This window comes from Echiichthys vipera (genome assembly GCF_963691815.1).
Source record: "Echiichthys vipera genome assembly, chromosome: 19".
In the NCBI taxonomy this organism is placed as follows: Eukaryota; Metazoa; Chordata; class Actinopteri; order Perciformes; family Trachinidae; genus Echiichthys; species Echiichthys vipera.
The window spans coordinates 23,760,786-23,831,602 of NC_139844.1; the positions used below are offsets into that span (position 1 = coordinate 23,760,786).

At 46.7% G+C, this 70,817-nt stretch overlaps 3 protein-coding genes across 3 annotated transcripts in view; all 3 read left to right on the forward strand.

Annotated features, from left to right (window-relative positions):
• olfcb1 (olfactory receptor C family, b1) overlaps positions 1-7,141 on the forward strand; it is a gene marked incomplete at its 5' end in the record, with an annotated part of 9,017 nt that extends 1,876 nt beyond the window's left edge. The window contains 5 exons of the mRNA XM_083933943.1: positions 1-39; positions 334-1,185; positions 1,353-1,568; positions 4,973-5,090; positions 5,946-7,141. The exon at positions 1-39 is cut by the window's left edge and continues 253 nt beyond it. Coding sequence (XP_083790069.1) covers positions 1-39; positions 334-1,185; positions 1,353-1,568; positions 4,973-5,090; positions 5,946-7,096 — 2,376 coding nt within the window. The 3' untranslated portion in view covers positions 7,097-7,141. The remainder of the gene's footprint in view (positions 40-333; positions 1,186-1,352; positions 1,569-4,972; positions 5,091-5,945) is intronic.
• Positions 7,142-9,998: 2,857 nt separating this feature from the next.
• On the forward strand, positions 9,999-40,119 carry cenpe (centromere protein E). The gene is made up of 50 exons (XM_083933944.1): positions 9,999-10,122; positions 11,575-11,687; positions 11,790-11,879; positions 11,994-12,112; positions 12,205-12,324; positions 13,352-13,433; positions 13,521-13,588; positions 13,666-13,740; positions 13,853-13,904; positions 13,994-14,081; positions 14,347-14,476; positions 15,308-15,427; positions 15,530-15,682; positions 15,770-15,923; positions 17,001-17,088; positions 17,606-18,002; positions 18,109-18,165; positions 19,003-19,170; positions 19,260-19,334; positions 20,183-20,251; positions 20,346-20,477; positions 20,937-21,114; positions 21,222-21,376; positions 22,595-22,774; positions 22,975-23,154; positions 23,378-23,509; positions 23,786-23,932; positions 24,938-25,171; positions 25,319-25,498; positions 25,701-25,880; positions 27,031-27,177; positions 27,390-27,623; positions 27,762-27,941; positions 28,137-28,316; positions 28,462-28,593; positions 28,753-28,899; positions 29,397-29,630; positions 31,574-31,792; positions 31,909-31,971; positions 32,234-32,359; positions 32,468-32,653; positions 32,748-32,957; positions 34,109-34,321; positions 34,858-35,061; positions 35,973-36,149; positions 36,274-36,374; positions 36,900-36,994; positions 37,625-37,739; positions 38,976-39,343; positions 39,997-40,119. Exons 1-50 carry the CDS (start codon positions 10,070-10,072, stop codon positions 40,062-40,064), a joined length of 7,368 nt encoding a protein of 2,455 aa, XP_083790070.1. The 5' UTR covers positions 9,999-10,069; the 3' UTR covers positions 40,065-40,119.
• A 1,941-nt stretch (positions 40,120-42,060) lies between these two features.
• srp9 (signal recognition particle 9) lies at positions 42,061-44,884 on the forward strand. The gene is made up of 3 exons (XM_083934190.1): positions 42,061-42,227; positions 43,387-43,455; positions 44,153-44,884. The coding sequence occupies exons 1-3, from the start codon at positions 42,156-42,158 to the stop codon at positions 44,270-44,272; spliced, it is 261 nt and encodes an 86-aa protein (XP_083790316.1). The 5' UTR covers positions 42,061-42,155; the 3' UTR covers positions 44,273-44,884.
• Positions 44,885-70,817: the final 25,933 nt, after the last annotated feature.

Genomic DNA, 70,817 nt, shown 5'->3' on the forward strand with positions numbered 1-70,817 from the left:
GCTGTGGCCAGACTCCTGAATGTGTACATGGTCCCTCTGGTAGGTCACGAACAGTCTGATCACTCATTCAGCCTTCATAAGACATTTAATGCTGCATTGGTTTTGAAGGGTTTAGTGTTTGAGCTGCATTTGTTTAAATACGTTTGGCTTCTTGGTGTTGGATGCATTTCCAAGTCTATGTCTTCAGGTACAAGACAGAGATTATCGTAGATTAGCACAAACAATGGCAGCAGAGTGACCTTTGGATGCAATAACAAGTGTAAATCACACGTTTACTAAATTTGATTTGTGCCTGTTTCAAATCTTTATTGAATTCTTTTATTTCATCATCAGCTCAGCAGCACGTCGTCTGCTCCAGAGCTCAGTGATAAACTGCGCTACCCAGTCTTCATGCGCACCATCCCCAGTGATAAGCATCAGACCAAAGCAGTGGCCAAAATGATGCATCACTACGGCTGGAACTGGGTCGGGGTCGTGTACGGTGACGACGAGTACGGCAAAGCAGCTTTCCAGAGCTTCCTGGAGGACGCTGAGGCAAACCGGGTGTGCTTGGCCTACCAGCAGGTGCTGCCCCATTACCTCGACCACTCACACATGATGCAGCGTATTAAGGAAGTCGCTCAGCAGATCCGCTCCTCCAAAGCCGAGGTGGTGCTGCTAATCCTCCGGGCCGAGCTGGTGGACGTCCTTTTCAAGGAAATGATCAGGACAAACACGAAGAGGACATGGATCGCCAGTGATGCCTGGTCCAGGAGCAGGTTCACCGCCCAGATGAGCGGCATCAACGAGGTCGGGGACATCCTGGGCATCGCGTTCGCGTCAGGGAAGAATGAATCGTTTGAAAAATACCTCCAGAATCTGACGGCAACACCAGGAGGATACAACCGCTTCATTGAAGAATACAAGAGTCTCCGGTTCAACTGCACCCCAGAGTGTTTCTCAGAAAAGCCTCCGCCCCATTGCCCCACGCACGATCACCTGGAAATGAAGTCTGCGGATGCATGCGATAGCCAGGACCCCAAGGACCCCCAGGAGCAAAACGACGACTTTCTCGTAAGGGCTATGGATACAAGTGAAAGCTTCCTCGACAAAGTAGCTGTGCGGGCCGTCGCACACGCTCTCAGACGACTCCTCAAGTGTAACAGCTCTTCATGCCTGGGGGAAATGAACTTCCCACCATGGAAGGTGAGGATTCATATGATCCACAGATGGAAACAACGTCTCTTTGAAAAGTTTCGCTTCCTTATCATCTAGGAATGAATGTTTCTTTTCCATCCCAATAATAACAGCCACAGTGACCATTCTCTGTTAATGAACCATTTTAATTGACGTTCTACCCTTTTGCGTTGCAGCTTCTCGCAGAACTGAAGAAAGTGAGTTTCGTTTACGACGACCACAAATTCTTCTTCGACCAAAACGGTGATTCTGTCAATTTTTATGATCTGATCATGTGGGTGAAGGACGGACCCCACAGGAGGTTACAAAAGATCGGGAAGTACCATGTCCTCGATGAAGAAATAGAAGTTGATCTGAAAAACGTCATCTGGCTTTCAACGGGCAACGCCACGGTAAGACACCGCCGTACTGGCAGCATCCACACACAGGCAGCAGAGCCACGACAGCTGTCTCCCCTCTTTGGCTCAATTACCCTTCTTGATTTCTCTGCTGATGTTCAGCGGCACCCCTGAAAAATGTCTTGTTTGTCGCGGTCGCTGATTTCATTCAGCATTGTGTCAGGGGTTACAGTCAGGATCAGGGGGTAGAGTTAGGGTTAGGGGTTACAGTCAGGGTCAGGGTCAGGGGGTAGTGTTAGGGTTAGGGGTTACAGTCAGGGTCAGGGTCAGGGGGTAGTGTTAGGGTCAGGGGTTACAGTCAGGGTCAGGGTCAGGTGCTCGTGTTAGGGTCAGGGGGTAGTGTTAGGGTCAGGGGTTACTGTCATGGTTAGGGTCAGGGGTTACAGTCAGGGTCAGGTGCTCGTGTTAGGGTCAGGGGGTAGTGTTAGGGTCAGGGGTTACAGTCCTGGTTAGGGTCAGGGGTTACAGTCAGGGTCAGGTGCTCGTGTTAGGGTCAGGGGGTAGTTTTAGGGTCAGGGGTTACAGTCAGGGTCAGGGTCAGGTGCTCGTGTTAGGGTCAGGGGGTAGTTTTAGGGTCAGGGGTTACAGTCAGGGTCAGGTGCTCGTGTTAGGGTCAGGGGTTACAGTCAGGGTCAGGTGCTCGTGTTAGGGTCAGGGGTTACAGTCAGGGTCAGGGTCAGGGGGTAGTGTTAGGGTCAGGGGGTAGTGTTAGGGTCAGGGGGTAGTGTTAGGGTCAGGGGGTAGTGTTAGGGTTTGGGGTTACAGTCAGGGTCAGGGTTAGGGGCTCATGTTAGGGTCTACATCTACATATTTGCCGGGTGATTTTTCACTGATTGAGGAAAAAATAACAGACCGGGGAACATGGGAGCCTTTCTAGGAAACGCGGGATGTTCCCCAGTCACAGACAAAGCGGGGAACAGAGGACCAGGGGAACATAGGTACACTCCCTGCACGTGTACGAGTACGAGCGTGATCATACATGGCAGTCCTGATGTCTGTTTATATTGTTTGTCATGTTTTCTTCAGATTTTACAACAGTGAAACTCTGACGTCCAGTTACAAATGAACGCAGCAATAGACGGATGATGCTCCTGCAACAAAATAACAGTCTAGATGAAGAGATGAGTGATATTGACATTATTTCATATTATATATATATTTAAATAAAAGAGACAAACAGCCTCACCACAGGGTGGAGCAGGTGTGTAGAGCTGCTGACTAACGGAGCGGATGGAGATGGGGTTGGGGACATGGAGCTTCATGCATCTCCTCCTTTTCTTTATACCTGTATCTATCTTTAAATCTATATAAGGCAAAAACAAAGCCCAAACAAATCATCTTTAAAAAAAGGCACTAAAGTGTGTCTCCGCTCGTAAAGACACACTTTACGAGCGGAGACTTTTGACCGTGATGGAAAAAAGCCTTAAATCACTAGAAGCACCACACAGAATGCCACATAACTCAACACAGTGACAGTTCATTCACAGCTTAGTACCTGAGAGTTTCCACTGGAGAGTTTCCACTGCATCTTTGAACAGTTTATTTTGGTACGTGGGCACGTCAGAGCTCGCAGGTTCGATTGCTGCAACAGTCAGTGTCGTCACCGTCTCTGTGTCCTTAGACAGAACCTGAGACCAGGGAACAGATCAGGTGGTCATCGAATACTTTAAACTACTGGTCCGTCGTCACATCTGTCAGAAAGGGAAAGTCCAACAGCAATTTGTCACATTGTTGTGAAGGTGTGAAACGGGCCGGGGCGAACTTGATTTTCTTGATTCTCCACATACAGTAACTACTTTTATCACTTGTCATAAATGCCTCTGAGAGGGGACGGTGCCACAGTTCACGATGTTTCCTTGGGCCTGGACTACAAAGATGCACAGAAGACACAGAGCATCTATGGTGCATTCAGGGCGTCACCTTTCCTGTTACAATTATTACAAAACAGCAGCGACATAGAGGGAACAAAGAGTTAGTGAGCGGCTTGCTCCATAGCTGCTCATCTCATCCGTGGAAGCTTCCATGTTGTTTACACTCAACAGTCTCTTCTGTTTCACTTCAATCTGCCACGAAAATAGGAGCCAAAACGTGTGTTAAAGTGTCCTCTAGGAGCATAAACGTGTGTTAAAGTATCCTCTAGGAGCATAAACGTGTGTTAAAGTGTCCTCTAGGAGCCAAAACTTGTGTTAAAGTGTCCTCTAGGAGCATAAACGTGTGTTAAAGTATCCTCTAGGAGCATAAACGTGTGTTAAAGTGTCCTCTAGGAGCATAAACGTGTGTTAAAGTGTCCTCTAGGAGCATAAACGTGTGCTAAAGTGTCCTCTAGGAGCCTAAACGTGTGTTAAAGTGTCCTCTAGGAGCATAAACGTGTGTTAAAGTGTCCTCATAAACGTGTGCTAAAGTGTCCTCTAGGAGCCTAAACGTGTGTTAAAGTGTCCTCTAGGAGCCTAAACGTGTGTTAAAGTGTCCTCTAGGAGCATAAACGTGTGCTAAAGTGTACTCTAGGAGCATAAACGTGTGCTAAAGTGTCCTCTAGGAGCATAATCGTGTGCTCAAGTGTCCTCTAGGAGCATAAACGTGTGTTAAAGTGTCCTCTAGGAGCATAAACGTGTGCTAAAGTGTCCTCTAGGAGCATAAACGTGTGTGCTAAAGTGTCCTCTAGGAGCATAAACGTGTGTTAAAGTGAACTCTAGGAGCATAAACGTGTGCTAAAGTGTCCTCTAGGAGCCAAAGGCCCAATTTCAGGAGCCCGGTCCATATTCAACAGAAGGATCCAGAGAACAAAGAGTTAGTGAGCGGCTCGCTCCATAGCTGCTCATCTCATCCGTGGAAGCCTCCATGTTGTTTACACTCAACAGTCTCTTCTGTTTCACTTAAATCCACCAAAGAAACCAACGCTGATTGGTTCAAACTGCTCAAACGTCACCAGACTGATCTGAGAGTGAAACACAACGGAGCTCAGAGATCAGGACGGACTCAGGAGGGTGATGAGACGACACATTGCACGGGCTGTTTGACCTGATATATACTGTACCTTTGAGTAATCGTCTGGGCACCACAGATGTCCTTATGAAGAACAATGGGAGTCTGGCCTGCACAGATCCTACTCTGGTCCAAAGAGTTCATCATATGATAAAACAACCCTTGTTCTTCATTTAAACAACGACGGCACACATGAGATTTAAGAGAAAGTCTTTGGGACTCAGGGAGGCTGCAGCTGCTGGAACATTTCTATTTTACAGTTCAGTGTTTTAACTTTGACCGTCAACACAAACCCTCGTATGTTTCAGAGGCTTTTCCCTGAAGGTTTGGTGGAACAGGGCGAGCGTGAACATGCACGGGCCGTGTCTCCGCACACGGATCAGTCACTCTTGTTCTCTTCTGTTGTGCTCTCTCAGAACCCTCAGTCTCGGTGCTCAGTGCCCTGCACCCCCGGCTCCGTCAAGAAGATCTTAAATGTGTCCTGCTGCTACACCTGCACCCTGTGTGTGGAGGGGACCTATTCAGATGACTGGGGTATGCCAGACACACACACACACACACACACACACACCCACACACACCCACACACACCCACACACACACACACACATGAATTCTCTTTTTAAAGTACCGTAATTTCCGGACTATAAAGCGCACCTGACTATAAGCCGCAACAGCTAAATTTAGGGTAAAATACAGATTGCTCCATATAAAAGCCGCACCCGACTATAAACCGCAGGCGTTTTGATGTGTAATTACCGTAGTATATAGGGGTTCCTGCTACCACGGAGGGGATTGTCGGGACAGAGATGACTGTTTGGGAACGCAAAGCGTCCCATTTATTAACAATAAATCTTTCAATCATTCAATCAAACTTTCACATCTTTGACATGGCGAACAGCATTCGTGCAGAGTACAAATAATACAACGGTGCAAAGTAATACAAAGTGCTCGCCTGTAACACGGCAGTAAAAGTGCAGTCCCGCGGCCGTTTACGTTATCAAAATAACCAGCCATTCATTGATGTCAAGGGTACGTGCAGCAGCTCTACTTCCTTCTTTGACAGCCAGATCGATTGCCTTTAACTTAAAAGCAGCATCATATGCACTTCTCCGTTTGTTTTCCATGTTGAGGGTGTTTGCATGAACACTTCCTTCGCGCAAACTGTCGCTGAAGCTCTCCTACTCTTTGTTTTGCTCTCGTTACCTGGCGCCAGATGTCTGCCTCGGTCTCGCGCATCCTCGGTAGTGCGCGCCCCTGGTTACCGTAAGCCGTAGAAAAGCCGCACCATTGTATAAGCCTCAGGGACCAGAACGAGGGAAAAAAGTAGCGGCTTATAGTCCGGAAATTACGGTACATTCTAACGCACATCTCCTTCTTCTCTAACAGATCTGAATAATTGCAAAAAGTGCCCCGTTGGATACTGGGCTCTCAGGGGCAGCGCCGGGTGCAAGCGGAGATCGGAGTCCTTCCTGCAGTGGAGCGATCCTCACCCCATCACCATGATGGCCGCCGCGGTCTTCGGCGTCCTGCTCTTGTTGGTTCTTTTCATCATCTTCCTTGTGTACAGAGATTCCCCCCCGATGAAGAGAGCTGAGGTGAGGCTGTCCTGTGTGATGATGGCCGGTTTGTCAGTGAGCTTTGCAAGTGTCATGTTCTTCATGGGCAAGCCCAGCATCCATTTCTGCCGGGCCCGCCAAGTCATGTACGCCATGGGCTTCACCCTGTGCGTGTCCTGCATCCTGGTCAAGGCCTATCGCACCTTCCTGGCCTTCCGTCCCTTCGGTCAGCTGACAAACCGGCGGCTGCACAAGCTTTACCGGCCGCCTGTGATCGTCGGCGTCATAACTGCGCTCCAGGGCGTCATCTGTCTTCTCTGGCTGATCTTTGACTCTCCTGATGTCGACGACACACCCCCGTCTCCACAGAGCATGATTAAACTAATGCAGTGTCGCGAAGGGAGCACGTTTATAGGGTTCGGCGTCATGTTGAGCTACATAGCTCTGCTGGCATTGGCCGGCTTCATCCTGGCCATCAAAGGCAGGAAGGTTCCACAGGAGTTCAGTGAAACAGGCTACATCATCTTCAGCATGTTGATGTACCTGTTCGTGTGGGTGTGTTTTATCCCAGTCTACATCACCAACAATGAAAAGCGGACCCCCGTGCAGGCTTCAGCCATTCTAGTGTCCAGCTACGGGATCATCTTCTGCCACTTTTTCCCCAAATGCCACCAAGCACTCTGGGGCTCGAAGACGGAAACGCTGGAGAGGATTCTGAGACGATGGAGAATCATCTCCAGTCTAAACACCGATTCAATGGCAGAGATCGAAATCGACATCCCCGGATTAAATGCACACGCGCAGAGGAGCGACAGGTCGTCCGTGTCGAGCACATCAACCATACTGAGGAGCTCGGGGTCGGTGAGCGAGGTCAGTCCGACCCCAGAGCTCGTCGTCGCGCCTGTCTCTGATAAAAAGACTCGCTTCTCCGCTCGACCGGGAACCAAACTGACGAGGAGACGGAGGAGTATTTCCTTCTGACACTGTACGTGTGTAACATAGTTAAAAAGGTTCATAGTAAATAAATCCCACTAAATGGGACAACACCCCCATCTACAGTTCTAAAACCTGCCGTAGTAGCAAAGGATTATGGGTAATCCTCAAAGCAACGGAGGATTACATTGAGGTAACGTGTCTGAGAACGTCTGTGGACAAAAACAATGTTAACTTATTTCTTAAGTACTCAAACGCTAAGCTGACTGTATTTGGTCGGATAGAAGTGACTTTGCATTAAGTTTGTCACGTTTTTATTAAGTCAACTGGTCTTTTCTAAGTGTTTTGTTGTTAGTGATTTCCCTCCAGTGTCGCTAGCTAAAAGTAACATTCACCGTCTTTCCAAACAGAGCATGCGCCGTTTGTCCACGGCAGATGATTGAACGCCGCCATTATCCTTTGTTATATACGCAGAACAAATAAACAGCTGTTACCCAAACCTGATCAGCTCTGATTCACCCAACAGAGAGGTCACACGTGTGCTGCACTGGGATTTGATGAAACCCTTTCCCCCTTTTTAAAGCCAATAGTTTATTATATGTCTGTGCTGCACATCATGTATCATGTAAAGTTAAAATAAAGCTGTACACAGAAACAAAGATGGCTCCTTTAACCCGCCGTCTTCCATCCGTTTCTATTAAACTGTTGCTCTTTTGTTCTTTTATGTGTTTCCTGTCTGTTGTTTGTGTATTTCCTGTAAAGCGTCTCTGAGTGCTGAGAAAAGCGCTTTATAAAACTAATCTATTGTTATTTTTTTGTTTATTTGTACAAAAACTACAAGTGACATTAAAGTCAGAATGTTTTTGAAAGACTCGTAAACTGTCTACATTATTTCTCCATCGTAACAGATGCTCGACAGATCAACAAGGGTGTTTGTGATCTAGTTTTTTTAATTTTCATTATAAACTAAATATGAATATATATATACATATATACAGTATATAAATATATATACACATACATGTACATATATAAACCCATACACATATATATGAAAGTCAGACTGTATGTACCGTTGTTAAACTGCCATTCCACCCTTAGTCCAATAAGGTTCCTTTTTAATTTATTATTATTAAATCTGGGTCAAATATGTGAAATCTGACCGAGACCAGAGGCGGATCAAAGCACACCGGGGCCCCTGGGCTGCAGCCCCACGTGTGTCAGCGCGAGACTATGAGGAGGTTTGGGAATCTGCGGAGGACAGAGCAGAACGAACAGGGTTCTTAAAACTCTTCTCACAGGAGCGTTTTTTTGTTGCATCATCTGTCCAGAGCTTAAAGCACACACACACACGCGCACACACGCACACTCACGCACACACACCCCCCTCTCTCTCTGTTTCTTCCTTCGTGGAAACGGTGGAGCTCTTCCGTGTGAACGCGCTGATGGAAGGAAGCCAACGCTGAGTTCTCTCCCACTCTTTTTCTCTCTTTGTGTCAAAAGTCAAAGTCACAATGCGGCTATTGTGTCTTTGTGTCTTTGTGTCTTTGTGTCTTTGGTGCCAAACATAAAACAGTTTACAATAAAGGTTCAATCAAGTGTAATGCAGAAATGCAGGAATTCTCTTTAGCAGCTGGAATGTTTACAGCCTCGGTTTGCTTCACCTGTGCAGGTGTGACACAGTGAATACACTCAGGGGTGTGTGTGTGTGTGTGTGTGTGTGTGTGTGTGTGTGTGTGTGTGTGTGTGTCACAAACTGACACAGAGTATGAATCATAGCAGATCATTTTTACATAATTAAAAACATATGTGGATGGGGACTCAAAGAACTAAAACACATAATAAGTGCGCAGTAAGTGGAGTGGAGTGAGTGAACCTTAATCAAGTCAAATACATTTTATTTGTGCAGCCGTAATCACAACATTCCCTCCGTGGGTTTTTCCATCTGTACAGAATAAAACTCCCTCCATTCAGAAAAGAGTCTTCAGTCTCTTGTCCCTATCGGGGTCGTGGGGGGCTGGAGCCGATCCCAGCTGACATCGGGCGTGAGGCGGGGTCCACCCTGGACAGGACGCCAGTCTATCACAGGGCACCACCGTGCCTTCCTCCCAGGAATTATCCCTCTACCTTAAAGGTTGAATGTGTAGAATGAGCAGAACGGCTCCATCTAGAGTCTCCATATCGTCGTCTCAACAACAAAAAAGAAGTCCAGCCCAGTAGCTCCAGGAGACCGGAGCCAAAACATGTGTTAAAGTGGAGCCTATCAGCCTACATCAGCTGACAGGAAGTTAACAAGGACCAAGGCTGTTGCCTAGCAATGGAATTCCATTGAAAGGGTCCATAGAGTAGTTTTCTTTCTTTATTATTATTATTATTTCCACACTCCACTTCAGAGGGTGGTGGTAATGCGCACTTTTCCAACCGCCGTAATAAAAAACGAAGAAGAAGAAGCAGACTCCAGACCAGTTGGTGGCGGTAATTCAAACTTTGCTAACCGCCGTAATAAAAAACGAAGAAGAAGAAGCAGACTCCAGACCAGTTGGTGGCGGTAATTCAAACTTTGCTAACCGCCGTAATAATAAACGAAGAAGAAGAAACAGACTCCAGACCAGTTGGTGGCGGTAATTCAAACTTTGTTAACCGCCGTAATAATAAACGAAGAAGAAGAAGCAGACTCCAGACCAGTTGGTGGCGGTAATTCAAACTTTGTTAACCGCCGTAATAATAAACGAAGAAGAAGAAACGGACTCCAGACCAGTTGGTGGCGGTAATTCAAACTTCGCTAACCGCCGTAATAAAAAACGAAGAAGAAGAAGCAGACTCCAGACCAGTTGGTGGCGGTAAAGCGCCATAAAGTTGTTTTCCAACCGCCACAAAAACAAGACGAAGAAGAATTTTAAACCGAACCCGCTCTTAAACGCTGTCGTTACATCGGTCCGTTAAAGTGAGTCGGTCGGTACCGGGATATGCGCCGTTAGTCTGCTCACCGGGGCACCGGGGGTTTCCGCTGACACATTCAAAATGTCGGAGTCCGCGGTTCGAGTCTGCGTCAGAGTCCGGAGACTCATCGAAAGGTGAGTTTAGCGTCGTTTTTAGCGCCTTCGTGCTAACGGGACGCTAACGGCGCTAAAGGACGCGACTTTGGGACAGTTTCACTAAAGTACTAAAAACTCTTTGTTCCAGCAAATGTTACAGAAAAGGCGGTAACATGTCAACACGGACTGTAACGGGTTAATAATAACCGTTTAACGCCTGTACCGGCAAACTAGCTGTTTTATATTATACTCTAATTATATTAGAGTCAACCTGGTGATTCACATGAGTTATTAACGTCATATGCGTGAGTGGGTTTGGGTGTTACCCCGGTATTAAGTCGGTTTGATAGTCAACATTCATCTAATATTCACAATAAAATACTATTCTGCATTCAAACCACTTTATTGAATTATGTCCAACCACTTGTGCGACACAGAGACTGATATTCCTCATTTATCTCAAGGCTTGTTTTTGAATAATATATTTTTTTATGATGAAGACAGAACTACAGACGTTTTTAATGGAGTTCTATTGCTAGGCAACACCCCTGGTCCTTGTTAACTTCCTGTCAGTGGATGCCGTTCATTCACTGCAACAGGAAATAACTTGGGACTGTTTTAGAAGGTTTGTTTACATCTTATAAAAAGGTCTATATTGATATGACGCTTCAGTTACAAATGACTTTGCATATTCAGACAAATGATACAAAATAAAAATCAATAAATCCAAGTGAGTGATCAGTTTCTGTCACCACAATCACCACCGAGCCGATAAAATCTGAACTAATCGCAGCAAAGACCCTGATCTGTGATATTACTGACTAATTAAACGGTTTAGATAGATAGATATACATTCATTCATTCATTCATCTTCAGCCTCTTGTCCCTGTCGGGGTCTCGGGGGCTGGAGCTGATCCCAGCTGACATCGGGCGTGAGGCGGGGTCCACCCTGGACAGGACGCCAGTCTATCACAGGGCACATAGAGACGAACAGAGACAGACAACCATTCACACCTACGGGTGATTTAGAGTCATCAATGAACCGAACACCTGCACGTCTTTGGACTGTGTATATTACAATCTACTAAGTGGAGTTTAAGGTGCAGGATAAAGAGAGAGAGGTGCATTTTTAATGACAGTGGTAGATTTCAGTCACTTGAATGATGTGTGTTTCCTGAGCGTTGCTGTGAAGCGTCGTAGAGTCTGACGGCAGCAGGTAGGAACTGTTTCCTGTGGCGTTCTTGAAGGCAGCGTTGGATGAGTCTGCTGCTGAAGCTGCTCCAGGGTTTCGTGAAGGGGATGAGAGACATCGTCCGTGATCAGCAGCAGTTTAGCATCCTGTGCTCCACCACCTCCTCCAGGGTGACGAGCTTAGAGCCAACAACAGACCCTGCCTTCTGTATGAGTTTGTTTAGTGTGTTTGCGCCTTCTGCTTTAACAGAAGTGTGTCCATGTTCCTGGTTGTGTCTTGATTATGTGATTGTGTTACAGGGAAGAAACTGCTGCATCAGAGAACGCAGAGCCCGTCCAGCTGTTCTGGAAAGCTGATAAGAAATCCGTAAATCAGATTGATGATGGGAATTCCACCAAGAGCTTTAGTTTTGGTATGTTTTGCAGCATGAACAAGATAAAGAAAATTGTTTGCAGCTCGTTTGTGTAGTCATAGTATCGTAATCTACTGTACGTTCACTTTTCTATCTTCGCAGACCGAGTGTTCACAGAGGAGGAAACCACTAATCAGCTGTACCAGAACATTGCAAAGCCTCTGGTTGTTTCCGCTGTGGAGGGATACAATGGTATGTAATGTATCTGAATGCACCTTGTGGTAATGTGTTGCTCCACACACTCACTGTAGCTGCGAGGAGTTTTTGTGTATCGCTCGCTTTGATATATCTGTGTTTGATCCACAGGAACCATATTTGCGTACGGACAGACTTCCTCTGGAAAGACCTTCACCATGATGGGGAGTGAGCGTAACCCTGGAGTGATTCCTCTGGCTGTGGAGGACGTCTTCCAAACCATTAAAAATGTAAGAAGAGTACTTCATTCTTGTCACGTGCCACAGTTTGTTGTGTAATCACTGTTTACTCTAACCAATGGTTTCTCTTTTGCCCCAAAAAGAATCCAAATAAGGAGTTTCTTCTTCGTGTGTCTTACATGGAAATCTACAACGAAACTGTGAGTGATCTGCTCGTCGACAGCTGGAAGAGAAAACCCCTGGAAGTCCGAGAGACAATCAATGTAAGTGGGCTGTTTAGGACTTTGGCTTGGATCTGAATCCTTTATGATTGTAAGGGGATTTTCAAACGACTCATGTTTGCGCTAAATAAGTGTCAAACGAAAGTCATAGACTGTAGTCTCTATGATATAGTATTGTAGTAGTTTTGTTTGGCTCTTTCAATACAAGTGACTTGAATCTCAAACATTCTATAATCACCTTTTGTCTGAGAAGCGTTCAAGACACACTTAAAGTTTAATTCTGGTGTAAAATATTGTTTCTTCTAGATTATCAGTGTGTTCTTGCTTGATTGGCTCATGGCCTATTTGGTATTAAATCTCTCCACAAAGGTTTTTCACTGATGTTTCTGACCATGTGTGGACGCGATGGAGTCTTTTAAAGTGTCATTCTGATGTTAAATCATCCCACATCTCAGCCGGACGTGGCTAACAGTGATTAGCTCAGTGAAGGCATTCAAAGGTCTTTTTTAACCACTAATGCTGCTGAAAATAACAGCAAATAGTCCCTTCACACACAACAAAGCACCAATGGGCTCCTTCCACTGTAATGGACTTCACTATGAGAGGAGCTGGTACAGGGGCCAGTAGGTAAGTCTTTAAAACACTCTTTAATAAACTCTGGCTTCACTAACTACGCTGTTGCTGCTTTGTTGTGTGTGTAGGGACTCTTCTCATGCTGCTGCAGAGGTTTGCTGTTATTTTCAGCAGCATTAGTGGTTAAAAAAGACCTTTGAATGCCTTCATTGTACTTCCCTGAGCTAATCGGTGTTAGCTAACAGCCGACCACTGCTGGTGTTGTTAGCGACTCTCCAGGGTTCCTCTGTTTATCGTTCATACACAAAAAAATGCTCTCAGTGGCTTTTTTGATGACTGAATTTGCCGAAAAAGACCCTGGGAGGTCTTTATGCCACTTAAGTGATAATGTTCGGCCTCTGCTCCTTATTAAAATACTTGAAAGTTTAGCACCACTGAATGCCTGATGCCTCCTTTTTTACACCATCATTGTGACTGTGTCTTGAAAATCCTGCAGAAAAACATCTACGTCTCCGAGCTGACGGAGGAACTGGTTACGTCTCCTGCACAAGCTCTGGCCTGGATCCGTAAAGGAGAAAGTAAGATCTGAGATCAGTGAACATGAGCATGATGTCTCCACGACGCCGACTCTAACAGCCTGTGTTTTCTTCCCCATCTGCCTCCAGAGAACCGTCACTATGGGAAGACCAAAATGAACCAGCGCAGCAGCCGCTCACACACTATTTTCAGAATGGTAAGTTAAATTAAATAGTAATGCGTCTGTAGACATTACGGGGAAATTATGATTATTCATGATTTTCTTCTTTTTAGATCCTGGAAAGCCGAGAAAGGAGCGACCCAGCATCGGGTGAAAATGCTGATGGAGCCATTATTGTGTCTCATTTGGTAAGCTAGCCCCCTTTTGTCTTCTGTCTTTGGGTCGACTTTACCGGCTAGTTTCTTGTCTGTATCATTGTTGGTGTCATTTGTTCACTCACAACTTTTCCGCTTCTTCCAGAATTTAGTGGATCTCGCTGGATCTGAGAGAGCGAGTCAAACAGGAGCTGAAGGTAAGGTGGAGTTGGCTCCGTAACTGTTTCAGCTCACTGACTCTGTGTCAGAGTTTACTGACAGTGATCCCTCTCTTTTCATATCACAGGCGCACGTTTTAAAGAAGGCTGCAATATCAATCGCAGCCTGTTCATACTCGGCCAGGTGATCAAGAAGCTGACGGACGAAAGCCAGAAGTGAGTAAACAGTCGTCACAGCCCGACTGGGAGATGCACAGATGTGGTAGTTCCCTCTGTGGCCACAGCACATGTAGCATCTCATCTTCAGCCTCTGTCCGGGGTCGGGTCGCGGGGGTCAGCAGCTCTAGCAGGGGAGCTTCTCTTTGGCTCTTCAGAAACCTACGGGAGACATCACAGAGACGGCGTCCATGTTTTATACAGTCTACGGTTGAACATCAGTTCAAGCTGCTGACAGTTGCTGAATACCGTTCTGTCTCTTCAGGGGTTTCACCAACTACAGAGACAGTAAGCTGACCCGCATCCTGCAGAACTCCTTAGGTGGGAACGCCAAGACCGTCATCATCTGCACCATCACTCCTGCCACTCTAGAGGAGACCCTCAGCACTCTGCAGGTTGGTGCAATAAATATGCACATTTCTTTCCTGCACTCCTTAATAATAAATCTACAGCGCCATGACAAGTCGATATTCAACTGTTATAGTGTAATAATAAATGGTAACTATGGTACATTTGATACGGTTATCTTCCTAACCATGTTGACACATGCAGGATGTCATCCGTCCAGAGAGTGCAGTTTTGTTTTTTTAAACATATTTTTATCTGAATTTTCATAGAATAATTACAGTGTCCGGGTTTAACAGTCATTCTCACAGCAGTGCCCTCGTTTTGTCCAGTGGTGATGGTGTTTCCTGAAATAAGAAGTTTGTGTATTTGTTTTCCATTAGAAATATTTCTTCCACAGTGCTCCACGGTCGTTGGTTCTGCTTTACACCATTACCCTGATATTGCCTTCTTATTTTCAGATAGCAGAACAAGATTTCCGTAATCTTTTTATATTACATCTTGTTTCAAATAACCTAATAAAGTATCTTACAAGATTTGGGTATCTCCTATTATTGTTCTTGAACGTTTCCTTATTTCATCCCAATATCCTAATATCCTTTTACAAGACCAGAAAATATGCATATGGGCTACATATGTGTGTCCACAGTCTCCAGTATGGTTGTTACATACAGTTTTCTTCCTAATGTCTGGAGCATTTTTATAGTTTATTATATTTTTCCAATTGAATTGTCTCCAGGTCCTGGAGCGAGTGGCTGTGCACTGTTTTACAAAAATCAAACCATTCCTCCTCAGTTATTTGATCATCGTTATGTGAGATTTAGAGCAAACATGAGATAGAGAAATCAAAGCAGGTATTTTACAAACTCTGTCTTTGTTAGTTTGCCAGCACTGCGAAGAAAATGAAGAACGATCCTCATGTGACCGAGGTTTCCGATGACGGGGCTCTGCTCAAACGCTATCGCAATGAAATCGTGGATCTCAAGCGACGGCTTCACGAGGCAAGTGTCATCGCTCTTTAAAAAAAAAAAGAAACTGACACTTCCTGTTGTGATGAGCACCATTATAACAGCTCTTTCTGCCCCCTGGCCTGTGGACGACAGGTGTCTTCAGTCACACAGACGACAGCCACAGAAAAGAATGTCCTCTCCCAGATCCTCCAAGAAAAGGATCAACTGCAGAGAGAACAAGAGGACAGGATCAGGAACCTGACCAAACTGCTGGTCACCAGCTCAAACCAGGGTCCCGTTCAAAAGGTAACGTTGTCACAGACTCACGCTGGAGTTGGAGTCCCTCACTCTTGTGTCTTATCATCGTCACAATGACTCTGGTCCTGTTTTCAGAGGCCAAAGCGCCGCGTCACGTGGGGAGGAGGAAAGCTGCACAGACTCGCCCTTCCATCGGAGTGTGACGGGGGCTCCTTTGACCTCAGCTTTGCAGAATCTTTTAGTAGGAAGAGGAAAGCCGACCGCTCCTGTCTGACGGAGATCGGTGAAGGTAAGGACGAGCACTTCAGATACATGTGCACTCTGCATATCACAGCTCACATTCCACACCAGTGCTGGGACACGATTAAAACAAATGAATCTAAGTAATTAGAGGCTTTGTAATTAATTAATCACGTATCAATATTTGGCACAAGAAGCAACATTTTTCAATTTAAATGGATTCTGGTTTATGACTTAATGAATAGACACAAAATTAGTTTAAGCAACAAAATGTGCTTATTTTTATCAGTGAGCACTAACTTTTTGTAAACTCTTTTACGTCTTAACACATTTGTTTCCGTTTATAAAAAGTAAACAGAGCTTAGTACGGTACATTCAAGAAAAGTGGAAACCTAACATTTCAAATATATTTAAAATAATATCCTCTGCATAACATGAACAGTTAAACATGGAGTGATTTTCTCCATGTTTTTCAAAAACACAGAAACAAAAATGATCCATCGACTAAGACAGTCAGGAGCGTTGTCTGTGCTAACGTTAGCTGCAGCATGTTCAGTTCAGTCTGTGCTAACGTTAGCTGCAGCATGTTCAGTTCAGTCTGTGCTAACGTTAGCTGCAGCATGTTCAGTCTGTGCTAACGTTAGCTGCAGTATGTTCAGTCTGTGCTATGGTTAGCTGCAGCATGTTCAGTCTGTGCTGACGTTAGCTGCAGCGTGTTCAGTCTGTGCTAACGTTAGCTGCAGCATGTTCAGTCTGTGCTATGGTTAGCTGCAGCATGTTTAGTCTGTGCTATGGTTAGCTGCAGCATGTTCAGTCTGTGCTGACGTTAGCTGCAGCATGTTCAGTCTGTGCTAACGTTAGCTGCAGCATGTTCAGTCTGTGCTAACGTTAGCTGCAGCATGTTCAGTCTGTGCTAACGTTAGCTGCAGCATGTTCAGTCTGTGCTAACGTTAGCTGCAGCATGTTCAGTCTGTGCTAACGTTAGCTGCAGCATGTTCAGTCTGTGCTAACGTTAGCTGCAGCATGTTCAGTCTGTGCTAACATGAGCTGCGCGTTAAAGTCCCAGCCCTATACACAAACTGTGCTATGATCATTAGTTAAATGCAAACATGTTGTGTTTTAACAGATGACGATGACTTTGACTCTCACTGGGAGATTCCTGATGAGCCTTCAGATGAAATGGAGATGAGTCAGAGTTCTGTGACTATTCGAAGGTTTGGTTCATTTTACACTTTTAGTTGTTCTCACTTGAAAAACAGCAAATGTAAATACATAATAGTGTCGCACGGTAAAACGATACCAGAAAACAAAGCGTCATCAGCGTAGTTAGTGAAGCCAGAGTTTATTAAAGGGTGTTTTAAAGACTTGCCTACTGGCCCCTGTACCAGCTCCTCTCATAGTAAAGTCCATTACAGTGGAAGGAGCCCGTTGGTGCTTTGTTGTGTGTGTAGGGACTCTTCTCATGCTGCTGCAGAGGTTTGCTGTTATTTTCAGCAGCATTAGTGGTTAAAAAAGACCTTTGAATGCCTTCACTGTACTGCCCCGAGCTAATCACTGTTAGCCACGTCCCGTCCAGCGCTTTCATGCACAAGACGGGAATAATTAGAGACGGGACATCGGACAAAGGTTCAGCTCCAAACGGCCCGTGTGGCTGCGTCACTCGTGGTCAGTTAGGACACGGTCTCAGGCTGCCGTTTGTGGCTCTTTGAGTTTTTGAAGGTAATTAAACAGATTATTCATCTCTATGTTTGATTTTTGTTCCAGTCCCAGAGACTTTGTATCTCCAGATCGTATGCGTGAACTGTCGGGGAAAGTGTCCAACCTGGAGCTACAGCTTGAAATGGAGAGTCAACAGAAGGAGGAGGCCATGACAAAGGTGGACACGTTAGACGGCAAACTGACAGAACTGGACCTGCTTCTGCAAACGGAGGCCCAGCAGAAACAGGAGGCTCTTGAGAAGATGCAGACGACAGAACAGAGGGCCGCCGAGCTGGAGTTGCAGCTGCAAACAGAGACCCAGCTCAAACAGGAGGCCGTGGAAAAGTGGGAGATGTTTAAGTTAAGAGTGGAAGACCTGGAGATACGGCTGGCAGAACGGAGCCCCCCTAAACCAAAGACTAATGTACATGTATGCTGTTTAAATTGACCTTCTCTCTGGCTTCTGTGTAAAATTACATATGATTGTGTGTGTTAGCTTGTTTCAGTACTAATCTTCACTACACCTTGTTTTCCAGATGATCAAAGAGTTTGAAGAAGCAATCCAGCTTTGTGAAACCCTGGATGCAGAGAAGGTGATTCTGACTATGACTCACGACACAACTTTACTTATTTGCCCGTGAGAGTGGAGGAAATCCTGTTCACTTGTTTCCTACTGTTTCTAATGTTATTTTCAGTTTCGTGACTCAAAGGTACCGTTTCCCTTACAAATAGTTTCAAGCTTTGTCTCAGCCAGTTGAACCTAATCTGGCTTTAAAGGCCCAACAAGTCTATCTTAGTTAGCTCATCCTGATCTCTGAGCTCCGTCGTGTTTCTCTCTCAGATCAGTCTGGTGACGTTTGAGCAGCGACCGAACCAATCAGTGTTGGTCTTTGATCCGTAAATTCACGTTAAACACAAAGGGAAAATCTCCTTTACCCACATGTTGTTTCCTTTCTGAGCTTTGCCTCCACGCTGTTAGCACGTCACACGCTTCACTCATCTGATTGGTTGGTTTGGCCCGTATGTTGGTGATAGACAGATGGTTTATCCAATCAGAAACCAGGATTTTCACCCCTTCACTAAGATCTTTAAACCAGAGTTCAGATGGATCTGCTGAGACCAGGAGGATCAATCTGGAGGAGTACGAGCACGACACAACAAAAGTTTCATAACCTCTTCACATGGATGATTTGTTTATTTCTATTTGAAAATAATCTGCTACAAACGTGCTGCTATAAACATTCATGTATTATATATTAGTATCAGTCATAAGGGGGACTTTTGCTGTTACTATATTTAGATTCATAAAAGATAAAAGACGGGAAATAATCCAACAACAACAGGAATTGAAGCTGCTGCTGATGAAAGCAAAGAACGTTAGGGCACTGCACCTCAAGTGGAAATAAATGTATTCAATTGTTTTTTTATAGAACTTGGTCGCTGCTGAGCGAGACTCGCTGAGACAGGAGCTCGGGAAGTTCGTAGAGCAGACTGGAATTCTGGAGAAGGAGAAAGCACTCTTGTCTCAGGAGATGGAGGAGAAGAAAGAGACAGAAGTGTTTGAAGCTCTGGAGGATGAGTTCAGGAAAGAGCATGAGGTAATGAGTTGATCCAGGGACAGTAGGGTAAGATGAACCGGTTCAGCTTTTATTTACGCTTTGTTCATTTTGTTTGTGTCGTCTTATAGAACGAGCTGCAAAATGAAATCTCAAACTTGAAGAAGAGCCTGGAATCCTCTGAACTCCAGCGTCTGGAGCTTCAGGTAAGACGACGTACTGAGGAGGAGTTCCCCCTCAGGTGTATTCAATCTTAAGTGTTTTGAAACTGTCGCCGTTTGTGTCAGGGGAAGCGTATTTTGTCCGTGCAGTAAAATGACAAAAAGGTTCAACTCAGTTACAGAACGGTCCTTTAACCCTAATCCACTATGGGCTCCGAGTGCTTTTACTACTCTAATCATCCACTAATATGACGAACAGCACTCCGTAATAATAATAATATTGCTGCAGATGATGAATGATTAGCTACACATTAGTACGACAATGGGAGATTCTTAACAATGTGGGCATTCACGTGAATGTGCATCACTAAAACCATGCGCGGTCAAGGCTAGGCTTAACTTTGGTTTTTTGTCTGGACGATGGTGGCTGTGTCTCAGAAGGTCGAGCGGGTCGTCCACTGATATGAAGATCAGCAGGTTTATCCCTTGCTCCTTCAGTCCACATTTACCACAAAGGCTGTCCCTTTGATGTGACTGTGTGCGTCTGAATGATTAGATTAGATCCTCATGAGCAGGTGAGCACCTTGCATGGCAGCCTCTGCCATCACTGTATGAATGTGTGTGCCCATATTAAAGTAAATTTGGTTTTGTGGCACGTAGTGTAAAACACTGAGTAGTCAGAAGACGAGAAATATGGTAAAGCCCTCAGTTCGTGCAACTGGCATCTGGGCTTTACCCTTTGTTTTGTTTTTTCTGCCTATTGTGAGGAAGAAATGGTTGATTATTTGTAAGATGTTAATTATTTGTAAGATGATTATTATTTGTAAGATGTTTATTATTCAGACCTTAAAGTTGCAGCAGTTTTTAAACATGTTTTCTGTTTGTTTTTCAAGAACAAACTCGAAACTCTGTGTGAGACGCTGAAGAAGAAAACTGAATTTGCAGAGGAACTTCAGAGTATGGTATGTGTTTTCATTGTTAATAGGTGCAACATGTTCGCCTCTGGTGACCTCTGACCTTAAATGGGCTCATTCTGTCGTGCTGCCTCCTTTACAGAACGGTAAGGACTTGGTGCAGGAGGTGGAGAAGCTCCGTCGCTCTCTGGATGATGCTGAAGGGCTCAGCAAAGACACAAAGAAGGAATGGGCCGTCCTGCGCACTCAAAAGATGGCTGTGGAGGAGATTAATGTAAGTGGGATTAACACGCCCAAATACTTTGTTAAAATGTTGAGAAATTCACCCTCCACTCAAAAAAAGTGCTTTTCTTCAGTTTCTGTCCCTAAAATGTCCGACTGTACAATACAGTGACTCGTATTTGAGCAAACTTTGTCATTAGAGAGGTGTTTTTTTATTCCTCTGCTGAAGGAGACGTCCGTGCACCTCTGAGCTCTGACATTCAAACATATCCAGGCAGCCTTAGTTGGAACATCACTAGTAAATATACCAATCAGTTGTCTGATTGTGGCCACGTAATGCCTTTGCTGTGATGCGTTATTGTCACAGCCCTAGTTGTGTGTGTGTGTGTGTGTGTGTGTGTGTGTGTGTGTGTGTGTGTGTGTGTGTGTAATGCTGTTGTGTTTTGACCCTCAGGGCTTCCGTAAATGTCTCTTTTCTAGTTAACGGTTCTTGTCATGACCTCCTCTCCAGGTGACTCTGAATGCCAGGCATGAGCAGATGGAGGCTGAGGTGCAAAGCCTGCGCTTTCAACTTGAGACGGGGAAGTCCCGCTACAGAAAGATGCAGTCGGATCTGGAAAAAGAGCTGAATGTGGCGTTCATGGAAAACACTAAGCTCAGCTCTCTGCTGGATGGAAAAGTCCCCAAAAGTAGGTTTTTACGTCAGTTTTTTTAGAATTTTATCCCTGCAAATCCGGGTTATAAGCACTTTCAGTCTGTTAAATCAGAAGAGAGGTGTAAAACGTTCTGTCTCCAGATCTGATCGACAACATGGATCTTGAAAGAACAGTGGCCCAACTGAATCGAGATCTGACAGCCTCTCGTGAAGAGGAGGAAGCCCTCAGAGCTCAGCTGGAGGAGCAAGCTTCACTCCAGACTCTTCCAGCTAAGGTGGACAATTTGATGAAGCAGGTGAGTCCTCGAAGGACAGTGTCAGACTGGGATGAAGCACATACTACAGTGAACATGTACAGTAGTTTGTGTCACATGTAGGTGGGGTGTCATCCTGTATGGAGTGTCTCCGAACATGCACAGGCTGCAGTGTTTCAGTGGAATACATAAATTAGAAGCTAATTACTAATAAACGACAGCAAAATTCAGTAAAGACTCAATGGGATGAAACGTTGACACTGCTTCTACTGTTTTTTGGTTTAATTGAAGGCAGTATTTATTTTAAGTAATGTGTAAAACAATGAAAATGAAAACCGAATACCAACGAAAGAATATCCAAATAGTCAAATATTGGGCTCCAGCTCTGCTGAGTAATGTAACATTGAGGTCCATCTGCCCTTTCAGCCTATTTTTGGAGCATGAAGTTTGAGGTTTGAGGTTATTCTGGGGAATATTCTGGACAGTATTTGTCATTCTTTTGGATTTTTTCTATAATAATAAACATGCATTTGCATAAAGCAGCATATTTGTCCTCTCCCATGTTGACAAGAGTATTAAAAACTTTAAAAATATCCCCTTAAGGTACATTTACCACACAGGCTTTTGACTGCTGTTAAATGTGTGCAAATGTGTAGTTCTTTGTTTAAAGCCTGTTCACTCAGAACAGTCGTGCATATATATATTATACAACCAACAGGAACTTTTGGACAGGGGATCTTTTAAATCCTGTGAACATGATCTGTGATCTCCTACGGAGGCTACCCATCGCCACCCGGAAGTGTAGACAGGCCAGATTCAGGCTGTAGGCAAAGACAGTTTACCGTCGCACAGCGTGATGTCAAACACTGGTTTCCCTCTCCACACGACTGCTGACACCGCACTTTAACAGAAAACTCTGGTTTCAGGAGCAACAGTTGTGTTTAGTGTGGATGAAAGGACGAACCAGGAAACAGAAACACACACTTTCAAAAACACACACATTCATGTGAACACATCTCTCAACATGAAAACCCCCACAAGACAAACCAAGTATAGAAATGAAAGAAGGAAACACGGAGAACCCAACTCTAACAGCAGTTGTTGGAGGATTTATTAGATAAGCTGTGGCTTGATTGTTGGATTACATTAAGACTCGGACATGAATTATTCTCTGGTTTAAGTTTGTTCTTGCATTGAAAAGTAGATCAAGTCGAACCACCGTAAATGTAACCTCCAGTTCTTTGATTTGTATGTTTCCAGCTGAATGAGCTGACTGAAGAGCTTCAGTGTGTGCGCGCTGAGAAAGATGCTCTCCTGTCTCAGCAAAATGTGGGTGCACAGAGTTCTGCAGAGGAGATGGAGAAGCTGCTCTCTACAGTTACATCTCTCACTGAAGAGAGGGAACAGCTCAGGAGGGACCTTCAGGAAAATATGGAGAAGGTGAAAATACAGCTTTAATTTATCATCTGTAAACATTATTCATGACTGAGTCACATCAAATCACAGCAACGATGGTTGACTAAGGACTACAACTCCCATGATCCCACGCTACACAGCGTCATCAAAGAGTTGGTTGTTAGGAAGATCAAATTACAAGTCACAACACTGGATTTAAATAATATTATTTCTGCCACTAACAGATGCAGAGTCTGTCACAGGAGCTTGAGCGTGTGGAAGCAGAGAAAGATGCTCTCCTGTCTGAGCAGAGTGTGGGTGCACAGAGCTCTGCAGAGGAAGTGGAGAAGCTGCTCTCTACAATTACAGCTCTCACTGCAGAGCGAGACCAGCTCCAGATGGATGTGCAGGACAATGTGGAGATGGTGAGTTACCATGTGTCTGCTCTGCCAGTCCTGGTTTTAAAATGCAGATTTTCCATCAGCGGTGTTGGGCCTCTGGGCTACAACATATACAGACAAGAACAGCGCACACACACACACACACACACACACACACACACACACACACACACACACACACACACACACACGTGTGTGTGTGTATAAATATATATATCTATATCTCATTTGTTTGTTTTCCCAACAGATGATTGAGAATCAGGAGGAGCTGAGATCGGCCCTGGAGAAGAATCGTAAACAGAAGGAGCAGATTAAACAGCTGGAGACGGCACAAACATCTAAACAGGACGGCCCTGAGTCAGAGGAGATGCAAACACTTGTAAGAGCTTTTTAATGCATCTGTGTTGCAATAGCAGATATCCATGTTGCCATTTGTTCCTTCTGCGCCCTGACTCTGCATGCAGTTTACCTGTTTTGTCATAAATCACATGAATGTGTGCTGGGCTGCTTCAGGCCCAGTCTAATGGTTTGCCAGATTTTCCTTGAACAACAGAAATGTCTTCCCTTTTTTTGATTAATGAATTAAATGTTGAGGCTTTAGTCTCTTGGTACTTGGTTGTTGATTGTAGACTGTTGACCCTGTTATTGTACACAGGTGATCAAGAACCAGGAGGAGCTGAGGGCGTCTCAGGAGGAGATCACAGTTCTACAAGATGAGATCAACACGCTGAGGAGTCAAAAGGCCGAGCTGGAGGACAGACCAGTCAATGAGAGTGAAGCAGAGATTACCCTCCAACATCAGGCATGACTCCAGTTTTTACATAAAGAACACAGAGAGTGAACCTGCTGTCTAATGAGACATCATTGACTAGATCATCTATTTACACATTCTGGAAATCTTTGATAACATCTGAACTCGTGAAAAACCTTTGTTGCAAAAGCTTAACAACATTTAGACATCGTATTCATGTTTGGGGTAGACAACAGTGTGCTGTCTGAGAGGACTGCTGACACCCAAAATTTGGGGGTGACATGAATAAGAACACTATGGGCGCACTTCCACTGTGACTCCGTCCCGTGCCCCAGCACGTGTCACAGCTAAAGTCTGGTTCCTTTGACCAGTGTGAGTGCAACCGTACCACGTCTAGGAGCGGCACGCTTGCCGTCCACGGCCCGTTTGGGAGAGGTGGGCTTTAGTAAAGCACATTTGCACATGTACGAGCACGAGCGTGCACACGTGTACGAGCAGCACGAGGCCTACGGCGGTTCTGAGGTCATTTCCTGTGCGCCTGTTGGGACATAGAAAAAAGAAGGAGGGACCATGCGCGGACATTTAAAACAATGGCGGCGAAAGGTTCACGTTGGTGTGATGCGGAGGTGGAGTGTTTACTGCAGATTTGGTCGATGAAAAGATTCAAAAACAGTCGACAAGACGCACAAAAACTCCGAGGTCTACGGAAAGATCTGGAAACAAAGCCACGCATCGCCATGACGTCATCAATGCGTGTGACGTGTTACGGCGTGATGACGTATAGGCAGCAAGAAGCATTCTCCGAGGCCCAGGTAGTGTGAGTACAAACGGGCCTGGAGGTGGGGACAAGGACCCTAAAGCACGGGGCACGGGACGGAGGAACAGTGGGAGTGTGCTCTTATAACTCTTTAACCATGCAGCTGTGACCGCCATTGCTCACTCCCATCAACTAACCTTCGTAACCAGCTACAACACAGAGAGCTGTTTATGTTCCCTTCATTCTCTTCTGTCCAGCATGTGAGCTCTGACACTTGGGTCCCCTTTGTTTCCTGACAGATTCAAAGGCTGACTGAGGAGCTTGAGAGTGTGCGAGCAGACAGAGACAGCGTGCTGCCTGAGAGGACTGCTGACACTCAGAGCCACAGTGAGGACATGGAGAAGCTGCTGTGCAGAGTGACATCCATCAGTGAGGAGAGAGATCAGCTGCAGGAGATCCTGGAGGGACTGAGAGAGGAGAAGCAGCAGCTCAGAGCACAGATGGAGGACGGGATGGAAACAATGCAGACTGAGGTTTGGGACAGATGCAATTTAATGTGTAAATGTGTGTTTGACATGAATTATTCTCTGGTTTAAGTTTGTTCTTTCCTTGAAAAGAAGATCGATTAAGTCGAATCACCATAAATGTAACCTCCAGTTCTTTGGTTTGTATGTTTCCAGCTGAATGAGCTGACTGAAGAGCTTCAGTGTGTGCGCGCTGAGAAAGATGCTCTCCTGTCTGAGCAAAATGTGGGTGCACAGAGCTCTGCAGAGGAGATGGAGAAGCTGCTCTCTACAGTTACAGCTCTCACTGAAGAGAGGGAACAGCTCAGGAGGGACCTTCAGGAAAATATGGAGAAGGTGAGAATACAGCTTTAATTTATCATCTGTAGACATTATTCATGACTGAGTCACATCAAATCACAGCAACGATGGTTGACTATAAGGACTACAACTCCCATGATCCCTTACTACACAGCGTCATCGAGTTAGTTGTTAGTGGCAGAAATAACATTATTTAAAATCCAGTGTTGTGACTCGTAGTGTGATATCTTCCTAACAGATGCAGAGTCTGTCACAGGAGCTTGAGCGTGTGAAAGCTGAGAAAGATGCTCTCCTGTCTGAGCAGAGTGTGGGTGCACAGAGCTCTGCAGAGGACATGGAGAAGCTGCTCTCTACAATTACAGCTCTCACTGCAGAGCGAGACCAGCTCCAGATGGATGTGCAGGACAATGTGGAGATGGTGAGTTACCATGTGTCTGTATATGTTGTAGCCCACACACACATACACTCACCGGGCACTTTATTAGGTACACCTTGCTAGTACCGGGTTGGAACCTCTATTCTTCAGAATTGCTTAAATCCTTCGTTGCATAGATTCAACAAGGTACTGGAAACATTCCTCAGAGAGTTTGGTCCATATTGACATGATGGCATCAAGTATTTGCTGCAGATTTGTGCGTTATCTAGCCATTAGAAGATGGGTACACCCACTTACTCATCTGTAATCGCCTATCCGGGTTTGGGTCGCAGGGGCAGCAGCTCTAGCAGGGGACCCCAAACTTCCCTTTCCCGGGCCACATTAACCAGCTCTAACTGGGGAATCCTGAGTCCGGGTCTGGTCCGTCAACGCCCCTTGCCTTCACTGCCACCCGTGCAGCAACGCAGTTCTTCCTGTGAGTTGTGGGCCCACTGGGCGGAGAGGGGAGAGGTGCAACGTCACATCACTAGGCGCTTACCGGCGAGCCCTCCTTCTGGGCCTGGCTCCAGACGGGGGCCTGGGGCTTCCTCCAGGCAGAGTCTCTCTACCTTTCTCTTGTTTGTCCATGGAGTCTTTCTTTCATCTTGGAGTCTTAAGATGGGAACACTGTGGTCATGAAGGGATGGACATGGTCAGCAACAATACTCAGGCAGGCTGTGACGTCGACACGATGCTCAGTTGGTACTAATGGGCCAAAACTGTGCCAAGAAAATACCCCCCACACCATTACACCGCCACCACAAGCCTGAACCGTTGATACTAAGCAGGATGGATCCATGCTTTCATGTTGTTGACGCCAAATCCTCACCCTAGCATCCGAATGTCGCAGCAGAAACCGAGACTCATCAGACCAGGCAACGTTTTTGCCTATGGTCCAATTTTGGAGCAGATATCCATGTTGCCATTTGTTCCTTCTGCGCTCTATGACTATGCATGCTGTTTACCTATTTTGTCATAAATCACATGAATGTGTGCTGGGCGCTTCAGGACCAGTCTAATGTTTTGCTAGATTTTCCTTGAGAACAACAGAAATGTCTTCGATTTTTTTTGATTAATGAAATAAATGTTGAGGCTTTAGTCTCTTGGTACTTGGTTGTTGATTGGAGCCTGTTGACCCTGTTATTGTTCACAGATGATCAAGAACCAGGAGGAGCTGAGGGCGTCTCAGGAGGAGATCACAGCTCTACAAGATGAGATCAACACGCTGAGGAGTCAAAAGGCCGAGCTGGAGGACAGACCAAGCAATGAGAGTGATGCAGAGATTACCCTCCAACATCAGGCATGACTCCAGTTTTTACATAAAGAACACAAAGAGTGAACCTGCTGTCTAATGAGACATCTATTTAATAGATCATCTATTTACACATTCTGGAAATATTTGATCTGAACTCATAAAAACCTTTGTTATGAAAGCTGATCAACATTTAGACATCGTATCCATGTCATCCCAAAATTTGACCTAACACTTGTGTCCCCATTGTTTCCTGACAGATTCAAAGGCTGACTGAGGAGCTTGAGAGTGTGCGAGCAGACAGAGACAGCGTGCTGCCTGAGAGGACTGCTGACACTCAGAGCCACAGTGAGGAGATGGAGAAGCTGCTGTGCAGAGTGACATCCATCAGTGAGGAGAGAGATCAGCTGCAGGAGATCCTGGAGGGACTGAGAGAGGAGAAGCAGCAGCTCAGAGCACAGATGGAGGACGGGATGGAAACAATGCAGACTGAGGTTTGGGACAGTTGCAATGTGTAAATGTGTGTTGGACATGAATTATTCTCTGGTTTAAGTTTGTTCTTGCATTGAAAACTAGATCAAGTCGAACCACCATAAATGTAACCTCCAGTTCTTTGATTTGTATGTTTCCAGCTGAATGAGCTGACTGAAGAGCTTCAGTGTGTGCGCGCTGAGAAAGATGCTCTCCTGTCTGAGCAAAATGTGGGTGCACAGAGTTCTGCAGAGGAGATGGAGAAGCTGCTCTCTACAGTTTCATCTCTCACTGAAGAGAGGGAACAGCTCAGGAGGGACCTTCAGGAAAATATGGAGAAAGTGAGAATACAGCTTTGATTTATCATCTGTAAACATTATTCATGACTGAGTCACATCAAATCACAGCAACGATGGTTGACTATAAGGACTACAACTCCCATGATCCCATGCTACACAGCGTCATCAAAGAGTTGGTTGAAATAACATTATTTAAAATCCAGTGTTGTGACTCGTAGTTTGATATCTTCCTAACAGATGCAGAGTCTGTCACAGGAGCTTGAGCGTGTGACGGCTGAGAAAGATGCTCTCCTGTCTGAGCAGAGTGTGGGTGCACAGAGCTCTGCAGAGGAAGTGGAGAAGCTGCTCTCTACAATTACAGCTCTCACTGCAGAGCGAGACCAGCTCCAGATGGATGTGCAGGACAATGTGGAGATGGTGAGTTACCATGTGTCTGCTCTGCCAGTCCTGGTTTTAAAATGCAGATTTTCCGTCAGCCTAGTTGGGCCTCTGCTGTTGTTGTCTGTATATGTTGTAGCCCACACACATGTATTTATATATATTTTTTTGGTTTTCCCAACAGATGATTGAGAATCAGGAGGAGCTGAGATCAGCCCTGGAGAAGAATCGTAAACAGAAGGAGCAGATTAAACAGCTGGAGACGGCACAAACATCTAAACAGGACGACCCTGAGTCAGAGGAGATGCAAACACTTGTAAGAGCTTTTTAATGCATCAGGAAAACTGTTACTATCAATGTGTACCATGGATGGTTTGCCAGATTTTCCTTGAACAACATAAATGTTGAGGCTGTAGTGAGAGAATGACTTCCTTGGTTGTTGATTGTAGACAGTTGACCCTGTTATTGTACACAGATGATCAAGAACCAGGAGGAGCTGAGGGCGTCTCAGGAGGAGATCACAGTTCTACAAGATGAGATCAACACGCTGAGGAGTCAAAAGGCCGAGCTGGAGGACAGACCAGTCAATGAGAGTGATGCAGAGATTACCCTCCAACATCAGGCAAGACTCCAGTTTTTACATAAAGAACACAGAGAGTGAACCTGCTGTTTAATGAGACATCTATTGTCTAGATCATCTATTCACACAATCTGGAAATATTTGATAACATCTGAACTCATGAAGACTGGGTATCTTAACGTAACCTCGGTTCTTTGATAACAGCGCAAGGTGTTTCACTATGGGGGCGTAACCAACTATAGAAGCTCCAATGACACAACATCTGTCTGTTACAGACAGGTCAAACTGTGCAGGGATCACGCCGCCTCATACTACCACAGATGACCGGCCCCTCCTAAATCATCCTTGCTTACGTCACAGACAGACGTTGTGTCGTTGGAGCTTCCATAGTTGGTCACGCCAACGCTAGTCCCCACAATGAAACACCGAACAAGTTAGAATAAGAACCTTTGTTACGCAAGCTTAACAAATTTAGACATCGTATTCATGTCACCCCCAAACTTTGACCTAACACTTGTGTCGCCATTATTTCCTGACAGATTCAAAGGCTGACTGAGGAGCTTGAGAGTGTGCGAGCAGAGAGAGACAGTGTGCTGTCTGAGAGGACTGCTGACACTCAGAGCCACAGTGAGGACATGGAGAAGCTGCTGTGCAGAGTGACATCCATCAGTGAGGAGAGAGATCAGCTGCAGGAGATCCTGGAGGGACTGAGAGAGGAGAAGCAGCAGCTCAGAGCACAGATGGAGGACGGGATGGAAACAATGCAGATTGAGGTTTGGGACAGATGCAATTTAATGTTTAAATGTGTTGATGAAAACTAAGGGTTGTGAATCAATCGAGCAACCTTTAATGTCAGAATGATAACGTCAACTCATGTACAAGTAACTTGCAAGAAAAGTGTGTGTGTCCAACAGCCTTTCAGGGCGGCTCACATGCAAATTAGGGGCGTTTCGGGGAGGGGGACTCTCCTTATACCGGGTATTCGACTGTAATGGAAACGCCACTTTTGTCCCCTCTCTGAAAGCGACAAATATGGTCGTGTATGAGCTGAAACAGAGGAACTTGCACCCTAAGCCGTGCTCACTCTGTCATGTTTTTACCCAGCATCAGAACCCTGTGCTCAGGTCGACAGCTGATGAAAACGCACCTTATTCACTTCCTTTAAATTCCCTTTGTTGTGGAAAATGTTAAAGCAATGCAAAATGACTTTGGTCAGCTCAGGCTATGACGTAATAATTGTGACAGGCTGGGTAAAATACACTGATCATTTCCAGTCTTCCTTAAGTCTCTTTCCTGTGTGCTCTTCAGCAGCTCTTCTGTGTTTGGGTTGTTTTAAAAAATATTTGGTGTTTAATTAATCAGCACATTTCTGCTTCAACAGATGACACAGCTGAACATGACGCTGCAGACTGTGACTGAGCAGAAGAGGCAGCTGGAGGACGATCTACAGCACAACATGAACATGGTGATTCATTTAGTGCATCTCTGTTATTGGATTCTTTAGTTTTTAATATATTGCCACACTCTTTCTCTGCTCCTGATATTTGTTTATTCAGCCTCATTTCCCCACAGCAGTCCGCTTCTGTTCAGTTTGTTCCACATTAACTTTTATTACACACAACAGTTATTTTTGCTTTTCCATTGTCAAACGTTGTGGATGGTTCTAACCACACCGACATTTAAGAGTAGCGACTGCGGTGGGAATCAGATGTAGTATTTAGGTGCATGTCTACCGTAGTTTTGGGATTAAAAGTCGCACTCGAGTATAAGTCGCATTTTTTGGGGGACATTTATTTGATAAAATCCAACACCAAGAAACGACATTTCATCTTGAAGGCAATTTAAACTAAAACTAGAACAGAGAACAACAGGCTGAATAAGTGTTTACGTTATATGACGCATGAACAACGAGCTGAGAACGTGCCTGGTGTCATTCACAGAACTATAACATGTAGAACATGCTCTACGTTTACCAAACACTCTGTCACTCCTAATTACACAGAACTATAACATATAGAACATGCTCTACGTTTACCAAACACTCTGTCACTCCTAATTACACAGAACTATAACATATAGAACATGCTCTATGTTTACCAAACACTCTGTCACTCCTAATTACACAGAACTATAACATATAGAACATGCTCTACGTTTACCAAACACTCTGTAACTCCTAATTACACAGAACTATAACATATAGAACATGCGCTACGTTTACCAAACACTCACTAAATCCACTGAACTCCTCTTCCTCGCTGTCACTTCTGAACAAGTCCGGCAACTCCAAAGGTCCACAATGCGCCGCTTCCTCTTCTATCGGTACGTCGCTTACATCAGAGTCGCTCACCCGCCCCCGCCGAATTCTGATTGGTTGACGTGTGTGTGTGTGACGATTGCTGATATACGCCGAGTCTCTTACGTGACAGAGATAAATAATAGCCCCGGGCTATTGTTTGATATTTTAAGGTAATGTGAGCGTGTTTCCTGACTCACTAAAGTCAACATTTTGTTCTAAGGCTTCCACGGCACAAGGACTCGTGAGGTCGGTCCAGGCGGAGCTGTGTGAGCAGAAGCAGATGAACTCTGATCTGGAGAAACTGTGTCAGGAGAAGGACTTCTCTTTAGAGCGACAGGTCAGTGTCTAACACCTGACTGTGTTAAAATACATGCTTTCAGAGCACGACGATGCTTTTAACTGCTCCCTTCCTCACAGGCGAGGACTCTGGAGAAACTGGAGAGCGTTGATGCAGAGAGAGACCGTCTGCTCTCTGAGAAGGAGGCGAGCTGTCAGATCTCCACAGAAGAGACGGAGAAGCTGCTGTGCAGAGTGAAGTCTCTCAGTGAGGAGAGAGAGCAGCTGCAGGAGACACTGGAGGGACTGAGACAGGAGAAGCAGCAGCTGAGAGCAGAGCTGGAGGACGGGATGGAGATGGTACGTTTGTGCAGCTATGTCATTGGTAACCTGAGAACTGTAACGTGGATAAGACGGCCGACTGCTTCAAAGCAACACTAGGTTGTCATTTCATTTATGATCTCTTCCAACTACAGAACTCGGCTCTCCAGGAGAAGCTCAGCGAGCAGCAGCAGCAGCACGCTGAGAGAGGAGAACAAGTAGGTCCAAAGTATTTACTGCCTGCCGTAGTCGGGGTTTCACATGTTGGTCACATGTATGTTGGGCTGCTTATCAACCAGAATGTTCCGCAAATCACAGAACCATCCAGCAGACAGAAACAGGGCTTGATTCACTTGCATTTGTGGCTAAAAATAGGTGGTAGCTATATAGATAGATAGATAGACAGACATAGATATACGTGTATCATTTGCATACAAATAGATACAAGTTTGAGGCTTTGTGTTGTTTCTCTCCTTTCAGTTGCACAGTGAAGCGAACGCAACCATCACAGCGCTCAGAGAACAGCTGAGCCGTGTGGATCAGAGCACCAGTGGAGTCAAGGACAGGGCGTCGTCACAGCTGCAGGAGTCTACCGCGCAGTTTCAGGTAATGGCTCCCATTCCATTTTAGTAATCAGCCAAAGACTCATAACGTGAGAGTAAATACAACTCTGATCCCACTGAACTACAATACTATGATTGAATATAATTACAGGAGTCCTTCAGGAGATTCCAGGACTTCATAGACACGTGTTCGAAGTACGACTTCACAGCCCTGGACCAGGTACCGTGTTCCCTGAAGACCAGTTTTCTGCCCCAGCTACCAAAACCCACCACGCGGGCCTACCGCACTGTGTTACAGTTGCAGCAGCAGACGGCTCAGTGTCTGACAAAGACTAAGGTAAATACCAATATTTATTTCTATTACATTCCATAACGGTCTGACTCTTTTGTTCAGGCGATAACTCGGAAACTTCTGCTCTCTGCTTCCTCAGGAGCACCTGCAGGCGCAAGCACACGGCTACAGGAAGCTGTTTGAGGAGCTGGTGAAAGAGGATTTGGCTGTTTTTGAGGAGAGGCGTCTGCAAGATGTGCTGCTGTGCAGAACTCAGGCGCCCTGCTTCTCTGTCAAAGACGAGGACTTGAGCACACTGTGGGAGCACAGGCTGACCGAGCTGCTGGACAAGAGGAAACTCTACCTGCAGGTGAGCTCTGTCGCTCATCCGATGCAAAAGGAGAATGAGACCAATTCTCTGTGCTCCTCTGTAATTTAGCTCATTCAAGATGGCTTTTAACCAAAATTACAGGAGTTAACGGCTCGTCCGTCCTGATGGTTTATGAAGGCGGGTCAGTGTGGGCCGGGGGCACGTGTGGGCCGGGGGCACGTGTGGGCCGGGGGCACGTGTGGTCCGGGGTCAGTGTGGGCCGGGGGCACGTGTGGTCCGGGGTCAGTGTGGGCCGGGGGCACGTGTGGGCCGGGGGCACGTGTGGGCCGGGGGCACGTGAGGGGGTTAAACGTTGATCTCCTCTGCTGCAGCGTAAACAGCTCTGGCACCTTGCTTTTTTTTATGTTTCTGTTTTAAAGACGATGAAAACGACGCATGGCGGAGACCTCGCACGTTCTTAAAACACAAAGATGAACTCCGTGTCATGTTGTTTGTGTTGTTGTTTTACATCAGATAAAATACAACAACCTACATGAACATGTCCTAAACACGTCTGCATTCTCTCTGTTTAGCCTGTGTTCACTTGTGTTCACTTTAACATGCAGCGGTTTTGAAAACGCGTTGTAGCCGGCGGTGGTCTGTGAGACACTAAAGACGTCCCAGAGTGTGGACGGAGAATTCCACACGTTGGTTTGACAGATGAGACAAAGTGACGACCGACGTCTCTTTCAGTGTTTCAGGACGTCCGTCGGGGCTTCGATGACTCGCTCGCTCCTGATGTTCACGCCACTTTCTTGTGTGTGCTCGACACTGCCCCCACGGTTTCAGGTGGTACTGCAACGTTTGCTCCGTATCTGTACGCATCCGTCAGCTTTCAGGATACGCACAGAAATACGGAGGAGATGGATGCAGAGGACGCACAGAAGGCTCCGTTTGTATACGTATGCGACTCTGACGTAGAGCAGAAATGAGCCTTTAGTCGTCAGGAGTAGGATTAAGAGCGGGCGCTGAGGACACCCGCAGGATTTTGAGCCCTGAACGCTCGGCCAGTGGAAACCTCATCGTTCCAAATTGGCCTCTTTGCTGCTGTTGGCATGTTTCTGTTTTATTAGATGTGATTATTTCTCAGCATGTTTCCATATCTCCAGCATTACTGTACATAAACGTTACGCTGACTCTTGTGCTTGTAGAAAATGGCGAGCATTTTGGAGAAGCTGTGGGCGAGCATGGCTTCTTACTCCAGTGAGCTGTCGACGGAGATCGGAGACAGGGAGAAGCTGAAGGAGCAGCTGCAGGCCGTGGTCTCGGAGCTGCCAATCAGCTTCAGTGCGATGGACGGCATCCTGAGCCGTGAGCTGGATCACAGATCTGCAGTGGCACGCGACAGGAACAGGACTCTGCAGGTCTTTAACACTCACTTACTGTAAAACATCAGTTTATAGCTGAGCCACAGTCGTTTTCACAGCTCTAGGAGTTTTAATTAAAGTTCTTTGGAGGTTTTAACCCCAACACCAGATTAAATAACTTTCTAAAATGCCATTTTTTAAAATGTCTTTTTACTTTTTCTTCTGTCTCGTGAGGCGGTCAGGGGGTAACGCTCACTGTTTAACTGTCTGATGTGGTTTCATGCATCTCTGTATCTAAGCAGTTCACACAGGAGACATTAACTTTACCAGAACATGCTCTGGTGTTCACAGGTTTACTGATCAACAACAACAATATTAAATGATCTATTTTGAGTCAATACGTACTGGTAATATAACCACAGCATGATCATTTTCTGTCAGTAATTATAATATTAATATAATATCTATAATTTATATTAGTAGAGACTGGTCTGTGTCCTTTGTGTTGTACCTTAGTGCACTATTTTAGTTGTGTTTATTGCGGTGATATCACTCGTCTCCCTAACGTCACGTTATCCCTCTGCCTCCCTCAGGGCGTCCTCGATGAGCGCCACGGTCCGTGGGAGGAGCTGAAGCTGCTGCAGGCTCAGGCGTATTCTCACCTCAGAGACGAGAGGAGCAAAAGCTTCACTCTGCTGCAGGCGCTGGAGGGAGCGCCTCTGAAGACAGAGCTCTCCCTGCTGGAGGACAACCGGAGACTTCTGCTTCAGCTCCAGAAAACTGAAGAAAACGTCAAAGTACGTCCAACGTGTCAGGTTCATGTGCTTCATCTGAGCTTCTGACTGGTGTCAATGAGTCAGATCATGAAGTAACTGTGATCTTAAAATAGTTTCTAGGCAGAGGTATCCACAACATCACGGGGCGCCCTCCCACTGTGCCTCCGTCCCGTGCCCCGTGCTTTAGAGTCCTTGTCCCCCCCTCCAGGCCCGTTTGTACTCACACTACCTGGGCCTCGGAGAATGCTTCTTGCTGCCTTTACGTCATCACGCCGTAACACGTCACACGCATTGATGACGTCATGGCGATGCGTGGCTTTGTTTCCAGATCTTTCCGTAGACCTCTGAGTTTTTGTGCGTCTTGTCGACTGTTTTTGAATCTTTTCATCGACCAAATCTGCAGTAAACACTCCACCTCCGCATCACACCAACGTGAACCTTTCGCCGCCATTGTTTGAAATGTCCGCGCATGGTCCCTCCTTCTATTTTCTATGTCCCAACAGGCGCACAGGAAATGACCTCAGAACCGCCGTAGGCCTCGTGCTCGTACACGTGCAAACGTGCTTTACAAAAGCCCCCCTCTCTCAGACGACCGTGGACGGCGAGCGTGCCGCTCCTAGACGTGGTACGGTTGCACTCACACTGGTCAAAGGAACCAGACTTTAGCTGTGAAATGTGCTGGGGCATGGTACGGAGGCACAGTGGGAGTGTGTCCTTAGAGTGCTGCAGGGATGACACTTATTTGTAGGCTCGACAAAAGGTCACTGTGATTATTATAGAAAATAAGTTCTGTGGTGAACAGAAGGGACAGACAAGGGACCCAGAAGTCCAAGAATGCGAACTCACAGGTTTCGGACTCATTCCTGCAGCACTTAAATCCAAAGCTCTGGGAACCTTCTGCAGATGTTGACGGACGTGTTTCTGTTTTTCAGGCTCTTTGTGTCCAAAACGAGCAGCTGGAGGAGGCTCAGATCAAAGCCAGCAGCCGGGTGTCCAACCACAAACAGGCCACGCAGCTGCTGCAGACAGAGCTGCAGGACAGCCGTGCACTCGTGGAGGAGAAGGACGACGCGATCCAAACTCTGAGGAGCAAACTGCGCCAGTCTGAGGTTCGTCTGGAGATCTCGTTTCCAGGACTAAAGCAGTCTGCTCTGAGCTTTATTCTCTGTGTTTAAGCAGATTTAATTTGGTTTTATTGGATTAAACAGGAACTTTCTTTGTGTTTTGGTGCAGAAAAATGCGTCGCCCAGTGCTGCTGAGCTGGAAAAACTCCGGACTAAAGCGTTCAAAATGGAGATGGAGCTGAGTTCAGCGTCTGATCGACACAAACAAGAGTAAGAGCCCTTCGTTTAGTTTCTTCTGTTTGTGTTTTATCTTCGACTGAACGCGGCGGGTTCTTCTAATGTCACGATGCTGTGGTGGCCTTCTGTCGCTGTTTCTCAAAGCGCATCAGCAGACGTGACAGAGACGTCCTGCTGTCGTACCTCTGACGATTTAATGTTATCCAGCTGTTCAGTCGTGAGGTAACACCCTTTCAAAATAAGACTTCCTGTCCCAGCCTCGTGTTTCTCCTCAGTGCCGTGTTCCTCGTTGTTTGAACAGATCTGAGTTTTTGACCTTTGACCTCTTTGTTCTGCATGAAAAAGAGTCAAACTGAGCAAAGAGCTGATTCTGATCGTTCACATGTTCGGACGTTGGTTCTGTTTTGTTTCAATGGAGCGTTTGGACCCGGAAGTCTTATTTTGAAAGGGTGTTGCGTCACACTGAACAGCTGATGACCTCAGCATCAGCTGTCGGGAGGAAACACACAGAGGTTTTCTTTTCTTTGGCTGTTCTGAGCGGAGGTTTGTCTTCCTCAGGATCCAGAGAATGACCACGCTGTTAAACGTGAAGGAAGAGTCACTGAGGAGGCTCAAGGAGACGCTGAGGAACTCGCAGCAAGGAGACGAGTCCAGTAAGTCGTGTGTGTGTGTGCGTGCGCGTGCGTGCGTGTGTGTGTGTGTGTGTGTGTGTGTGTGTGTGTTGCATGAAGGCAAAAAATACTCATAGACCTCAGGACCCGATACAGGTGATGAATTTATGGATGATATTTGTTAATAGACGGTTTAAAATGGAATAACTTGATTTGTTACTTCACACACACACACACACACACACACACACACAGAGTGAAGCCCTGCAGGACCTTCCAGTCGAACTGTGCAGATGTGTGTTTATTTGTGCGTCAGAATGAACAGTAACAGCCGCGGAACGATCAGGAAAATAACATTATAGCTCTCTGATTCACTGCTGTGTTTATAAATCAGAGTTATTCCTTTAAATTAAATCAAAGGACAAAATGCCAACAATAAAAAAGCGCTCTTTCCTCACCGACCAGCTTAGACACAAGTGCTGTATATTCCGTCCCTGTCGTCACCGTAACTCAACGCTAATTCAAGACCAGGTGCCGGGCTGCGTAATGAAGCTGGTGATGAATGGGATCTGTCTTTGTCGTTCGTCCCTTTGGGCAAACGTTAATAAGCCTGGTGAGTCCATTTAAAGGAGATGAGGTGATGTTTCAGTCTTGTGTCATGTGTGACTTCAGTCCTGCAGGGTAACGACCTTTACGTCCGACTGAACAACCCCAGAGACTCAAACATGAAGACGAAGCTGGAGGAGGAAGTGAAGCAGCTCCACCTGAAAATAACCGAGCTGGGAAGGTGAGACGCCACAGATCCTCTCTCACGTTTGTGTTTTTTAGTCTTTTTCTTTTTTAGTTCAAGTTTATTTTAATATTCTTTTGTGTGATTACTTTGTCTGTAATCATTTGTGTATCAAATAAGATTATTATTATTATTATGATGATGATTGGACTGTTGATGTGAGTCATTGAACACTTTGTGTTTTGCAGCCATCGATCATTTTAGTAATCGAGTACTTTGATAAGAAGGTTTTTAAAGCACAAATACTAAACACATATAAATATTTTTGTTAAACTGAATTTTCTGCTCCTTAAATGGAACTTAAAAACGATGCAATAATATAATATCCCAACTGAAAGTTCATCAAACTGACTAATGTGCATTTATTCATCTTTACAAAGCAAACACTGCACAAAGTTTCCCTAAAGTTTGAGCTCGACGTCCCAAACTTTAGATTTTCTGTCCTTTTCTGCTTCGTTTTGCTGAGTAAGGGCGCCCTCCCACTGTGCCTCCGTCCCGTGCCCCGTGCTTTAGGGTCCTTGCCCCCCCCTCCAGGCCCGTTTGTACTCACACTACCTGGGCCTCGGAGAATGCTTCTTGCTGCCTATACGTCATCACGCCGTAACACGGCACACGCATTGATGACGTCATGGCGATGCGTGGCTTTGTTTCCAGATCTTTCCGTAGACCTCAGAGTTTTTGTGCGTCTTGTCGACTGTTTCTGAATCTTTTCATCGACCAAATCTGCAGTAAACACTCCACCTCCGCATCACACCAACGTGAACCTTTCACCGCCATTGTTTGAAATGTCCGCGCATGGTCCCTCCTTCTTTTTTCTACGTCCCAACAGGCGCACAGGAAGTGACCTCAGAACCGCCGTAGGCCTCGTGCTCGTACACGTGCGCACGCTCGTGCTCGTGCACGTGCAAACGTTGTTTACTAAAGCCCACCTCTCCCAAACGGGCCGTGGACGGCAAGAGTGCCGCTCCTAGACGTGGTACGGTTGCACTCACACTGGTCAAAGGAACCAGACTTTAGCCGTGAAACCTGTTTGGGCGCGGGGCGGAGGAACAGTGTGAGCCCTAAGTGCGTTTCCTTCTTCCTGTTTTTCTCCTTGTTTTAAGTCAGACGGACATTTTTAGATCCGAAGCCTTTTTGCCTCTTTTAGATTTTTACTGTTCGAGTTGCTCACGGAAGCGTTTCAGCTCTCGATCTTTCCGTTCTTCTCTAACATCCGCTCCCGTGTCCCCTCAGCCTGGTGTCCAGTCAGCAGGCAGAGATCAGCAAGTGGAAGAGCCGAGCGCTGAAGCTGAAGGGGAAGAGCAGGGCGGAGGCGGACAAGCCTTCGCCACCCTGCACGCCCTCCAAGAGAGCCCTGCCCATGAACGCTGACTCCTCCAACTTCTTCAGCTCACCCAAGAGGATGCTGGTTACTCCGCGGAAGGTCCTGGACTCTCCGCGGAAGGTCCTGGACTCTCCCCGTAAGGCCCTGGACTCTCCAAAGGTCTCCGCGCTTTCCAGCCCCAAAAGCCGAATCTTTGACGTGGGCGAGAGTTCGGAGCTGCTGTCCCGCATCCGTCCTAAGCAGTTCTTCGATAACTCCAGCCTGGGGACCTTTCCAGGTAAGCCCCGTCTGGACTTCTCCTCCCTGTTCTTTCGTTTTGTCTCTTAGTCTGAAAACTCTTAAAGACCTGAGCCGTTTGTTTTGCCAGAGGTTTTCGATGTTCCAGATGAACCTGACGCAGAGAAGGGTAACTGCCATAATATCGCTGTGTGGGGATCCACTAACAAAGGCATGAGGTGTTGGACGGGTGTGGCACTGACGGGGACACGCGTGGTCATAGGCGTCACTGTTGACACATTATTAAGAATAATCATGGAAAATAAGTGGACTCACATGTTTAACGGGGGGTTTTAATACCTTTTTTATGAACACGGGGTTCATTCGGGGGCTTGAAATCCTTGAAAATGCTTTAAATTGTTTCCACATTTCATTCACAACAAATAACTTTTAATTTAATCTATTTTCCTTCTGGTGTTACAGAACTATTTTGGTTGTTTATAACACGATTTCATCTGTTTTAACTTGTTTTTTTGTGGAGAAAAAAGTGAAATAATACTTTTCTATGTGTTCGTATAACTATGTGATTAACCACGGCTGTGAGGTGCTGGAAAAGCTTGAACATGGAGCCTGAACGTGCTTGAGTTTGAGCAGTTTGGTGGATTTGACTGTGCCGTGAGTTCAGTGTTGTCTGACAGACGTCTTGTGTTGCAGACGCAGCGAGGGACGAGGACCAGTGGCCCACGTCTCCCACTCAGAAGGAAATGTGTCAAACCCAGTAACACTGTTCAATGTCTTTTTTATTTTAACAAAGCAAAATAAAGTGAAAGTTCTGTCTGAACCTGATGTGACGCTCCATCACCGTTCCTGTGTCGATGTGAACTCTGTGGGGAACGATGTGCACACGTGAGTCAGGTGTTATATTTGCGGACGCACGGCTTCATCTGGGGCCGAGTCGACCGGCACAGGTCAGACCTGGGTCGTATCGTCAGGAGGGCAGGACTTCAGTGACCCTGATACTCAGGAGGGCAGGACTTCAGTGACCCTGATACTCAGGAGGGCAGGACTTCAGTGACCCTGATACTCAGGAGGGCAGGACTTCAGTGACCCTGATACTCAGGAGGGCAGGACTTCAGTGACCCTGATACTCAGGAGGGCAGGACTTCAGTGACCCTGATACTCAGGAGGGCAGGACTTCAGTGACCCTGATACTCAGGAGGGCAGGACTTCAGTGACCCTGATACTCAGGAGGGCAGGACTTCAGTGACCCTGATACTCAGGAGGGCAGGACTTCAGTGACCCTGATACTCAGGAGGGCAGGACTTCAGTGACCCTGATACTCAGGAGGGCAGGACTTCAGTGACCCTGATACTCAGGAGAGCAGGACTTCAGTGACCCTGATACTCAGCAGGGCAGGACTTCAGTGACCCTGATACTCAGGAGGGCAGGACTTCAGTGACCCTGATACTCAGGAGGGCAGGACTTCAGTGACCCTGATACTCAGGTGGGCAGGACTTCAGTGACCCTGATACTCAGGTGGGCAGGACTTCAGTGACCCTGATACTCAGGTGGGCAGGACTTCAGTGACCCTGATACTCAGGTGGGCAGGACTTCAGTGACCCTGATACTCAGGAGTGCAGGACTTCAGTGACCCTGATACTCAGGAGGGCAGGACTTCAGTGACCCTGATACTCAGGAGGGCACGACTTCAGTGACCCTGATACTCAGGCGAGGCAGATCTGCTGTGGGCTCCGGACCCTCAGACCGCCTGTTTCAGCTGAAACCAGTGGATGTGATGGTTCCACTGGTGTTCTGTGACGGACTCCTGTGTGATCAGCTCCAGGAGCAACAGAGCCGCTGCCTTCCTCGTCTCCAGACTCAAACCTGTTCCTGCTGTCACCACAAACACCTGTGGGGGTTCTGTCCATCGCTTCAGAGCCACCGGGGTTTGGGCTCAATAATCAAAGGGATGAATGTTTTATCAGGAAAAGATTATTTACATAAAATACCGTCTTTAATATTGTTTCTACGAGATCATCAGTGTGTTCTTCACTGTTTCTGACCTCGTGTCGACGCGATGCAGTGTTTTAAAGGTTCATTCTGCTGTAAACTCCTCCTCCAGGGTCTTTGTCTGCACTTTAATCATCAGTAACCATGGAGACAGTTTTTATTAAGGTAGAAATCCAGGAGAGATGCTAACAGGCGGACGTGGCTAACAGTGGTTAGCTCGGGGCAGCACGGTGAAGGCATTCAAAGGTCTTTTTTAACCACTAATGCTGCTGAAAATAACAGCAAACCTCTGCAGCAGCAGGAGAAGAGTCCTGACACATTTGTGTGTGTGTGTGTGTGTGTGTGTTTGAGAACTCATGGAGTGAAAGAACGACACAGTTTCATCATCACTCTGATTCTTATTTATTTAAGAGAATCATTCAAAGGGTTTAAGTCCCCGGACTGTTCCTGAATGAGCTGTGATCATTTTCTCCACTTTAATGTTCAAAGAAATGAAGTTTTATCAGTGACTCAGTTCATGCAGAGCTCAGTCAGTGTTTTTATAAAATAGTATTTATAATATAATTATTTAATTAATATATATTTATACTCTGCACCTTTGTTTACTCTTTTACATAATCTATTTAATCTTAAATCCTCTTTAAACCTCATTGTGCTGTTTTTAGTGACAGTAACAGGAACTCTGAACTTCATGAACCGTGCTTTTATTTTGAAACGGTGACCTGGAAGTGATCGCGTCATCACGTCCTCTTCGCTCTGATTGGCTGAGCCCACGCTGACGTGTTGTTCCTGAGTTAGCAACAACCGGAGCGTCTGTGAACCGACGGAGTTCCGTTAAACGGTGTCGGAGCTTCGGCGGGAGGATGCCTTACTACCAGACCTGGGAGGAGTTCGCCCGCGCGGCGGAGAAGCTCTACCTGACGGACCCGATGAAGGTGAAACACCGGCGCTAGTTACACGGAGGTTAGCGTGTTAGCTAGCCGGCTAATGTAGCGCGCTAGCAGGCTAATGTATTGCGTTAGCCTGCTAATGTAGCTTGTTAGCTCGTTAGCGACGCGAGTGTGCTGCGGCTCTGGTTCTGATTTATTCTCCAACAAAAAATTTGATTAAATTAAAACACCGGGTTTCTTCAAACGGTTAGTGTTAGCAGGCTAATGTAGCTTTTTAGCCCGTTAATGTAGCTTGTTAGCCCGTTAATGTAGCTTGTTAGCCCGTTAATGTAGCTTGTTAGCCAGTTAATGTAGCTTGTTAGCCGGCTAATGTAGCTTGTTAGCTCGCTAGCGACGCGACTGTGGTTCTGCTGCTCTGGTTTTGATTTATTCACGAACAAAAAAGTGTTTTTAATTCTTATTTTTTAATATTCACTGTGAAAAACTCGCTTGTTCCGTATAAATGTGTTCATCCCCAATAAACTGAATTAAATACGTCATAAAATCTTCATATTCTTTAATATTTACCCCACAAATACTTTAGTTTCATGGTTTTTGCAGATGTGGAAAACAAACGTGAGTTTTGTCAGATTGAAGATGAAACTATGATGATTTTATTTATTCTGAGTTTCAGTGAAACTTTGGAGTTTAAAGCTTTTTTAACTTTAAGTTCAAATATTGAATTAAACTGGAAACAAAAGAACATCATTTCCTGCTGTGAAGACAAAACAAAACAGTGGATGAATGAGTTTCTGGTTCTTCAGAGGAAGCATCAGAACCATGAAGCTTCGTTAATAATCTCCAACAAACTTTAATCCTTTCAAATCTGAATCTTTTAACTATTTTGAGTGCAGATTATCAATAATAAGAAATAAATGTAAAAAATAAATTAAAGACGTATAACAGTACAGCCCGCGTCTTAATATAAGTACTTTACATGTCTCTATTTTACTTTATTGTCTTTCTCTCTTTGCATCTTATTAAGTATTTAATTATTCTTATGTGATGTCATAATTTAATGTGTATTGTTTTCTGAAAGGAGAACTGACTCTTTACACACACACACACACGCGCATCTATGATGCCACACTGTTCTGTTTGTAGATTTGTTCAAATTGCAAATAAAGAATAAAAACAAACGTATTCTCTAACTCGTTGTTTGCAGGTCCGAGTGGTTCTGAAATACCGACACTGTGACGGGAACCTCTGCATCAAAGTGACCGACAACGCGGTGGTGAGTGTTTGGGTCTCTACACATAAACAGTTTTTATTTTTATTATGAAGAATAAAAAAAACTGCAGCTTCTTCGATGTAAAAACAAAAATCTGGTTTATTTCCTCGGAAAAACCAAGAACTTTGTGAACTTTTGGAAACGGATCAAAATTTTCTTTATTTGTGTAAATATTTCTTAAAGAGTTTCTGACTCCACTGAGATTCACCTGAATTACACATTTATTTATGAATTACACACAACAACAAACACTTTTACTCATAAATCAGAGTCTCTCTGTCAGTGCCCCCCCCCCCCCCCCCCGACACGCGTGGCCGCGCAGAGCTGGACTCACGTGCACCCGCCGCCGTCTACTTCCTGTCCACTCACTGTCCAAATACAACGTCACTGTTATTAAAATAAGATGTGAGAGCAGATCCCCTCCTCCTGATTGGCTGGAATCGATGTCAGGTGGGGAAAGGCGGGACCTGCAGGTGGGGAGCACAGAGAAAACAACAACAACCCAAAAACGAAAAAGCCCTCACAGCCGTAACAAAAGTGCTAAAATGTGAACGAGCAGGGATGTTTCACCACGGGCAAAATACGTCACTGTTACCAAAATAAAACGCCACTGTTAAAATAAGATGTGACTGTATTAATGATCGTGTCAGCTGATTTGAATGGTCGTCCTTTTGCCCCCCCCCCCCCCCCCCCCCCACAGTGTTTACAGTACAAGACGGACCAGGCGCAGGACGTGAAGAAGATCGAGAAGCTCCACGGGAAACTGATGAGACTCATGGTCTCCAAGGAGACGCACAGCGGCTCCATGGAGACGGACTAAAGCGCTCCGGGCGCCCCGACCTCCCGGAGCCGCCGGACTGAGTTCCGCGGACGCGTCGGTTGTTGAGAGCACAGAACCTTCGCGGTGTGGCGCGGAGACTTAAGAGACATGTGGCTGTAAAGAGGGAACGCGGTGAGATTCATCAGCTGCCTGCGCTCGTTTCTACTGTCAGAGGTGTTTGATTCATACTTTATATACTTTATTCTCTCAGGAGTCTTTTTTTTTTTAAGAAGTCACATGATCCTGCGTTTCCTGAGAAGGCTGCGACCACGTCCTGGTGGTTTATGATGAGGGTCAGTGTGAGCCGGGGTCAGTGTGGGCCGGGGGGGGGGGGCCCGTGAGGGGTCGGTGTAAACGCTGATCTCAGCTCTGGCACCTTGTTTTTTTTTTTTTGATGTTTCTGTTTTAAAGAGGATGAAAACGACGCGCGCGGAGACATCACACCTTCTTTTCTGTCACATTTCATCAGCGTAGCTCCGTCGGATTCATTTCTTCTGGTTTTTCCTCACGAACGAAGCAGGAACTGGTGATTTCACACGACGCTCCGGAGAAAAGACGCTGTCGTCTGAGAATCACTGCATCATATGTTCAATAAATGTTTATTTCCCCGTGCACGGCCTCCGTCTCTCCTGTGTTCATCAGTGTCTGTGCACAGAAACATGAATATGAGACCATGAAAAACAGGATTTCTGCACAATGAAAGTTTAGAGCTCAGGATTTATTTGGATAATTATTAAATGTCAAACTAATAAACCATAATCCATCATCAGGGAGTCAGATGTTCGTTTGTCGGGACAGAAAACAAACTTTAAACACACTTTTTACCTTAAATGTTTGTGTCTTTACTTCACTGTGAAGGGCAGACGTGTCTGAATATAACGGAGTAACTCAACTGTGAGGCTCTAAAACACACCAGGTAAAGAGAGACGGGTTCATGAGGCAGGACGTGTGGTTCACAGGTCGGACACCAGGTGTCACTGCTGCAGTTCTGACGTCACATCATTTACATTAAAACAAGTGTTTGTGTTTGGTGCAGATTGTTTAAAGGTGGAAATGAGGCCTTATCTCCTCTAGGAGCCTAAACGTGTGTTAAAGTGTCCTCTAGGAGCATAAACCTGTGTTAAAGTGAACTCTAGGAGCATAAACGTGTGCTAAAGTGTCCTCTAGGAGCATAAACGTGTGCTAAAGTGTCCTCTCGGAGCATAAGCGTGTGTTAAAATGTCCTCTAGGAGCATAAACGTGTGCTAAAGTGTCCTCTAGGAGCATAAACGTGTGCTAAAGTGTCCTCTCGGAGCATAAGCGTGTGTTAAAGTGTCCTCTAGGAGCATAAACGTGTGCTAAAGTGTCCTCTAGGAGCCTAAACGTGTGGTAAAGTGTCCTCCAGGAGCATAAACCTGTGTTAAAGTGAACTCTAGGAGCCTAAACGTGTGTTAAAGTGTCCTCTAGGAGCATAAATCTGTGTTAAAGTGTCCTCTAGGAGCCTAAACCTGTGTTAAAGTGTCCTCTAGGAGCATAAACGTGTGTTAAAATGTCCTCTAGGAGCATAAACCTGTGTTAAACTGAACTCTAGGAGCATAAACGTGTGTTAAAGTGTCCTCTAGGAGCCTAAACATGTGTTAAAGTGAACTCTAGGAGCATAAACGTGTGTTAAAGTGTCCTCTAGGAGCATAAACGTGTGCTAAAGTGTCCTCTAGGAGCATAAGCGTGTGTTAAAGTGTCCTCTAGGAGCATAAACGTGTGCTAAAGTGTCCTCTAGGAGCCTAAACGTGTGGTAAAGTGTCCTATAGGAGCATAAACGTGTGTTAAAGTGTCCTCTAGGAGCATAAACGTGTGTTAAAGTGAACTCTAGGAGCCTAAACGTGTGAAATCAACCTCTAGGAGCCTAAACGTGTGTTAAAGTGTCCTCTAGGAGCATAAACGTGTCTTAAAGTGTCCTCTAGGAGCATAAACGTGTGTTAAAGTGTCCTCTAGGAGCATAAACGTGTGTTAAAGTGTCCTCTAGGAGCATAAACGTGTTAAAGTGTCCTCTAGGAGCATAAACGTGTGTTAAAGTGTCCTCTAGGAGCATAAACGTGTGTTAAAGTGTCCTCTAGGAGCATAAACGTGTTAAAGTGTCCTCTAGGAGCATAAACGTGTGTTAAAGTGTCCTCTAGGAGCATAAACGTGTGTTAAAGTGTCCTCTAGGAGCATAAACGTGTGTTAAAGTGAACTCTAGGAGCATAAACGTGTGTTAAAGTGTCCTCTAGGAGCATAAACGTGTGCATAAATCTATGTTCTTGTTACACACACACACACACACACACACACACACACACACACACACACACACACACACACACACACACACACACACACACACACACACACACACACACACACAACCAATTCAGTTGTCAGGGGCAACCTGTACGTGCTACGTCCCACAAGTTGCGTCAAATGCTGCCTTCAGGTACTGTGGGAAATCCAATACCTGTTAAACACAGTTCACATAAAGAGGCAACAAAGAGGCTTTTAATGCAACTCAACGTGTTGACGTGGAGTTCACGTGGCGGCAGCAGACTTCACGTGAACTCAGCCTCATAAATGACAATAATGTGTGTTTTCACCGATAACGCTGCAGAAACTGGAGATTTATTCACGTAAATGTAGATTTAAGAAACACGAGTTCACTAAATGAGCTCATTTGAATCACGTGTTGTCTTCTGTAACGCGTCACACACTCAGCTGTGGTGGGTTAGAAGTGATTTTGCAGTTGTGTGACAGTGAAGCTGAAAAGTCTGAGGTTTCCGCGCGGTCGTGAACGCAGCACGTGTTGCAGCAGCGGGCGGCGGCGGAGCGGCGGCAGAGCGGCGGCGGAGCGGCACAGCGCCGCGTCACACGGACCCCAGAGCGTCAGGAAGCTTTCTGCCCGGTGACTGTTGAGCAGAGCGCAGCCGCGGTGCTCTAGAGACCATGTAGGAGTCCACCGCTTCTTTTTTAACACGTTTTTCTTTTCTTTTTTTTCTACTTTTACCGGAGAGCCCGTGCATCGTGAAGCCGCGTCACACGCCGCCGGAGCCCCATTCATCCGCCCGGAGCCGCGAAGCGAGCGGGGAACTTTTGGGAAAACTAGCCGACAACTACGGGACTCACGTCGGACTCACACCGGACTAGGACGCTGACACTGAGAGGAGTCTGCGGGAGATTTGGACCCACGACGCTTCGGTCATGAGGTGAGAAGCTGTTTCTGCTTAAAACCTGAAACAACGGGAGATGAACGGTAACGGCGGCGGTGTTAGAGACGTACACTGCATATGTTAGTGCCCATGTTAGTGCCCATGTTAGTGCCATGTTAGTGCACATGTTAGTGCCCATGTTAGTGCCCATGTTAGTGCCATGTTAGTGCCCATGTTAGTGCCATGTTAGTGCACATGTTAGTGCCCATGTTAGTGCACATGTTAGTGCCATGTTAGTGCATATGTTAGTGCCCATGTTAGTGCCATGTTAGTGCCCATGTTAGTGCCATGTTAGTGCACATGTTAGTGCACATGTTAGTGCCATGTTAGTGCCCATGTTAGTGCCCATGTTAGTGCCCATGCTAGTGCACATGTTAGTGCCCATGTTAGTGCCATGTTAGTGCCCATGTTAGTGCCCATGTTAGTTGCCATGTTAGTGCACATGTTAGTGCACATGTTAGTGCACATGTTAGTGCACATGTTAGTGCACATGTTAGTGCCATGTTAGTGCCATGTTAGTGCACATGTTAGTGCCCATGTTAGTGCACATGTTAGTGCACATGTTAGTGCACATGTTAGTGCCATGTTAGTGCCATGTTAGTGCACATGTTAGTGCCCATGTTAGTGCACATGTTAGTGCCATGTTAGTGCACATGTTAGTGCCATGTTAGTGCCCATGTTAGTGCCATGTTAGTGCCCATGTTAGTGCCATGTTAGTGCACATGTTAGTGCCATGTTAGTGCACATGTTAGTGCCATGTTAGTGCCCATGTTAGTGCCATGTTAGTGCACATGTTAGTGCCATGTTAGTGCACATGTTAGTGCCATGTTAGTGCACATGTTAGTGCCCATGTTAGTGCACATGTTAGTGCCATGTTAGTGCACATGTTAGTGCCAATGTTAGTGCCCATGTTAGTGCCATGTTAGTGCACATGTCAGTGCCATGTTAGTGCACATGTTAGTGCCCATGTTAGTGCCATGTTAGTGCACATGTTAGTGCCATGTTAGTGCACATGTTAGTGCCCATGTTAGTGCACATGTTAGTGCCATGTTAGTGCACATGTTAGTGCCATGTTAGTGCCCATGTTAGTGCCCATGTTAGTGCCCATGTTAGTGCCCATGTTAGTGCACATGTTAGTGCCCATGTTAGTGCCATGTTAGTGCACATGTTAGTGCCCATGTTAGTGCCCATGTTAGTGCACATGTTAGTGCCCATGTTAGTGCCATGTTAGTGCCCATGTTAGTGCACATGTTAGTGCCCATGTTAGTGCCCATGTTAGTGCCATGTTAGTGCCCATGTTAGTGCCCATGTTAGTGCCCATGTTAGTGCACATGTTAGTGCACATGTTAGTGCCCATGTTAGTGCCCATGTTAGTGCACATGTTAGTGCCATGTTAGTGCCCATGTTAGTGCCCATGTTAGTGCCCATGTTAGTGCCATGTTAGTGCCCATGTTAGTGCCCATGTTAGTGCCATGTTAGTGCCCATGTTAGTGCCCATGTTAGTGCACATGTTAGTGCACATGTTAGTGCCATGTTAGTGCACATGTTAGTTGCCATGTTAGTGCCCATGTTAGTGCCATGTTAGTGCCCATGTTAGTGCCATGTTAGTGCACATGTTAGTGCACATGTTAGTGCACATGTTAGTGCCATGTTAGTGCCATGTTAGTGCCATGTTAGTGCCATGTTAGTGCACATGTTAGTGCACATGTTAGTGCCCATGTTAGTGCACATGTTAGTGCACATGTTAGTGCACATGTTAGTGCCATGTTAGTGCCCATGTTAGTGCCCATGTTAGTGCCATGTTAGTGCCCATGTTAGTGCCCATGTTAGTGCCATGTTAGTGCCCATGTTAGTGCACATGTTAGTGCCATGTTAGTGCCCATGTTAGTGCACATGTTAGTGCCATGTTAGTGCCCATGTTAGTGACCATGTTAGTGCCATGTTAGTGCCATGTTAGTGCCATGTTAGTGCCCATGTTAGTGCCATGTTAGTGCCATGTTAGTGCCATGTTAGTGCCCATGTTAGTGCACATGTTAGTGCCATGTTAGTGCACATGTTAGTGCCCATGTTAGTGCCCATGTTAGTGCCCATGTTAGTGCACATGTTAGTGCCATGTTAGTGCCCATGTTGGTGCCCATGTTAGTGCCCATGTTAGTGCACATGTTAGTGCACATGTTAGTGCACATGTTAGTGCCATGTTAGTGCCATGTTAGTGCCCATGCTAGTGCCCATGCTAGTGCTATGTTAGTGCCATGTTAGTGCACATGTTAGTGCCATGTTAGTGCCATGTTAGTGCACATGTTAATGCACATGTTAGTGCCCATGTTAGTGCACATGTTAGTGCACATGTTAGTGCCATGTTAGTGCCATGTTAGTGCCCATGTTAGTGCCCATGTTAGTGCCATGTTAGTGCCCATGTTAGTGCACATGTTAGTGCCCATGTTAGTGCCATGTTAGTGCCATGTTAGTGCACATGTTAGTGCACATGTTAGTGCCATGTTAGTGCCATGTTAGTGCCATGTTGGTGCCCATGTTAGTGCCCATGTTAGTGCACATGTTAGTGCCCATGTTAGTGCCCATGTTAGTGCCCATGTTAGTGCACATGTTAGTGCCCATGTTAGTGCCATGTTAGTGCCCATGTTAGTGCACATGTTAGTGCCCATGTTAGTGCCATGTTAGTGCCCATGTTAGTGCACATGCTAGTGCCATGTTAGTGCACATGTTAGTGCCATGTTAGTGCCCATGTTAGTGCCATGTTAGTGCACATGTTAGTGCCATGTTAGTGCCATGTTAGTGCACATGTTAGTGCACATGTTAGTGCACATGTTAGTGCCATGTTAGTGCCCATGTTAGTGCCCATGTTAGTGCCCATATTGGTGCCCATGTTAGTGCCCATGTTAGTGCCATGTTAGTGCCATGTTAGTGCACATGTTAGTGCCATGTTAGTGCACATGTTAGTGCCCATGTTAGTGCCCATGTTAGTGCCATGTTAGTGCCCATGTTAGTGCCATGTTAGTGGCCATGTTAGTGCCATGTTAGTGCCATGTTAGTGCCCATGTTAGTGCCATGTTAGTGCCCATGTTAGTGCCCATGTTAGTGCCCATGTTAGTGCCCATGTTAGTGCACATGTTAGTGCCATGTTGGTGCCCATGTTAGTGCCATGTTAGTGCCATGTTAGTGCCCATCTTAGTGCCATGTTAGTGCCATGTTAATGCCATGTTAGTGCCCATGTTAGTGCCCATGCTAGTGCCCATGCTAGTGCCATGTTAGTGCCATGTTAGTGCACATGTTAGTGCCATGTTAGTGCCATGTTAGTGCACATGTTAGTGCCCATGTTAGTGCACATGTTAGTGCACATGTTAGTGCCATGTTAGTGCCATGTTAGTGCCCATGTTAGTGCACATGTTAGTGCCCATGTTAGTGCCCATGTTAGTGCCATGTTAGTGCACATGTTAGTGCCCATGTTAGTGCACATGTTAGTGCCCATGTTAGTGCCCATGTTAGTGCCATGTTAGTGCACATGTTAGTGCCCAAGTTAGTGCACATGTTAGTGCCCATGTTAGTGCACATGTTAGTGCCCATGTTAGTGCACATGTTAGTGCACATGCTAGTGCCATGTTAGTGCCATGTTAGTGCACATGTTAGTGCCCATGTTAGTGCACATGTTGGTGCCCATGTTAGTGCACATGTTAGTGCCATGTTAGTGCCCATGTTAGTGCCCATGTTAGTGCCATGTTAGTGCACATGTTAGTGCCCATGTTAGTGCCATGTTAGTGCACATGTTAGTGCCATGTTAGTGCCATGTTAGTGCACATGTTAGTGCCCATGTTAGTGCCCATGTTAGTGCCATGTTAGTGCCCATGTTGGTGCACATGTTAGTGCCCATGTTAGTGCCCATGTTAGTGCCATGTTAGTGCACATGTTAGTGCCCATGTTAGTGCACATGTTAGTGCCCATGTTAGTGCCCATGTTAGTGCCATGTTAGTGCACATGTTAGTGCCCAAGTTAGTGCACATGTTAGTGCCCATGTTAGTGCACATGTTAGTGCCCATGTTAGTGCACATGTTAGTGCACATGCTAGTGCCATGTTAGTGCCATGTTAGTGCACATGTTAGTGCCCATGTTAGTGCACATGTTGGTGCCCATGTTAGTGCACATGTTAGTGCCATGTTAGTGCCCATGTTAGTGCCCATGTTAGTGCCATGTTAGTGCACATGTTAGTGCCCATGTTAGTGCCATGTTAGTGCACATGTTAGTGCCATGTTAGTGCACATGTTAGTGCCCATGTTAGTGCCATGTTAGTGCCATGTTAGTGCCCATGTTAGTGCACATGTTAGTGCACATGTATAGCCATGTTAGTGCCATGTTAGTGCCCATGTTGGTGCCCATGTTAGTGCACATGTTAGTGCCCATGTTAGTGCACATGTTAGTGCCCATGTTAGTGCCATGTAAGTGCCCATGTTAGTGCCCATGTTAGTGCACATGTTAGTGCCCATGTTAGTGCCATGTTAGTGCCATGTTAGTGCCCATGTTAGTGCACATGTTAGTGCCCATGTTAGTGCCATGTTAGTGCACATGTTAGTGCCATGTTAGTGCCCATGTTAGTGCCCATGTTAGTGCACATGTTAGTGCCATGTTAGTGCACATGTTAGTGCCATGTTAGTGCACATGTTAGTGCCATGTTAGTGCCATGTTAGTGCCCATGTTAGTGCCCATGTTAGTGCCATGTTAGTGCACATGTTAGTGCCATGTTAGTGCACATGGTATTGCACATGTTAGTTCCATGTTAGTGCCATGTTAGTGCACATGTTAGTGCCCATGTTAGTGCCCATGTTAGTGCCATGTTAGTGCCCATGTTAGTGCCATGTTAGTGCCCATGTTAGTGCCCATGTTAGTGCCATGTTAGTGCCCATGTTAGTGCACATGTTAGTGCCATGTTAGTGCCCATGTTAGTGCACATGTTAGTGCCATGTTAGTGCCCATGTTAGTGCCCATGTTAGTGCCATGTTAGTGCCATGTTAGTGCCCATGTTAGTGCACATGTTAGTGCCATGTTAGTGCCCATGTTAGTGCCATGTTAGTGCCATGTTAGTGCCCATGTTAGTGCACATGTTAGTGCACATGTTAGTGCACATGTTAGTGCCCATGTTAGTGCACATGTTAGTGCCCATGTTAGTGCCATGTTAGTGCCCATGTTAGTGCCCATGTTAGTGCCCATGTTAGTGCCATGTTAGTGCCCATGTTAGTGCCCATGTTAGTGCACATGTTAGTGCCATGTTAGTGCCCATGTTAGTGCCCATGTTAGTGCCCATGTTGGTGCGCATGTTAGTGCCCATGTTAGTGCCATGTTAGTGCCCATGTTAGTGCCCATGTTAGTGCACATGTTAGTGCCCATGTTAGTGCCCATGTTAGTGCCCATGTTAGTGCCCATGTTAGTGCCATGTTAGTGCCATGTTAGTGCCCATGTTAGTGCCATGTTAGTGCCCATGTTAGTGCCATGTTAGTGCCATGTTAGTGCCATGTTAGTGCCCATGTTAGTGCCCATGTTAGTGCCATGTTGGTGCACATGTTAGTGCACATGTTAGTGCACATGTTAGTGCCATGTTAGTGCCCATGTTAGTGCCATGTTAGTGCCATGTTAGTGCCCATGTTAGTGCCCATGTTAGTGCACATGTTAGTGCACATGTTAGTGCCATGTTAGTGCCCATGTTAGTGCCATGTTAGTGCCATGTTAGTGCACATGTTAGTGCCATGTTAGTGCCATGTTAGTGCCCATGTTAGTGCACATGTTAGTGCCCATGTTAGTGCACATGTTAGTGCCCATGTTAGTGCACATGTTAGTGCCCATGTTAGTGCACATGTTAGTGCACATGTTAGTGCCCATGTTAGTGCACATGTTAGTGCACATGTTAGTGCCCATGTTAGTGCACATGTTGACTTGTTACAGCTGAACGTTTTTAGCGTTAATGTGCCGACAGACTCATGAAATGGTTCACTCACTTTTTGCTGCATTTGTGGACATGCATAGGTTTGGAATGACACTGGGCTCGCTCAGACACACACACACACACACACACACACACACACACACACACACACACACACACACACACACACACACACACACACACACACACACACACACACACACAGTGCAGGACAGTGAACGTGATGTGATGAGTGTGACAGAAGGAAACTGCTCAGTGTTAGTAACCAGTGGGAGGCTTCTGGACATGAACATGCTGTGTAACGTGCTGTATAACGTGTCGCTTTCCTCTGGTCTGGAGTCAGTTTGGTGCAGTTTTGTAAATCTCCTGTAACATTATTGTTGCACATTGTTCGGCCTTATAAACAATGAAAACCTGAATACAAGAGAAAGTGACAATCAGACCGTTTCAGATGCTGTGAACCTGTGCAGGTTAACCTTCTCAGAACCAGGATCAAGCTTTAGTGTCACAGGGTGAAATGTGGTTTCACAGTCACCGTCAGTCTCATTTCATTTTTAACATTTAACAAATGACAAATTTAAATTTCCATAAAGCAGAGAAACCTACAGCAGCAGCAGTGGTACCTTCTTTTTTACAAACACAACCAGGAATCATTAAGAGAATAGATAAAGAACAATTCCCACCCCTGCACTTCTGTAAACATGCAAACGTGCATGAGAGGTGCTTCAATCGACCATTCATCCAGTGAGAGGACGACCAGCTGTTCACTCTGACCTAACACCCTTTCAAAATAAGACTTCTGGGTCCAAACGCTCCGTTGAAACTAAACAGAACCAACGTCCGAAGATGTGAACGATCAGGATCAGCTCTTTGGTCAGTTTGACTCTTTTCATCCAGAAGAAAGAGGTCAAAGGTCAATTATGATGTTTTTAAAAACTCACATCAGTTCAAACAACGAGGGAAACGAGGGTCGGACAGGAAGTCTTATTTTGAAAGGGAGTCACGTCACGACTGAAAAGCCGGACGGAGGTTCGGTTTGACTAACGATCAAATCAAACACTTCACAGGTCAGACAGTAACGTGGAGGAGGTGAGAACGGTCCAGAGGGACAAATCTGATCCCTCCTGTGACCTCACTTTGACCCCTGGGGTCACTTTGAGCGCTGGGGTCACTTTGAGCCCGTTCAGTGTTGAACTTCTCTAAAAACATGGTCGACATCATTGTTTCATCTCATCTTCAGCCTCTTATCCGGGTTTGGGTCTCGGGGGCAGCAGCTCCAGCAGGGGACCCCAAACTTCCCTTTCCCGGGCCACATTAACCAGCTCTAACTGGGGGATCCTGAGGCGTTCCCAGGCCAGTGTGGAGATCTAATCTCTCCACCTGGTCCTGGGTCTTCCCCGAGGCCTCCTCCCAGCTGGACTTGCCTGGAACACCTCCCTAGGGAGGCGCCCAGGGTTCATCCTTACCAGATGATCCTGAACCACCTCAACTGGCTCCTTTCAACGCAAAGGAGCAGCGGCTCTACTCCGAGTTCCTCACGGATGCTGAACTTCTCCCCCTCTCTCTAAGGGAGACTCCAGACCCCCTCCTGAGGAAACACATTTCAGACGCTTGGAGCTGGACCTGGTTCTTTGGGTCCTGACCCAGCTTTCATGACCACAGGTGAGGGTAGGAACCAGGACTGAGCGGTAGATCCAGAGCTTTGCCTTCCTCAGCTCTCTGTTCGTCACAACGGTGCGGTAGAGCGACTGCAGCTCCGCCCCCGCTGCTCCGATTCTCAGGCCAAACTCACGCTCCATCGTCCCCTCACTCGTGAACAAGATCCCGAGGTACTTGAAGTCCTTCACTTGGGGTCATGACTCATTCTAGACCTGGAGCAACAATCCACCGGATTTTTGCTTCATATTTAATAACTTTTCCTTTATTTATGAAGACAACTGGGAAAACCTGAAAGTGGCACGATCATATTTGTCTTTGTCCTGTTCACAAACTTGTCTCATCGGAGTTCTTTGGGTCAATTTGATCATTTGGATGATTTAATCATTATCATTATTATTATTATTATTATTATTTATTTTACAATAAAGATATTTAGAGATGTTTGAAACTGCTGTACGTTGAGAAAATGGAAATTATTTTAAATTCCAAATATTATAAATGACCCAAAACAGTACTTTTAAATAATGTTCTTACTTTTAAACTCACACACAAAAATATCCCTCCATCCAACTTTTACCTCAGTCTGTATCACGTTTACAGGTTTTCTGGATGTTTCAGACGATGTGTGTTTTGGTGCCGTGTTTAATTAAAATGATATTTAGGTCGTCAGCAAACACACACAGATAAAAACCTGAGCAACAACTTTGGTTTGGATCATTTTCTGGACGTTTCAGTCGCTGTGAGCAGAAACTGTGTGAGTGAAGTTTGAGGGGAACAGCAGAGTTAGACTCGTAAAAAGTCTCAAAACCATCCAAAGGGAGTAAAACGAGTAATAAAGCAACATTTCTCTGACTCTGATGCCTTTAACAGCCTCTGTGTTGAACGCCCACACTGTCCTGGGATCACCGCGCTCTAAATAATCACCCTGTTTACCGAGGACAACACGCGTGAACGCTGCTTTTGTTAGTTTGTGTTGAACTGCTTCCCCTCAGGAATGTGTCCTGCCAACGAGGCCGAGGCTGCTGCGTTTACGGGATTCAGGTTCAGCTCAGCGACAAAGAGACGCAGAGACACAGAGACACAGAGACGCAGAGACGCAGAGACGCAGCGACTCAGAGACTCAGAGACGCAGAGACTCAGAGACGCAGAGACTCAGAGATGCAGCGACTCAGAGACGCAGAGACTCTGAGACGCAGAGACACAGACGCAAAGAGACACAAAGACACAGAGACGCAGAGACTCAGAGAGACAGAGACACAGACGCAAAGAGACACAAAGACGCAGGGACACAGAGACGCAGCGAAGCAGAGACGCGGAGACTCAGAGACGCAGAGACTCAGAGATGCAGCGACTCAGAGACACAGACGCAAAGACGCAAAGACGCAGATACACAGAGATGCAGCGAGACAGAGACGCAGCGACACAGAGACACAGAGATGCAGTGACATAGAGACACAGAGACAAAGAGACGCAGCGACTCAGAGACGCAGAGACAGCAACACAGAGACGAAGAGACACAGCGACACAGAGACGCAGAGACACGGAGACGCAGAGATGCAGCGAGACAGAGACGCAGCGACACAGAGACACAGAGATGCAGTGACATAGAGACACAGAGACAAAGAGACGCAGCGACTCAGAGACGCAGAGACAGCAACACAGAGACGCAGAGACGAAGAGACACAGCGACACAGAGACACAAAGACACGGAGACGCAGAGACACAGAGACGCAGAGACACAGGGACACAGGGACGCAGAGACGCAGAGACACAAAGACATGGAGACGCAGAGACACAGGGACACAGGGACACAGAGACGCAGAGACACAGGGACGCAGAGACACGGAGACGCAGAGACACAGAGACACAGAGACGCAGAGACACAGGGACACAGAGACACAGCAACTCAGATACACAAAGACACACAAAGACACAGAGACACAGCTTTTGTTGCGTGCTGCTGTGAGTGACGTCCAGCTCCACGCGGAGAGAGTTCAAACAGGCAGGCCCGTTTGTCTCCTTTGGGTGGAAGTGTGTGTGTGCATGAAGAAGTGAGATGTGCAGCGCGGATGAGGCCGGCCCCCTTTAAGAAAGCCCCTAATTGAGTCCAGCTGTTGGAATCTCTCTGCAGGCCAGGCTGCGGTTAACAATAGCTTTGGTTGTTTCATGTTGTGTTCACGTCCCAGGATGGAAACCAGTTCACTTCAGCTTTATTTACAGCGTCAGTTCATAACAGACGTGAGCTCAGGACACTTCACACACGGAGCAGGTAAAGACCTGGCTCTGGGACTTCTTTAGGGTCCACAGAGACCCAACAGGTCCCCGCGGAGCAACGCTTTCATGAGTTGCTTTAAACCTGTGACGTGTTTTTGGAGCGTTGATCTCCTCAAACTGGAGCAGTGGGAAGTCTGACATCAGTTCATCAGTGACGGCGTCAGACAGGAGCGCTATGTGTTCACCACACTGTGCTGGACCCCCCCGCCGTCATTCAACGTCCACCGGGGAGGGATGGATGTTTAAGTGGGTGCAACAGGTGTGTGTGTGTGTGTGTGTGAGCGTGTGAGAGAGAGTGGCAGCTGCTCAGAGCTGACTCATGCAGGACACCGGTGACCATGTGTTCGTGTGCCATAAGGTCGTAGGCACAGTGACAGCCCTTAGTTATTGGTCCACTGGCTGTTCAGCGCGTACGTTAGAGTTCAGCGTCTTCAACATCTCATCAGCAGCTGTTATCTGCTGGAAATGGGCTAAAACGTGTGTTAAAATGTCCTCTAGGAGCCAAAACATGTGTTGAAGTGTCCTCTAGCAGCATAAACGTGTGCTAAAGTGTCCTCTAGGAGCATAAACGTGTGTTAAAGTGTCCTCTAGGAGCATAAACGTGTGCTAAAGTGTCCTCTAGGAGCATAAACGTGAGTTAAAGTGTCCTCTAGGAGCATAAACGTGTGCTAAAGTGTCCTCTAGGAGCATAAACGTGTGCTAAAGTGTCCTCTAGGAGCATAAACGTGAGTTAAAGTGTCCTCTAGGAGTCTAAACATGTGTTAAAGTGTCCTCTAGGAGCATAAACGTGTGTTAAAGTGTCCTCTAGGAGCATAAACGTGTGCTAAAGTGTCCTCTAGGAGACTAAACGTGTGTTAAAGTGTCCTCTAGGAGCCTAAACGTGTGTTAAAGTGTGCTCTAGGAGCATAAACGTGTGTAAAAGTGTCTAGGAGCATAAACGTGTGCTAAGGTGTCCTCTAGGAGCATAAACGTGTGTTAAAGTGTCCTCTAGGAGCATAAACGTGTGCTAAAGTGTCCTCTAGGAGCCAAAACGTGTGCTAAAGTGTCCTCTAGGAGCATAAACGTGTGTTAAAGTGTCCTCTAGGAGCATAAACGTGTGCTAAAGTGTCCTCTAGGAGCATAAACGTGTGTTAAAGTGTCCTCTAGGAGCATAAACGTGTGTTAAAGTCTCCTCTAGGAGCATAAACGTGTGCTAAAGTGTCCTCTAGGAGCATAAACGTGCCCGTAGTGTCTCCCCTTAACTGTGACATTAAGAACACATTGAACTGATGTGTTCACTTCAAACACGACATTTCAACATCCAAACACGTCGTCAGCAGGTTTCCTGGTTCCACAGTGATTTCCTGTAACAGTGGTGACGAGTGAACGTTGGGGACGGCGCTCCTTCACTCTCCTTCACTCTCCTGTCGACCGGAGCTGCTCGGATCATTTTACGGCTCCCCCTCCCCCCAAAACAGCACTCCGGTGTCTGCTGTGGTCCTGAACTTTGGTGAACTGCGTTTGATCAGATTGTGAGCTGAGTGCGTGCACCGCGAACGCCTCACCTCCTCACCGCGGAGCTCCCTTGAAGTCTGGACAATCATCATTCATCATTTTATAGCTACTGCAGTGTTTTGCTGTATCAGCATCATTTACTGCAGGAGCACGACCATCAGGACAAACATGTACCCGCCCCGTGACACGAAGGGGAAGATTTTAGTCGTATTTGATGAGTGGAGACGCTGCTTTACAGCCCTGGTTACATGGATGCATGAGCAATGTCGTCCAGTGAGTGACCACACCACGACTTTGCCCCCCCCAATCCCAGAACCCATCGTCCACACACACACACAGGTGTTGATTCAACCTCTTCTCAGGACTGTGTGGATGTGTCTACTGTGAATTAGCTTTGTTTCACCTGTTAAGGCAGGACAAAGTTCACCTATCGACGGACATTATGACCTCAAATTGTCATCAAAGCCCCGCCCACCTTCATCCCAAGCAGAGGTCTGATGAGCCAGAAGAAGTGAAAACACCTGTGTGTGTGTGTGTGTTCAGGGGCTTTAAGTCTCTGTAAACAGATACACACATGCATGCACATTAGCCCGTGGATTACATTACGACCAATGCGTTCCACCCTCCATCGCTCTCCACACGGACTGTTCACCTGCACGCCACCAACGCCTGCTCAAACCACGACTCTTCTGACTCAGTGTGTTTTCCATCGGTTCCCTAAAGCGTTCTTCCCCCGGTTCAGGGAACAACCAGCTGACTGAAGCTCCCTGGTGTCCATGTGCGGGGGTTGAATGGTGAAATGAGGGAGTAGCTCTTCCTCCGGTACAGTAGGTGGAGCTCCACCAACATCCAGCTGCTCTGAACACGCCTTTATTTCCACCTTCACCTTTGTCTCAATCACAGCGTGGGCAAAATGGCCGACTTTTGGACCCAACCAGGACACAAACGGCTCGTCTTGGTACTGATGCTGGTTGCCATGGTGACATCCTCCCTGGGTCTATTGTTGTTGTTGTTTTGGGCGCTGTCGCTTCCTGGTTTCTTCTGTTACCGGGTCTAAAGCCACTGCAGTGGAGTGGGGAGCGTGCGCAGATGAGAAACCCGATAATAACCAGGAACGCTGTTTACATGCTGTGAACCGGGGGATGAGGACTCTGGTTTGACCCTGGGGACGCTGTTTCCATGGTGATTGACCTGAACCGGAATATAACCAGGGTTTTAAACTACACCACTTCTATCACCAGCAGCTTTTAGCCTTCGTATTTAATAGTTTTTACACAAATACTGTCTCATACCGTCTTCCCCGGGGAGGATAAAGGGATGAAAAAGAAACGGAGCAGCCGTCCTGACAGCAGAGGACGGGGGCAGGTCACTTTACAGCAGCGCGTGACCTCAGCTGCTCTTTTCCGTCTCTCTCTGCTGAAACACACGGGCAGGTTTTGCCTCGCTCGCTCATGAATCAGCAATAATCCTGAGAGAAAGGTGTCGGCCACAAGCTGTGATTACTTTCCTCCCGGGGTCGACTTCACCTCTGCAAACAGGCAGCAGACGGCTGAAAGACGGGGGACGGGGGAGACGGGCTGCAGAGGGAGGAGAGAGGGAGCGAGGGAGATAAGGAGTGCGAGGAGCAGATGGTGGCGAGGCGCCAGTCGCCATCAAAATCTTTGGCGAAACCTTTAAAGTAAATCACCGGAGCACAGAAGCTTCGTTCTCCCGTCCCACTTCACATCCACTCAACGCTCTCAGAGCTCAGTTCAGCCTCAGGTACGATCAGGACGGCAGGACACGTCCGTCTGACTCAGTTACAGGGTTTGTTTCTGACGTTTCCCTTAAAATGTTTAAGATTAAAGTCACAGGATGATAAAATAATCCCCTCAGGATTAACAGCTTCATCTGGACAACAACAGAACAGACTCAGACACTGAGTGGTGCATTCAAATGTCACTTTCCCAGTCTGGACACAACAGTTTTCTTAGGGCGTGATCACACTATCCTTTTGGCCGCGGCCAAAACCGGTTTTTCAGCTAAAGTGTAGTACCTTTAAGTAGTGTGAGCGCACCCGCTCCGCGCTCAACTGGGGCCAGCTGGGCCGCCACGGCCCGCTTGAAAGAGGTGGGCTTTAGCGGAGCCGTTTGCACATGTACGAGCACGAGCGTGCGCACGTGTACGAGCACGAGCACGAACCCTACGGCAGTAGCGTTATGTCCGCCTGTTCGGACATGTAAATAGAAGGAAGGACCATGCGCGGACATTTAACAACAACAACAATGGCGGTGAAAGGTTCACGTTGGTGTGATGTGGAGGTGGAGTGTTTACTGCAGATTTGGTCGATGAAAAGATTCAAAAACAGTCGACAAGACGCACAAAAACTCAGAGGTCTATGGAAAGATTTGTAAACAAAGCCACACACACGCGATCAATGCGTGTGACGTGTTACGGCGTGATGACGTATGGACAGCAAGAAGCATTGGCCGTGGCCCAGGTAGTGTGAGTACAAACGGGGCTGGGGCGCGGGGGGGAGAGGGAGGGGGGACAAGTACCCTAAAGTCCGGGTCTCGGTCCGGGAGGATAGTGTGAGCGCGCCCTTAATCTGCTCGACTGGACTGATGATCAGGTTGTGATGATAAAGAGGTACGATCTTCAATAAAGTGCACGGTTGTGCACGTACACGGCTCGCACGTGCGGCTCGTCCACGTGTCGGTTGTTAGACAGAAATGCGTCACTTAAACGAGTCTTTCCGCTAAGTTTCATCTGCACGCAGCAAACATCTCTGGAGGAGCCTCCCTAGAAAAATGACTACGGCTAACGTATTTAAACCCTCTTATTGGACCCCAGGGACCATGGCCTTGGCACCATGGATTCCCCCCGCCCCTAGTTATTTCACGCCACTTCTTACTTTCACGGTCATGAGGCACGACGCTGATTCATCGAGCTTTCATCGATCTTCGCTTCAGGAGCGAGACATTCTGCAGCTGCGACCGCGTAGTTTCACTCTCTCGTCACACAGCAGGCGCTGGTTCTGCTGCAGGAGGCTGAAGAAGTTTGTAGTGTTTCCACCTTTTGTCGTTTCCTTTTTCATGCACGCTTTGCAAAATCACGTTTGCTGCCTATTCCGTGCCATGTAATTGACCTTTGACCTCTTTCTTCTGGATGAAAAGTCAAACTGGGCAAAGAGCTGATCCTGATTCTTCACATGTTCAGACGTTGGTTCTGTTTTGTTTCAACGGAGCGTTTGGACCCAGAAGTCTTATTTTGAAAGGGTGTTAGGTCACAATGAACAGACTGATAGCACAGAGCAAGTGTGTGTGTGTGTGTGTGTGTGCTCCTGTCACTCACATGTGGTTGGAGAATCGAGGCCTTTCAGCGGTTGTCGCGGCGTGTTACCGTGACACTTCGCAGCCCCGTCACCCTGACGATGGTGCTTATCAAACAGCTCGAGATAAGCTGACATCAGCGCTACGTGCCGCCTGACACGCCGCGGGGAGACAAACTGACCGCCAGCGTGAGACTAACGGACCGCCAGCGTGAGACAAACTGACCGCCAGTGTCCACACTCTCACCCTCAGGGTTTAGGAACCAGGAGTCTGTGACCTTCACAGCCGACACGTGCTGCTGGAGTTACCAATGAGAACGAGACAGGGTGGAACCTACAGGAGGGTCAGACAAGTCAAAGAGCCCAGTCTGCGCACACACACATACACACACACACACACACACTCAGTCATATTAGAGCGTGATCACACTATCCTTTTGGCCGCGGCCAAAACCGGTTTTTCAGCTAAAGTCTAGTACCTTTAAGTAGTGTGAGCGCACCCGCTCCGCGCTCAACTGGGGCCAGCTGGGCCGCCATGGCCCGCTTGAAAGAGGTGGGCTTTAGCGGAGCCGTTTGCACATGTACGAGCACGAGCACGAGCCCTACGGCAGTAGCGTTATGTCCGCCTGTTCGGACATGTAAATAGAAGGACGGACCATGCGCGGACATTTAACAACAACAACAATGGTGGTGAAAGGTTCACGTTGTGTTTACTGCAGATTTGGTCGGATGAAAAGATTCAAAAACAGTCGACAAGACGCACAAAAACTCTGAGGTCTACGGAAAGATTTGTAAACAAAGCCACACACACGCGATCAATGCGTGTGACGTGTTACGGCGTGATGGCGTATGGACAGCAAGAAGTATTGGCCGAGGCCCAGGTAGTGTGAGTACAAACGGGGCTGGGGCGCGGGGGGGAGAGGGAGGGGGGACAAGTACCCTAAAGTCCGGGTCGTGGTCCGGGAGGACAGTGTGATCACGCCCTTAGTGTCTGTGTCCTGTTGTGATGCGGGGCCACTTATTCCAGATGAGCACTTCCTCCATTTCCTCCGGTGTGTAGTGAATTTGTGCGTGCACAGGTTTAAGGAGAGTCAGTGTTTCCACTCCTCTCTCGATCGACATCTTCTCGAAAGTGCTTTGTTACTGACTACCAACATTATTCTAATCACATGTTTATCAGTGACGTTGACTGTGGGGGAGATACTACCAAGACAAATTGTGCAAAAATCGTGTTCAAGCTCAAACTCTGCTGCTGATTTAAGTCTCTGCACGACGTCTCGTCAGTGAGGTCGTGTAATGGGACAGTCCCAGAAGACGTGGAGATGATTCACCTGGGCATTACCACACTCTCCCCAGCTCCCTCCTAAAAAAAACACCAAAATTCCCTCCAGTGTCCAGGACAGGAAGTGCTTATGTGAGTTTTACAAATGTTGAGCCAATCATCTTCTGAAATGCTTATTCTTGCTTCTTTTTCCCACTTGGATTTAACATAAAGACTGTAAACAAGAAGACATGGCTATTTTAAATAAAGACCTGTCACCGTCACAGACGCTGTTGCCGTGCGCCTCCATGGTCCTAGCGGCCAGGCGTGGTTCTGCAGCACTCGCCTGTTTGTGTTGGGTCCTGTGCCCCGAAGCACATTCGCCCGTTCACTCACATACATGCGGGAAGATCACTCCGAAAACATTTTCTGTACACAAATCAAAAGGCTCATAATTAGCTTCAGACCCTCTTCTAATAAAACTGTGTGTATTCATAATTTTAGACCCAACCAAAATGGAGTCATGTGCAGGAGACGGAGGGTGCGTGGCTAAAAAGAGCCGCAGTGAAACACTTCAGCAGCGTAGGTTGCGTCTCCATAAAGGCCCAGTGCAAGGCTACCACGGCGACCATAGACTGTCTAAAGACAATCATCATACGTCTATGGCAGCGACACAACCGCACTAAAGAACCAGGAAACACGGCCGACTGCGCCTTTCTCAAGCAACCAAGCGCCGCTCCGTCAGCAGCTCTCTCAAAAGATAAATGGGTGCAGTTTTCCGTCTGCCGTCCATTCTCTGATCTTCCCTGAGCCCCCGCCGGTGGGGGCTATCAGGCAGTATAACAACATCCCCCTCTGCAGCAACATGTAGCTTGCATACAGACACATCCAGGGAAGAACAGGTTAATAAGTCCACGTTTATCACGATGGAGCATATCATTAAACTCTCTATCGTAGGCCGTTTTTTTATCCTTTATATCGCTCATTACCAGTATGAACAGGATGCAACCCAAACTTCCTCTGCCCGTTCAGATCTGAACACTTTTGCTCGTTGTTTGAATGGCGTGTGCAGAAGTGTGTGTGTGTGACAGGAGGATGACACTGAAGGAATCACGCTCTCTGCTCTTGTTCTCGTGTCGGGGACGTTTGATAAAGATCAGCAGCAACGTCTCTCACAACCTCACACCCACACGTGCTTATGTTTTCATATTTTAACCGTATTTTCATGATTACTAATAATGTGGTTATAGCAAGTTGGCAGTACTGATGTTAGCTATGATTGAAAAAGTTTGTTTAGTTATGTAGCCACTGTTTTGTGTGTGCACTGTGAAAGCTCACAGACTGGGAGCACTGACAGTAACGGGGAGTGGTTCCATGAATCACCATCGATCCGTGATCTGCTCAGATCAGGATCTCCGGTTTGGCACACACACACGTGATCCGCGGTTTGATTCACAGAGGAAACACTGTAGTGTCGTTTATATTGTTCTTCCCTTAAAACTCGTCAGCTCGTTCCTTCAGATATGGGAAACTGCAGACGAGTCCGCTGTCGGTCAGGGTCTGCATGAAGTGCAGCTCTGAGCGGCTGCGTGCCCACGGTGCACTCAGCCGTGGGATGTGCCAGCAGGAGGCCGGGCCGGCACGATGAGACACGGCACACTCGTGAATGTGCATTTCTCCGCTTTGCCCTGCCAACCTCTCCCCTCCGCCGCCCTCGCTCTTCTTCTTCTCCTGATATAAGGCGTGTGCCATTTGAGATGGAGGACGGACCGGGGTGAAGGCAGAGGAGGGGAAGCATATTCACCCCCTCACTGTGCCTCTGCAAAGGCTGTCCTTTAGTCCGTCCGTCCATTGGTGCGTCCTCCCCATGCTCGTGAACGTGAGACTTTGTTCAAACGCGGCACAAACGTCCACTTTTCAAGCATGAACTGATGATGATGATGCTGGAGGACACAGGAAGCGGCGGGAATCTCTCGCCACCTCACGATTCCATTACGACTCAGAGAGCAGCGTGATTATAAAACCATTATCACGCATATTTTTTTCTATACAGGATTTTTATATGTAGCGTATTAGCAGTGATCATACGACGCCGTATTAGGGCCAAGGATGAAAGTCTGCCTGTAGCAGCATATTTGTAGCAAATTCATATCATTAACACACACGTCAGCATATTCTCCTATCCTTCCTGCTTTCTTCTGTGATTCCTTGACTTCGGTTTTGGGCTCGTTGTGGAGTGTTTGGATCTCTGCGTCACGTTGTTGCATCGACACATATCCTGTCGGTGTCTCAGATGAAATGACAGTGAGACGGACGGGTCATAGAAACGCTTCGCAGGGACATTCAGCGGAAACCCAGGGAAATATTCACTCAGTCATCTTCAGCCTCTGATCCTGGATCAGGTCTCAGGGGCAGCAGCTCCAGCCTCTGATCCTGGATCAGGTCTCAGGGGCAGCAGCTCCAGCCTCTGATCCTGGATCAGGTCTCAGGGGCAGCAGCTCCAGCAGGGGACCCCAAACTTCCCTTTCCCGGGCCACATTAACCAGCTCTAACTAGGGGATCCTGAGGCGTTCGAGAGACCCGAGACCCCCCCCCCCCGAGGCCTCCTCCCAGCTGGAAATATTATCTGTCTTTATTACGAGGTTCACCACTTTGTGAACAACTGCATGAGCAAATAGTCCAACACTTTAAGTATATACTGCAAAACACAACTGCAAGGACTTTATGGATTTCATCGTCTACAGAATCTGTAGAAATGTCTGCACGTACACGCAGCGAGGTGAAGAACCAACACTGGAGGACTGTGACCTTCGATCCCCCAGGAGGCGCCGCATCAAACACCAACATCATCTGTAAAGGTTGTTACCACGTGGGCTCAGGAACACTTCAGAAAACCACGGTCGGTCCACACAGTTTGTCTCTACACCTAAAACTCTACCATGCAAAGAGAGAAAGTCTCAGATCAACAACACCCAGAAACCCCGCCGGCGCCTGAACCCAGAGCTGACACGGCGCCGCTCCCCCTGCGACGGCACATCCTTCCGGTTGAGTTGATGCTGTGAAGGAGCTGTGGACGTGGCTGAGGCACCAAGCAGCCGGCCGCCGAAAATCAATTCCCCTCTTCTCACATTTTCCCTCTGCAGAGACAGAAAAGTCACTCAGCAAATATATTTGTAAGGAACACGCTGAATAGAATCAAAGCAGCCATATTGTCTCATTATGTGACTTTATATACTGTAATATATCTTTAATATATCCAGACACTGTACCTCTGAACACCTGTGGATAGTAAGACGAGCCTTTTTACCTCCGTTGCTTGGACCATTTTCAAACTCCGTCTTTTGCTCCGGAGCGTTTCCTGACTGTATCTTTCAGGGTTTCAACCACAGACGTAGCGTCTCCGTCAGGTCCGTTCTCTAACTTGATCCAGTCGTCCTCGCCTACGGGAGTCTCCATCTTGTCAGACTTTGACTCCGCCTCATTACCTCTGACCAAAAAAGGGCATGTATGTGACGTTGGGGGGAGGGGCATACGTCCATCTGACTGATGTTTACTGAATTAGCCACATTAGCTCCACCGCCAAGAAGCTAGGCTAACAGCACATGTTACTACATAAACAGGAGTCAATGTTGAGATTTTTTCTTAGGAACGGGAGTCATTTTTTTATTTTGTAACAAGAACTTGATTTTTTCGAGGGTAGAGACGGATGCAACACTCCGTCACCGACCCCTTGACTCGAGTGAAGTGCAGGCAGCGTTTATGATCTTTGATATCAACTGATGTTCAACACAGTCCCGCACTCACAGACACAGATTAAAACATAGTCTGTATCATAGACAGCAAGCTGTATTCAAGGCTATTCATTAGCATAACGGCGCTAACGCTAACACGGTGTGTTCCTCAACCATCTGTTGATCCAGTCGATTGAAATGCAAACCATCTTGTTACTATGGAAACACCACCACACGAATGACCGCAGTCCAGGTCCAGATGACGGAGTTAGCATGCTAATGTTAACACACACTCACACACACACACACACACACAGAAGCATCATTCAAACAAACAGAACTGTAAAAACCCATTTTACAGTCTGTTTACGGTACAAACCTGCACTCAGGAGGAAGAACTGATGTTAAATTCAATGTTAAATCATATTTAAGTGTAGTTTTGTTAACAACGGTTGTGTGTCCTGATTGTGAGCTGTAACATCACTGCAGTTAGCTCTCTGGCTAGCGTTAGCACCTCTCCTGCTTCTTCTTCTCCTCTTGTAAAACACGACTGCATTGCATTGTGGGATACGGGAGTACAATGTGGGGTATGTTGTATATACACTAAAACTTCTTGTGCATTGTGGGTAGTTCACGGCACACACACGCTAAAGTGAGTACTCCTGTGATAGGGAACAGTTTCAAACCCAGCTAGTGTCTCTAGCCCCCCCCCCCCCCCCCCCTTAAATAGTTGTGTCATCAGAAGTGGTCACCCCGGCAACACGGCGCTGCCAAATTTACTCTCATTGTTGAGCCAATTGTAGCCCGGCTGGATTTTGAATGAGCAGACGGGAGAAATAAGAGTCGCAGCTCCAAGAGGACGGAGAGAAGGCAATAGGCGAGGGAGGGAGGGAGGAGGGGGGGGGCGTGCAGAGCGAGCTGTGAACCGGGGCGTCCACGTCGCACTCAGGCCTCGTTTGGCCTCCATAATGAAGCGACCCCGGACAAACCTCTCCATCTTTGTTCCCGCGGACAAAGGCAGCGCGCTGGGAGAGAGACTCATCCGACACATGAACTCCCCGTGGTCAGCCGGGCTGGGGGGGGGGGTGTGCTCTCCGCCAGCAGACAGGAACAGCTTCAACTTTACAGACCATTTATTACACTGTTGCATTGTTGTCTGCTCATTTTATCGAAAAAGTGGTTGAACAAATGTCAACAGAAGAGAAACTCAGCTGATTTTGTTTCCTCGTTAAGTCCTGAGAAAGTAAAAAGACGCCCTGAAGGATCCAAACATCAGGTGAAATCAGTGATTAGCTCGGGGCAGCACGGTGAAGGCATTCAAAGGTCTTTTTTAACCACTAATGCTGCTGAAAATAACAGCAAACCTCTGCAGCAGCATGAGAAGAGTCCCTTCACACACAACAAAGCATCATCAGCGTAGTTAGTGAAGCCAGAGTTTATTAAAGAGTGTTTTAAAGACTTACCTACTGGCCCCTGTACCAGCTCCTCTCATAGTAAAGTCCATTACAGTGGAAGGAGCCCGTTGGTGCTTTGTTCACATAAACACCTCATTATCGATGAAAAAAGAGTCAAACTGAGCAAAGAGCTGATCCTGATCGTTCACGTGTTCAGACGTTGGTTCTGTTTTGTTTTAACGGAGCATTTGGACCCAGGAAGTCTTATTTTGAAAGGGTGTTAGGTCACTGAAAAGCCGGATACTGTGTGGTAACCATAGTAACAGTGAGTGACGTATCATTTGACAACAAAACTGAACTTATGAACCCGGCCACATGATGGCAGGTGATTGGGTAAATGCGACGTCCGGGGCCCCTGCACACTGGGGCCCTGTTGCAGCCTGTGCATTAATCCACCTCTGGGCACAGTGGATGTAAACGTTGGGTCTAAACAGGTGGAAATGAATCTTTTTAACATAAAACAGTGAAAGTCTTGATGTTCAGGTCCATGAGCTTTAATGAGTGGAGCAGGAAGAAGCATTTTAAAGTGGTTTTATTCATGATTACTGCAGAGATAGGTTTGGGTTTGAGTCTGAGAGAAGAGCGGTGGATGAGGGAAATCCCTGGACCGTCCCCGCTCACGTGTCAGCTGAGAGCAGCTCCAGCTCCGGCTCAGGGAGCAGCTCCAGCAACACAGTCTCCAAAACAAGAGACGCATTAAAGTTTCAGAGGCCAGGACGACCCGCAGGAGCACAGCTGCTGCTCAGAGCAGCCGCGTATCACCTGCTGACACCTGAGAACACACACACACACACACACACACACACACACACACACACACACACACACACACACACACACAAAAACACACACACACAGCTGTTTAGCTTAACTAGAGGACGGTTACTGTTGTCTTTCACCTGGAGTGGAGGTGCGACTCTTACCATGTTTGACTGGTCTTTGTGTGTGTGTGTGTGTGTGTGTGTGTGTGTGCCTCCTGGGCGAGGGCTGCAGGACGTAATCTCTCAGATTAGTGCTTTCTCTGCTGCAGAGTCAGCAGGCAGCGCCGTTGTTGCTCAGATGACAGAGATGATGAAACTTGGACAATAAGGCGAGCGGACCGACAGATTAACCGGGATTATATTGAGGCTAACTCACCCCCCTCCTGTTTAATCCAGACATCAACATTTGATGGCTGTGTTGTATGTGTGTGTGTTGGCACATCGGGGACTGTGTGCACCTGAGCTGTCGGCTTATTGGGCAACAAAGCAGCATGTTGTCGTGTTAAAAGCACAGTCAGGTGGGATTAAAAGGGGTGAGACCTGGATTAGACCTCAGTCTGCTGGATCACAGCCTCACCGCACCTCTCCATGTGTTATTCCACTTCCAGCATCACTGACATCTGATATTTGAGGTTAGAGTCAGCTGCTGAGCTGCTGAGCTGCAGAGCTGCAGGAGGCGCCGGGTTCAGTGCGACAGCGTTTCAAACCCCCCACATCGGTCGGGTCCCAGTCCACCGCCGTTCAACTGGCGTCCGCCCTGAGGGAATATTTCCTGCCCTTTGAGTAAAAGTCATTCATGATTGCTCTCTCGCATCTCAGTTAAGCCCCGGCGCGCTGGGAGACCTGCTCCACATGCTCCCTGTAGGCAGCAGCCACAACGCTCACGCTACACTCACGTTACGCTCACGCTACGCTCACATTACGCTACTCTCACGTCTACGGTCAAATAGATGCAAAACCACCACAAAAAGATGCAAAATGACTAAAAATAGATGCAAAATCAGCACAAAAAGATGCAAAATGACTAAAAATTGATGCAAAACCAGCACAAAAAGATGCAAAATGACTAAAAATAGATGCAAAATCAGCACAAAAAGATGCAAAATGACTAAAAATAGATGCAAAACAGCACAAAAAGATGCAAAATGACTAAAAATAGATGCAAAACCAGCACAAAAGGATGCTAAATGACTAAAAATAGATGAAAAACCACCACAAAAAGATGCAAAATGAATAGAAATAGATGCAAAACCACCACAAAAAGATGCAAAATGACTAAAAATAGATGCAAAACCATCACAAAAAGATGCAAAATGACTAAAAATAGATGCAAAATGCAAACTGCTTAAGGCGCCTTAATCTCTGTTCTCTGACATTTAAACATGAGACGTGTTGATGAGAATAATAAGAATAGAACAATACTTTAAAACCTGACACAG

What these genes read in the sequence shown, in the direction of transcription:
- srp9 (XM_083934190.1), top strand. Translation starts at nt 42,156, where the DNA reads ATGCCTTACTACCAGACCTGGGAGGAGTTCGCCCGCGCGGCGGAGAAG. An exon ending in ACCTGACGGACCCGATGAAG is followed by an intron (nt 42,228 to 43,386) that starts GTGAAACACCGG and finishes CGTTGTTTGCAG; the next exon opens with GTCCGAGTGGTTCTGAAATA. An exon ending in AAGTGACCGACAACGCGGTG is followed by an intron (nt 43,456 to 44,152) that starts GTGAGTGTTTGG and finishes CCCCCCCCACAG; the next exon opens with TGTTTACAGTACAAGACGGA.
- cenpe (XM_083933944.1), top strand. Translation starts at nt 10,070, where the DNA reads ATGTCGGAGTCCGCGGTTCGAGTCTGCGTCAGAGTCCGGAGACTCATC. An exon ending in CACCAAGAGCTTTAGTTTTG is followed by an intron (nt 11,688 to 11,789) that starts GTATGTTTTGCA and finishes CTATCTTCGCAG; the next exon opens with ACCGAGTGTTCACAGAGGAG. An exon ending in GGATGGAAAAGTCCCCAAAA is followed by an intron (nt 21,115 to 21,221) that starts GTAGGTTTTTAC and finishes TTCTGTCTCCAG; the next exon opens with ATCTGATCGACAACATGGAT.